The 72,089-nt window shown below is 40.0% G+C and overlaps 2 protein-coding genes across 7 annotated transcripts; both read left to right on the top strand.

Moving 5' to 3' along the window:
* Positions 1-23,381: 23,381 nt before the first annotated feature.
* LOC147849960 (zinc finger protein BRUTUS-like) lies at positions 23,382-39,316 on the top strand. 2 transcript variants are annotated; one of them, XM_087336968.1, is made up of 13 exons: positions 23,382-23,808; positions 30,550-30,771; positions 31,183-31,377; positions 31,646-32,043; positions 34,713-34,950; positions 35,025-35,193; positions 35,705-37,244; positions 37,321-37,542; positions 37,731-37,868; positions 38,114-38,348; positions 38,514-38,573; positions 38,658-38,729; positions 38,817-39,316. In XM_087336968.1, exons 1-13 carry the CDS (start codon positions 23,482-23,484, stop codon positions 38,916-38,918), a joined length of 3,918 nt encoding a protein of 1,305 aa, XP_087193094.1. In that variant the 5' UTR covers positions 23,382-23,481; the 3' UTR covers positions 38,919-39,316. The 2 variants fall into 2 exon arrangements, with proteins under 2 accessions (XP_087193094.1, XP_087193095.1); XM_087336969.1 differs by lacking the exon at positions 23,382-23,808 and having other exon boundaries at positions 30,645-30,782.
* Positions 39,317-43,019: 3,703 nt separating this feature from the next.
* LOC147849959 (lysophospholipid acyltransferase LPEAT1-like) lies at positions 43,020-47,884 on the top strand. Of its 5 annotated transcripts, none has more exons than XM_087336975.1 (11): positions 43,020-43,197; positions 44,074-44,299; positions 45,606-45,707; positions 45,831-45,868; positions 45,954-46,018; positions 46,267-46,335; positions 46,645-46,778; positions 46,983-47,123; positions 47,203-47,266; positions 47,372-47,452; positions 47,547-47,884. In XM_087336975.1, exons 1-10 carry the CDS (start codon positions 43,046-43,048, stop codon positions 47,392-47,394), a joined length of 1,014 nt encoding a protein of 337 aa, XP_087193101.1. In that variant the 5' UTR covers positions 43,020-43,045; the 3' UTR covers positions 47,395-47,452; positions 47,547-47,884. The 5 variants fall into 5 exon arrangements, with proteins under 5 accessions (XP_087193101.1, XP_087193097.1, XP_087193096.1 ...); XM_087336970.1 differs by having other exon boundaries at positions 43,143-43,197; positions 43,293-44,299; XM_087336971.1 differs by having other exon boundaries at positions 43,060-44,299.
* Positions 47,885-72,089: the final 24,205 nt, after the last annotated feature.

The following is a 72,089-nucleotide window of genomic DNA, read 5'->3' as shown; positions in this document are numbered from 1 at the left end:
TAACACCTGATCCTTCGTCTTCAACGGTGTGGCCCACAACTTCCGGCTGTGGTCAACAAAAATAAAATCGACATCATCCATTGCCACTTGTCACAGACACCACACTTTTTCAAAGGACGCATCGCTAGTTTTGGTTTGCCATATAACCTAGTTCCCACCATAACCCGCTTCCCATATTCCGCCTCTAATATATAATGCGAAACCCATTCGTTGTCCCTAAGATATTTGAACCCTTGCCATTATTGTTCAAGAGAAGAACTCTTAGCGCGTGAGTTATCTCCCGTCATCAATTGAATGGCCGTCTACTTTTAACCGACTTCTTCTTCACTTGGAATCTCAGATTATCATAAAATTTGGGTTTTAGGCGCTTTTCGCCGTTCGCACATGCCACAACGTGAGACGGTTAAAAGGTTCTCTCACCGCAAGATAACATTGAAAGGAGAAATCTTTGAATAACGGTTAAATGAATGAGGTTTTCCTCCGATCCATTTTGGCAATGTCTAAGTCTTGCATACTCTTGGGTTCAAGCGCACGCATTTATAGCATCTCAATCCGTGACTAGGAAACAGACAAACCCACCTTATATTCAAACTTCACGGTATGATGAAGGACATTGAGCCCTACGGTGTGAGATACTGGATAACTTTGGGATGCAACCAAGTAAGGGAGAATGCACAGCCTCTGAATGTGGGAACCACAGTAAAACGTAAACACGTCATGCTCCCGACCATTGGTATTTTTTCCAACACAAAAATGCCGTGCGTGGTCATATGCATTCGTGGGATAGGGAAGCCTCGAAATGTGAATAAAAATGGCACATAAACACGTTTTCCTAATATCAAACATTTCCTCTCTTCAAAAAGTGAGAAAAAGATTATCTAACCCAAGGACAAGTTACCTTTTTCCTTCTTTTCTAATAATTACGGTAGTGGTGAAATGGGTCTATACACCATCAAAACTATTCCAATAAATTAAATTGTTTGAAACTAAAGAGGTTGAAAATTAATCGAAACATGAAGGGACGCAAAATAATGGGTCTTCGTGGACGCGCCAACGTTTTAATTTTCATTGTGATTGTTACGCACAGTCATTTTAATGAAATCTTTTGCCAAGCATCATTCTCAAGAAATTTAACCTGAGCATCTCATGCATTGTGACATTGCCATTCACAACCAAAATCTCCCACGCAAGCATGAAACATTAACGTTCTTGTCCGCTCAAAAGTGCAAACAGGCTATGTACTCATGTACTCAAAACATTACTTCTTTTTCAATTCAATGCTCCCAATGAAATACATTGATACCTCATCAAAATCAACTCAAAAAGGTTAATTGCTTGAAAAAGAACAAGCATACAATTTTAGAAAACGTGAGGGAAGGCAAAACCATTCTCGTTTGTTTTCAATCTAAGACTCCAATTTCCATGGATGTTGTTATCACTAATATTTAATGAAACCTTCGATTGACATCAATGATGGGCGTTGCGGCAGTATAAAAACGCAGCAAGGAAATGCTTTATAGGCACAACGGAGCAACCGAATTACGTGCTCCATACAACATTTAAGTTTCATCCCACATATATATATAACTATTATTTATACCATGGGGAAGATGGAGTTGCAACGATTCCGACTTCTGTGTGTTTTTCTTTTTGTGACAGTCTTAGTTGTTCATGGGCCATCAACAACCTACGCCGATGAGCCTGAACCTTCTCCTTGTGTAATTCCAAGGCCGATTCTTTCTCCAATTCCTGCCCCTCCTCTAGCGGCAACTCCTAATGCTCCTCTAACTCCTCCGTCGACTTCAATTCCTCCTGCCCCAACTCCATCAGAAAATGATGATTAAATTAACCCACTTTTCCAATTCCATTGTTAATCGTGTTCTATAAAATAATGTGGGATTCATAATGTAACCATCACAAACAAATAGAACGGTGTGTTTATCCATGAATAAACATATGATTTCATATTCAATAACACCACCTTTCAATTTCTTCTATCATGCACCACGGTATGGTATATGCTACATTGTCGTTGCAAACTATTACTTCCGCATTCATGAAGTCCTCAAGTTCATTAATAATTGCGAGAACAAGGTTTCAAATGGCACATGTTTCTTCTATAGCGAGGTCCTAGTGAATGTTGATATCTTCATTACTGTTATGTGCATTGATCTCGTAGAGCAGGAAAAGCCTGGCATATAAGACGTTTCCTACATCTTCGCATGATATCATTCAATGGCAGATGAGGAATGTGGGATGGATCTACTATAACCTTACGTAAAAGGTTGCCCATTCCCATGCCGGGTCACGCGATGACATGAGAAGGAAAACCAAAATTCATACCGTCATCATAGGATGAGATTTTCCATGACAAGTGCATCATGAATCCCTAACATCGACTCTTGTGCTCCAAAATTTGTTTTATTTGGTTCCGCAATCAAATTACACATAGGCCTTCTGCTTCTACAAATCCTAGGCCTTGAATCTTAACGCCCACGTTTTTGGCAAGGTGCTCTTTTCCTCCCTTCATTGTTCTCGAGACCGCTCCTACCACAAAAATAAAATCGACATCATCCATTGCCACTTGTCACAGACACCACACTTTTTCAAAGGACGCATCGCTAGTTTTGGTTTGCCATATAACCTAGTTCCCACCATAACCCGCTTCCCATATTCCGCCTCTAATATATAATGCGAAACCCATTCGTTGTCCCTAAGATATTTGAACCCTTGCCATTATTGTTCAAGAGAAGAACTCTTAGCGCGTGAGTTATCTCCCGTCATCAATTGAATGGCCGTCTACTTTTAACCGACTTCTTCTTCACTTGGAATCTCAGATTATCATAAAATTTGGGTTTTAGGCGCTTTTCGCCGTTCGCACATGCCACAACGTGAGACGGTTAAAAGGTTCTCTCACCGCAAGATAACATTGAAAGGAGAAATCTTTGAATAACGGTTAAATGAATGAGGTTTTCCTCCGATCCATTTTGGCAATGTCTAAGTCTTGCATACTCTTGGGTTCAAGCGCACGCATTTATAGCATCTCAATCCGTGACTAGGAAACAGACAAACCCACCTTATATTCAAACTTCACGGTATGATGAAGGACATTGAGCCCTACGGTGTGAGATACTGGATAACTTTGGGATGCAACCAAGTAAGGGAGAATGCACAGCCTCTGAATGTGGGAACCACAGTAAAACGTAAACACGTCATGCTCCCGACCATTGGTATTTTTTCCAACACAAAAATGCCGTGCGTGGTCATATGCATTCGTGGGATAGGGAAGCCTCGAAATGTGAATAAAAATGGCACATAAACACGTTTTCCTAATATCAAACATTTCCTCTCTTCAAAAAGTGAGAAAAAGATTATCTAACCCAAGGACAAGTTACCTTTTTCCTTCTTTTCTAATAATTACGGTAGTGGTGAAATGGGTCTATACACCATCAAAACTATTCCAATAAATTAAATTGTTTGAAACTAAAGAGGTTGAAAATTAATCGAAACATGAAGGGACGCAAAATAATGGGTCTTCGTGGACGCGCCAACGTTTTAATTTTCATTGTGATTGTTACGCACAGTCATTTTAATGAAATCTTTTGCCAAGCATCATTCTCAAGAAATTTAACCTGAGCATCTCATGCATTGTGACATTGCCATTCACAACCAAAATCTCCCACGCAAGCATGAAACATTAACGTTCTTGTCCGCTCAAAAGTGCAAACAGGCTATGTACTCATGTACTCAAAACATTACTTCTTTTTCAATTCAATGCTCCCAATGAAATACATTGATACCTCATCAAAATCAACTCAAAAAGGTTAATTGCTTGAAAAAGAACAAGCATACAATTTTAGAAAACGTGAGGGAAGGCAAAACCATTCTCGTTTGTTTTCAATCTAAGACTCCAATTTCCATGGATGTTGTTATCACTAATATTTAATGAAACCTTCGATTGACATCAATGATGGGCGTTGCGGCAGTATAAAAACGCAGCAAGGAAATGCTTTATAGGCACAACGGAGCAACCGAATTACGTGCTCCATACAACATTTAAGTTTCATCCCACATATATATATAACTATTATTTATACCATGGGGAAGATGGAGTTGCAACGATTCCGACTTCTGTGTGTTTTTCTTTTTGTGACAGTCTTAGTTGTTCATGGGCCATCAACAACCTACGCCGATGAGCCTGAACCTTCTCCTTGTGTAATTCCAAGGCCGATTCTTTCTCCAATTCCTGCCCCTCCTCTAGCGGCAACTCCTAATGCTCCTCTAACTCCTCCGTCGACTTCAATTCCTCCTGCCCCAACTCCATCAGAAAATGATGATTAAATTAACCCACTTTTCCAATTCCATTGTTAATCGTGTTCTATAAAATAATGTGGGATTCATAATGTAACCATCACAAACAAATAGAACGGTGTGTTTATCCATGAATAAACATATGATTTCATATTCAATAACACCACCTTTCAATTTCTTCTATCATGCACCACGGTATGGTATATGCTACATTGTCGTTGCAAACTATTACTTCCGCATTCATGAAGTCCTCAAGTTCATTAATAATTGCGAGAACAAGGTTTCAAATGGCACATGTTTCTTCTATAGCGAGGTCCTAGTGAATGTTGATATCTTCATTACTGTTATGTGCATTGATCTCGTAGAGCAGGAAAAGCCTGGCATATAAGACGTTTCCTACATCTTCGCATGATATCATTCAATGGCAGATGAGGAATGTGGGATGGATCTACTATAACCTTACGTAAAAGGTTGCCCATTCCCATGCCGGGTCACGCGATGACATGAGAAGGAAAACCAAAATTCATACCGTCATCATAGGATGAGATTTTCCATGACAAGTGCATCATGAATCCCTAACATCGACTCTTGTGCTCCAAAATTTGTTTTATTTGGTTCCGCAATCAAATTACACATAGGCCTTCTGCTTCTACAAATCCTAGGCCTTGAATCTTAACGCCCACGTTTTTGGCAAGGTGCTCTTTTCCTCCCTTCATTGTTCTCGAGACCGCTCCTACCACAAAAATAAAATCGACATCATCCATTGCCACTTGTCACAGACACCACACTTTTTCAAAGGACGCATCGCTAGTTTTGGTTTGCCATATAACCTAGTTCCCACCATAACCCGCTTCCCATATTCCGCCTCTAATATATAATGCGAAACCCATTCGTTGTCCCTAAGATATTTGAACCCTTGCCATTATTGTTCAAGAGAAGAACTCTTAGCGCGTGAGTTATCTCCCGTCATCAATTGAATGGCCGTCTACTTTTAACCGACTTCTTCTTCACTTGGAATCTCAGATTATCATAAAATTTGGGTTTTAGGCGCTTTTCGCCGTTCGCACATGCCACAACGTGAGACGGTTAAAAGGTTCTCTCACCGCAAGATAACATTGAAAGGAGAAATCTTTGAATAACGGTTAAATGAATGAGGTTTTCCTCCGATCCATTTTGGCAATGTCTAAGTCTTGCATACTCTTGGGTTCAAGCGCACGCATTTATAGCATCTCAATCCGTGACTAGGAAACAGACAAACCCACCTTATATTCAAACTTCACGGTATGATGAAGGACATTGAGCCCTACGGTGTGAGATACTGGATAACTTTGGGATGCAACCAAGTAAGGGAGAATGCACAGCCTCTGAATGTGGGAACCACAGTAAAACGTAAACACGTCATGCTCCCGACCATTGGTATTTTTTCCAACACAAAAATGCCGTGCGTGGTCATATGCATTCGTGGGATAGGGAAGCCTCGAAATGTGAATAAAAATGGCACATAAACACGTTTTCCTAATATCAAACATTTCCTCTCTTCAAAAAGTGAGAAAAAGATTATCTAACCCAAGGACAAGTTACCTTTTTCCTTCTTTTCTAATAATTACGGTAGTGGTGAAATGGGTCTATACACCATCAAAACTATTCCAATAAATTAAATTGTTTGAAACTAAAGAGGTTGAAAATTAATCGAAACATGAAGGGACGCAAAATAATGGGTCTTCGTGGACGCGCCAACGTTTTAATTTTCATTGTGATTGTTACGCACAGTCATTTTAATGAAATCTTTTGCCAAGCATCATTCTCAAGAAATTTAACCTGAGCATCTCATGCATTGTGACATTGCCATTCACAACCAAAATCTCCCACGCAAGCATGAAACATTAACGTTCTTGTCCGCTCAAAAGTGCAAACAGGCTATGTACTCATGTACTCAAAACATTACTTCTTTTTCAATTCAATGCTCCCAATGAAATACATTGATACCTCATCAAAATCAACTCAAAAAGGTTAATTGCTTGAAAAAGAACAAGCATACAATTTTAGAAAACGTGAGGGAAGGCAAAACCATTCTCGTTTGTTTTCAATCTAAGACTCCAATTTCCATGGATGTTGTTATCACTAATATTTAATGAAACCTTCGATTGACATCAATGATGGGCGTTGCGGCAGTATAAAAACGCAGCAAGGAAATGCTTTATAGGCACAACGGAGCAACCGAATTACGTGCTCCATACAACATTTAAGTTTCATCCCACATATATATATAACTATTATTTATACCATGGGGAAGATGGAGTTGCAACGATTCCGACTTCTGTGTGTTTTTCTTTTTGTGACAGTCTTAGTTGTTCATGGGCCATCAACAACCTACGCCGATGAGCCTGAACCTTCTCCTTGTGTAATTCCAAGGCCGATTCTTTCTCCAATTCCTGCCCCTCCTCTAGCGGCAACTCCTAATGCTCCTCTAACTCCTCCGTCGACTTCAATTCCTCCTGCCCCAACTCCATCAGAAAATGATGATTAAATTAACCCACTTTTCCAATTCCATTGTTAATCGTGTTCTATAAAATAATGTGGGATTCATAATGTAACCATCACAAACAAATAGAACGGTGTGTTTATCCATGAATAAACATATGATTTCATATTCAATAACACCACCTTTCAATTTCTTCTATCATGCACCACGGTATGGTATATGCTACATTGTCGTTGCAAACTATTACTTCCGCATTCATGAAGTCCTCAAGTTCATTAATAATTGCGAGAACAAGGTTTCAAATGGCACATGTTTCTTCTATAGCGAGGTCCTAGTGAATGTTGATATCTTCATTACTGTTATGTGCATTGATCTCGTAGAGCAGGAAAAGCCTGGCATATAAGACGTTTCCTACATCTTCGCATGATATCATTCAATGGCAGATGAGGAATGTGGGATGGATCTACTATAACCTTACGTAAAAGGTTGCCCATTCCCATGCCGGGTCACGCGATGACATGAGAAGGAAAACCAAAATTCATACCGTCATCATAGGATGAGATTTTCCATGACAAGTGCATCATGAATCCCTAACATCGACTCTTGTGCTCCAAAATTTGTTTTATTTGGTTCCGCAATCAAATTACACATAGGCCTTCTGCTTCTACAAATCCTAGGCCTTGAATCTTAACGCCCACGTTTTTGGCAAGGTGCTCTTTTCCTCCCTTCATTGTTCTCGAGACCGCTCCTACCACAAAAATAAAATCGACATCATCCATTGCCACTTGTCACAGACACCACACTTTTTCAAAGGACGCATCGCTAGTTTTGGTTTGCCATATAACCTAGTTCCCACCATAACCCGCTTCCCATATTCCGCCTCTAATATATAATGCGAAACCCATTCGTTGTCCCTAAGATATTTGAACCCTTGCCATTATTGTTCAAGAGAAGAACTCTTAGCGCGTGAGTTATCTCCCGTCATCAATTGAATGGCCGTCTACTTTTAACCGACTTCTTCTTCACTTGGAATCTCAGATTATCATAAAATTTGGGTTTTAGGCGCTTTTCGCCGTTCGCACATGCCACAACGTGAGACGGTTAAAAGGTTCTCTCACCGCAAGATAACATTGAAAGGAGAAATCTTTGAATAACGGTTAAATGAATGAGGTTTTCCTCCGATCCATTTTGGCAATGTCTAAGTCTTGCATACTCTTGGGTTCAAGCGCACGCATTTATAGCATCTCAATCCGTGACTAGGAAACAGACAAACCCACCTTATATTCAAACTTCACGGTATGATGAAGGACATTGAGCCCTACGGTGTGAGATACTGGATAACTTTGGGATGCAACCAAGTAAGGGAGAATGCACAGCCTCTGAATGTGGGAACCACAGTAAAACGTAAACACGTCATGCTCCCGACCATTGGTATTTTTTCCAACACAAAAATGCCGTGCGTGGTCATATGCATTCGTGGGATAGGGAAGCCTCGAAATGTGAATAAAAATGGCACATAAACACGTTTTCCTAATATCAAACATTTCCTCTCTTCAAAAAGTGAGAAAAAGATTATCTAACCCAAGGACAAGTTACCTTTTTCCTTCTTTTCTAATAATTACGGTAGTGGTGAAATGGGTCTATACACCATCAAAACTATTCCAATAAATTAAATTGTTTGAAACTAAAGAGGTTGAAAATTAATCGAAACATGAAGGGACGCAAAATAATGGGTCTTCGTGGACGCGCCAACGTTTTAATTTTCATTGTGATTGTTACGCACAATCATTTTAATGAAATCTTTTGCCAAGCATCATTCTCAAGAAATTTAACCTGAGCATCTCATGCATTGTGACATTGCCATTCACAACCAAAATCTCCCACGCAAGCATGAAACATTAACGTTCTTGTCCGCTCAAAAGTGCAAACAGGCTATGTACTCATGTACTCAAAACATTACTTCTTTTTCAATTCAATGCTCCCAATGAAATACATTGATACCTCATCAAAATCAACTCAAAAAGGTTAATTGCTTGAAAAAGAACAAGCATACAATTTTAGAAAACGTGAGGGAAGGCAAAACCATTCTCGTTTGTTTTCAATCTAAGACTCCAATTTCCATGGATGTTGTTATCACTAATATTTAATGAAACCTTCGATTGACATCAATGATGGGCGTTGCGGCAGTATAAAAACGCAGCAAGGAAATGCTTTATAGGCACAACGGAGCAACCGAATTACGTGCTCCATACAACATTTAAGTTTCATCCCACATATATATATAACTATTATTTATACCATGGGGAAGATGGAGTTGCAACGATTCCGACTTCTGTGTGTTTTTCTTTTTGTGACAGTCTTAGTTGTTCATGGGCCATCAACAACCTACGCCGATGAGCCTGAACCTTCTCCTTGTGTAATTCCAAGGCCGATTCTTTCTCCAATTCCTGCCCCTCCTCTAGCGGCAACTCCTAATGCTCCTCTAACTCCTCCGTCGACTTCAATTCCTCCTGCCCCAACTCCATCAGAAAATGATGATTAAATTAACCCACTTTTCCAATTCCATTGTTAATCGTGTTCTATAAAATAATGTGGGATTCATAATGTAACCATCACAAACAAATAGAACGGTGTGTTTATCCATGAATAAACATATGATTTCATATTCAATAACACCACCTTTCAATTTCTTCTATCATGCACCACGGTATGGTATATGCTACATTGTCGTTGCAAACTATTACTTCCGCATTCATGAAGTCCTCAAGTTCATTAATAATTGCGAGAACAAGGTTTCAAATGGCACATGTTTCTTCTATAGCGAGGTCCTAGTGAATGTTGATATCTTCATTACTGTTATGTGCATTGATCTCGTAGAGCAGGAAAAGCCTGGCATATAAGACGTTTCCTACATCTTCGCATGATATCATTCAATGGCAGATGAGGAATGTGGGATGGATCTACTATAACCTTACGTAAAAGGTTGCCCATTCCCATGCCGGGTCACGCGATGACATGAGAAGGAAAACCAAAATTCATACCGTCATCATAGGATGAGATTTTCCATGACAAGTGCATCATGAATCCCTAACATCGACTCTTGTGCTCCAAAATTTGTTTTATTTGGTTCCGCAATCAAATTACACATAGGCCTTCTGCTTCTACAAATCCTAGGCCTTGAATCTTAACGCCCACGTTTTTGGCAAGGTGCTCTTTTCCTCCCTTCATTGTTCTCGAGACCGCTCCTACCACAAAAATAAAATCGACATCATCCATTGCCACTTGTCACAGACACCACACTTTTTCAAAGGACGCATCGCTAGTTTTGGTTTGCCATATAACCTAGTTCCCACCATAACCCGCTTCCCATATTCCGCCTCTAATATATAATGCGAAACCCATTCGTTGTCCCTAAGATATTTGAACCCTTGCCATTATTGTTCAAGAGAAGAACTCTTAGCGCGTGAGTTATCTCCCGTCATCAATTGAATGGCCGTCTACTTTTAACCGACTTCTTCTTCACTTGGAATCTCAGATTATCATAAAATTTGGGTTTTAGGCGCTTTTCGCCGTTCGCACATGCCACAACGTGAGACGGTTAAAAGGTTCTCTCACCGCAAGATAACATTGAAAGGAGAAATCTTTGAATAACGGTTAAATGAATGAGGTTTTCCTCCGATCCATTTTGGCAATGTCTAAGTCTTGCATACTCTTGGGTTCAAGCGCACGCATTTATAGCATCTCAATCCGTGACTAGGAAACAGACAAACCCACCTTATATTCAAACTTCACGGTATGATGAAGGACATTGAGCCCTACGGTGTGAGATACTGGATAACTTTGGGATGCAACCAAGTAAGGGAGAATGCACAGCCTCTGAATGTGGGAACCACAGTAAAACGTAAACACGTCATGCTCCCGACCATTGGTATTTTTTCCAACACAAAAATGCCGTGCGTGGTCATATGCATTCGTGGGATAGGGAAGCCTCGAAATGTGAATAAAAATGGCACATAAACACGTTTTCCTAATATCAAACATTTCCTCTCTTCAAAAAGTGAGAAAAAGATTATCTAACCCAAGGACAAGTTACCTTTTTCCTTCTTTTCTAATAATTACGGTAGTGGTGAAATGGGTCTATACACCATCAAAACTATTCCAATAAATTAAATTGTTTGAAACTAAAGAGGTTGAAAATTAATCGAAACATGAAGGGACGCAAAATAATGGGTCTTCGTGGACGCGCCAACGTTTTAATTTTCATTGTGATTGTTACGCACAATCATTTTAATGAAATCTTTTGCCAAGCATCATTCTCAAGAAATTTAACCTGAGCATCTCATGCATTGTGACATTGCCATTCACAACCAAAATCTCCCACGCAAGCATGAAACATTAACGTTCTTGTCCGCTCAAAAGTGCAAACAGGCTATGTACTCATGTACTCAAAACATTACTTCTTTTTCAATTCAATGCTCCCAATGAAATACATTGATACCTCATCAAAATCAACTCAAAAAGGTTAATTGCTTGAAAAAGAACAAGCATACAATTTTAGAAAACGTGAGGGAAGGCAAAACCATTCTCGTTTGTTTTCAATCTAAGACTCCAATTTCCATGGATGTTGTTATCACTAATATTTAATGAAACCTTCGATTGACATCAATGATGGGCGTTGCGGCAGTATAAAAACGCAGCAAGGAAATGCTTTATAGGCACAACGGAGCAACCGAATTACGTGCTCCATACAACATTTAAGTTTCATCCCACATATATATATAACTATTATTTATACCATGGGGAAGATGGAGTTGCAACGATTCCGACTTCTGTGTGTTTTTCTTTTTGTGACAGTCTTAGTTGTTCATGGGCCATCAACAACCTACGCCGATGAGCCTGAACCTTCTCCTTGTGTAATTCCAAGGCCGATTCTTTCTCCAATTCCTGCCCCTCCTCTAGCGGCAACTCCTAATGCTCCTCTAACTCCTCCGTCGACTTCAATTCCTCCTGCCCCAACTCCATCAGAAAATGATGATTAAATTAACCCACTTTTCCAATTCCATTGTTAATCGTGTTCTATAAAATAATGTGGGATTCATAATGTAACCATCACAAACAAATAGAACGGTGTGTTTATCCATGAATAAACATATGATTTCATATTCAATAACACCACCTTTCAATTTCTTCTATCATGCACCACGGTATGGTATATGCTACATTGTCGTTGCAAACTATTACTTCCGCATTCATGAAGTCCTCAAGTTCATTAATAATTGCGAGAACAAGGTTTCAAATGGCACATGTTTCTTCTATAGCGAGGTCCTAGTGAATGTTGATATCTTCATTACTGTTATGTGCATTGATCTCGTAGAGCAGGAAAAGCCTGGCATATAAGACGTTTCCTACATCTTCGCATGATATCATTCAATGGCAGATGAGGAATGTGGGATGGATCTACTATAACCTTACGTAAAAGGTTGCCCATTCCCATGCCGGGTCACGCGATGACATGAGAAGGAAAACCAAAATTCATACCGTCATCATAGGATGAGATTTTCCATGACAAGTGCATCATGAATCCCTAACATCGACTCTTGTGCTCCAAAATTTGTTTTATTTGGTTCCGCAATCAAATTACACATAGGCCTTCTGCTTCTACAAATCCTAGGCCTTGAATCTTAACGCCCACGTTTTTGGCAAGGTGCTCTTTTCCTCCCTTCATTGTTCTCGAGACCGCTCCTACCACAAAAATAAAATCGACATCATCCATTGCCACTTGTCACAGACACCACACTTTTTCAAAGGACGCATCGCTAGTTTTGGTTTGCCATATAACCTAGTTCCCACCATAACCCGCTTCCCATATTCCGCCTCTAATATATAATGCGAAACCCATTCGTTGTCCCTAAGATATTTGAACCCTTGCCATTATTGTTCAAGAGAAGAACTCTTAGCGCGTGAGTTATCTCCCGTCATCAATTGAATGGCCGTCTACTTTTAACCGACTTCTTCTTCACTTGGAATCTCAGATTATCATAAAATTTGGGTTTTAGGCGCTTTTCGCCGTTCGCACATGCCACAACGTGAGACGGTTAAAAGGTTCTCTCACCGCAAGATAACATTGAAAGGAGAAATCTTTGAATAACGGTTAAATGAATGAGGTTTTCCTCCGATCCATTTTGGCAATGTCTAAGTCTTGCATACTCTTGGGTTCAAGCGCACGCATTTATAGCATCTCAATCCGTGACTAGGAAACAGACAAACCCACCTTATATTCAAACTTCACGGTATGATGAAGGACATTGAGCCCTACGGTGTGAGATACTGGATAACTTTGGGATGCAACCAAGTAAGGGAGAATGCACAGCCTCTGAATGTGGGAACCACAGTAAAACGTAAACACGTCATGCTCCCGACCATTGGTATTTTTTCCAACACAAAAATGCCGTGCGTGGTCATATGCATTCGTGGGATAGGGAAGCCTCGAAATGTGAATAAAAATGGCACATAAACACGTTTTCCTAATATCAAACATTTCCTCTCTTCAAAAAGTGAGAAAAAGATTATCTAACCCAAGGACAAGTTACCTTTTTCCTTCTTTTCTAATAATTACGGTAGTGGTGAAATGGGTCTATACACCATCAAAACTATTCCAATAAATTAAATTGTTTGAAACTAAAGAGGTTGAAAATTAATCGAAACATGAAGGGACGCAAAATAATGGGTCTTCGTGGACGCGCCAACGTTTTAATTTTCATTGTGATTGTTACGCACAATCATTTTAATGAAATCTTTTGCCAAGCATCATTCTCAAGAAATTTAACCTGAGCATCTCATGCATTGTGACATTGCCATTCACAACCAAAATCTCCCACGCAAGCATGAAACATTAACGTTCTTGTCCGCTCAAAAGTGCAAACAGGCTATGTACTCATGTACTCAAAACATTACTTCTTTTTCAATTCAATGCTCCCAATGAAATACATTGATACCTCATCAAAATCAACTCAAAAAGGTTAATTGCTTGAAAAAGAACAAGCATACAATTTTAGAAAACGTGAGGGAAGGCAAAACCATTCTCGTTTGTTTTCAATCTAAGACTCCAATTTCCATGGATGTTGTTATCACTAATATTTAATGAAACCTTCGATTGACATCAATGATGGGCGTTGCGGCAGTATAAAAACGCAGCAAGGAAATGCTTTATAGGCACAACGGAGCAACCGAATTACGTGCTCCATACAACATTTAAGTTTCATCCCACATATATATATAACTATTATTTATACCATGGGGAAGATGGAGTTGCAACGATTCCGACTTCTGTGTGTTTTTCTTTTTGTGACAGTCTTAGTTGTTCATGGGCCATCAACAACCTACGCCGATGAGCCTGAACCTTCTCCTTGTGTAATTCCAAGGCCGATTCTTTCTCCAATTCCTGCCCCTCCTCTAGCGGCAACTCCTAATGCTCCTCTAACTCCTCCGTCGACTTCAATTCCTCCTGCCCCAACTCCATCAGAAAATGATGATTAAATTAACCCACTTTTCCAATTCCATTGTTAATCGTGTTCTATAAAATAATGTGGGATTCATAATGTAACCATCACAAACAAATAGAACGGTGTGTTTATCCATGAATAAACATATGATTTCATATTCAATAACACCACCTTTCAATTTCTTCTATCATGCACCACGGTATGGTATATGCTACATTGTCGTTGCAAACTATTACTTCCGCATTCATGAAGTCCTCAAGTTCATTAATAATTGCGAGAACAAGGTTTCAAATGGCACATGTTTCTTCTATAGCGAGGTCCTAGTGAATGTTGATATCTTCATTACTGTTATGTGCATTGATCTCGTAGAGCAGGAAAAGCCTGGCATATAAGACGTTTCCTACATCTTCGCATGATATCATTCAATGGCAGATGAGGAATGTGGGATGGATCTACTATAACCTTACGTAAAAGGTTGCCCATTCCCATGCCGGGTCACGCGATGACATGAGAAGGAAAACCAAAATTCATACCGTCATCATAGGATGAGATTTTCCATGACAAGTGCATCATGAATCCCTAACATCGACTCTTGTGCTCCAAAATTTGTTTTATTTGGTTCCGCAATCAAATTACACATAGGCCTTCTGCTTCTACAAATCCTAGGCCTTGAATCTTAACGCCCACGTTTTTGGCAAGGTGCTCTTTTCCTCCCTTCATTGTTCTCGAGACCGCTCCTACCACAAAAATAAAATCGACATCATCCATTGCCACTTGTCACAGACACCACACTTTTTCAAAGGACGCATCGCTAGTTTTGGTTTGCCATATAACCTAGTTCCCACCATAACCCGCTTCCCATATTCCGCCTCTAATATATAATGCGAAACCCATTCGTTGTCCCTAAGATATTTGAACCCTTGCCATTATTGTTCAAGAGAAGAACTCTTAGCGCGTGAGTTATCTCCCGTCATCAATTGAATGGCCGTCTACTTTTAACCGACTTCTTCTTCACTTGGAATCTCAGATTATCATAAAATTTGGGTTTTAGGCGCTTTTCGCCGTTCGCACATGCCACAACGTGAGACGGTTAAAAGGTTCTCTCACCGCAAGATAACATTGAAAGGAGAAATCTTTGAATAACGGTTAAATGAATGAGGTTTTCCTCCGATCCATTTTGGCAATGTCTAAGTCTTGCATACTCTTGGGTTCAAGCGCACGCATTTATAGCATCTCAATCCGTGACTAGGAAACAGACAAACCCACCTTATATTCAAACTTCACGGTATGATGAAGGACATTGAGCCCTACGGTGTGAGATACTGGATAACTTTGGGATGCAACCAAGTAAGGGAGAATGCACAGCCTCTGAATGTGGGAACCACAGTAAAACGTAAACACGTCATGCTCCCGACCATTGGTATTTTTTCCAACACAAAAATGCCGTGCGTGGTCATATGCATTCGTGGGATAGGGAAGCCTCGAAATGTGAATAAAAATGGCACATAAACACGTTTTCCTAATATCAAACATTTCCTCTCTTCAAAAAGTGAGAAAAAGATTATCTAACCCAAGGACAAGTTACCTTTTTCCTTCTTTTCTAATAATTACGGTAGTGGTGAAATGGGTCTATACACCATCAAAACTATTCCAATAAATTAAATTGTTTGAAACTAAAGAGGTTGAAAATTAATCGAAACATGAAGGGACGCAAAATAATGGGTCTTCGTGGACGCGCCAACGTTTTAATTTTCATTGTGATTGTTACGCACAATCATTTTAATGAAATCTTTTGCCAAGCATCATTCTCAAGAAATTTAACCTGAGCATCTCATGCATTGTGACATTGCCATTCACAACCAAAATCTCCCACGCAAGCATGAAACATTAACGTTCTTGTCCGCTCAAAAGTGCAAACAGGCTATGTACTCATGTACTCAAAACATTACTTCTTTTTCAATTCAATGCTCCCAATGAAATACATTGATACCTCATCAAAATCAACTCAAAAAGGTTAATTGCTTGAAAAAGAACAAGCATACAATTTTAGAAAACGTGAGGGAAGGCAAAACCATTCTCGTTTGTTTTCAATCTAAGACTCCAATTTCCATGGATGTTGTTATCACTAATATTTAATGAAACCTTCGATTGACATCAATGATGGGCGTTGCGGCAGTATAAAAACGCAGCAAGGAAATGCTTTATAGGCACAACGGAGCAACCGAATTACGTGCTCCATACAACATTTAAGTTTCATCCCACATATATATATAACTATTATTTATACCATGGGGAAGATGGAGTTGCAACGATTCCGACTTCTGTGTGTTTTTCTTTTTGTGACAGTCTTAGTTGTTCATGGGCCATCAACAACCTACGCCGATGAGCCTGAACCTTCTCCTTGTGTAATTCCAAGGCCGATTCTTTCTCCAATTCCTGCCCCTCCTCTAGCGGCAACTCCTAATGCTCCTCTAACTCCTCCGTCGACTTCAATTCCTCCTGCCCCAACTCCATCAGAAAATGATGATTAAATTAACCCACTTTTCCAATTCCATTGTTAATCGTGTTCTATAAAATAATGTGGGATTCATAATGTAACCATCACAAACAAATAGAACGGTGTGTTTATCCATGAATAAACATATGATTTCATATTCAATAACACCACCTTTCAATTTCTTCTATCATGCACCACGGTATGGTATATGCTACATTGTCGTTGCAAACTATTACTTCCGCATTCATGAAGTCCTCAAGTTTCAAATGGCACATGTTTCTTCTATAGCGAGGTCCTAGTGAATGTTGATATCTTCATTACTGTTATGTGCATTGATCTCGTAGAGCAGGAAAAGCCTGGCATATAAGACGTTTCCTACATCTTCGCATGATATCATTCAATGGCAGATGAGGAATGTGGGATGGATCTACTATAACCTTACGTAAAAGGTTGCCCATTCCCATGCCGGGTCACGCGATGACATGAGAAGGAAAACCAAAATTCATACCGTCATCATAGGATGAGATTTTCCATGACAAGTGCATCATGAATCCCTAACATCGACTCTTGTGCTCCAAAATTTGTTTTATTTGGTTCCGCAATCAAATTACACATAGGCCTTCTGCTTCTACAAATCCTAGGCCTTGAATCTTAACGCCCACGTTTTTGGCAAGGTGCTCTTTTCCTCCCTTCATTGTTCTCGAGACCGCTCCTACCACAAAAATAAAATCGACATCATCCATTGCCACTTGTCACAGACACCACACTTTTTCAAAGGACGCATCGCTAGTTTTGGTTTGCCATATAACCTAGTTCCCACCATAACCCGCTTCCCATATTCCGCCTCTAATATATAATGCGAAACCCATTCGTTGTCCCTAAGATATTTGAACCCTTGCCATTATTGTTCAAGAGAAGAACTCTTAGCGCGTGAGTTATCTCCCGTCATCAATTGAATGGCCGTCTACTTTTAACCGACTTCTTCTTCACTTGGAATCTCAGATTATCATAAAATTTGGGTTTTAGGCGCTTTTCGCCGTTCGCACATGCCACAACGTGAGACGGTTAAAAGGTTCTCTCACCGCAAGATAACATTGAAAGGAGAAATCTTTGAATAACGGTTAAATGAATGAGGTTTTCCTCCGATCCATTTTGGCAATGTCTAAGTCTTGCATACTCTTGGGTTCAAGCGCACGCATTTATAGCATCTCAATCCGTGACTAGGAAACAGACAAACCCACCTTATATTCAAACTTCACGGTATGATGAAGGACATTGAGCCCTACGGTGTGAGATACTGGATAACTTTGGGATGCAACCAAGTAAGGGAGAATGCACAGCCTCTGAATGTGGGAACCACAGTAAAACGTAAACACGTCATGCTCCCGACCATTGGTATTTTTTCCAACACAAAAATGCCGTGCGTGGTCATATGCATTCGTGGGATAGGGAAGCCTCGAAATGTGAATAAAAATGGCACATAAACACGTTTTCCTAATATCAAACATTTCCTCTCTTCAAAAAGTGAGAAAAAGATTATCTAACCCAAGGACAAGTTACCTTTTTCCTTCTTTTCTAATAATTACGGTAGTGGTGAAATGGGTCTATACACCATCAAAACTATTCCAATAAATTAAATTGTTTGAAACTAAAGAGGTTGAAAATTAATCGAAACATGAAGGGACGCAAAATAATGGGTCTTCGTGGACGCGCCAACGTTTTAATTTTCATTGTGATTGTTACGCACAATCATTTTAATGAAATCTTTTGCCAAGCATCATTCTCAAGAAATTTAACCTGAGCATCTCATGCATTGTGACATTGCCATTTACTACCATGGTGCATGTCACACATAAGTTTCCGCGGTTGCAGAGGACATGGCTCATGGAACAGGAGCAACACCAGTGTAAAGCTTTTGTCAACCGTGACAAGAAAGGCAACGAAAAAGCATTCGGGATCAGCAAAGCAGTTCTGGTTTTCAGACTAGAATGGGGAACGTGCCAGGGAGGTTGCGTTTCCGGTGGACAGAACTCTTCTGGATTATGGATGTTGTGAAAGGAACCTAGTAGTTGGGCACATTGGCCTACGGAATCTTACCAAAGTGTGTTAACGGTTTTCGGCTCAAGCCCTATGCCGGCCACACACCCCCCCCCCCCTAACCCGTTCAGGAAAGAGCGAAACAACGGGGATAAATCAAGGGAGCTACCATCAACAGAATCTATCATGATGGTCGGGGTCGGGGTCGGGGTCGGGGTCGGGGTCGGGGTCGGGCCGCACTCTTTATAAATATGTAGAAGGGCTCATAATGTACAATATGTCAGTGTATTGTATGAAATTTGAATATTACTATGTATGTATGCCATTCGAAGGATCTTCTTGTATTTGGGGGCACATGGGATTTCCTAGTATGCGCAACAAAAAGGCAAAAGCACGGAAATGAACAACCAGTCATTTCGTGCAGAGAAGGAGACGAAACAGTTATTCAGCAGTCTCTACCACTTAGAACCTCCCCAAACAGAAAGAAAACCATCGCCATGACGATTGGAGTCTCCCCCATCATTGTGATTGTGGTGGTTTCATAACGCCTAATGGGGAAGCTATAGGCCACAAAGGAGCTCCAAGGGCAACTAGAGGAGCTAAGGCTGAACAATCAATCAATCAATGAGCAGGGTATGGCGTTGGCTAAGGCCGAACAATCAATCAATCAAATGAACAACGAGAGGCCGCGAAGCGAAAGAAGAAGAACAACAATGGTTCCGAGGGCCTGATGGCATCCAAACTCACAACCGGCAAAAGAGATCCAACTCAGCATGCAAAAGGAAATAATGGCGCCGCCGCCCGATGGATGAGTTGCATGAAAAAGAGATAGAAGATCTTGCGGACCACGCGCCAACCGAAGGAAAGGCGATAAGCTTGACCGAGCCGCTTGGCCTATACTAAGCAAGGAATTCCGTCAAGACGGGCCGAGCACCGAAGAAGAAGATCTGATAGGGGCCACAAAGGACCAAAGAGCACGAGACATGTAAACAGCGGACACTTTGGCACCAACAAGCAACAACACTTCTGGTTTCAACAAATCGGCTTAGCAAGAGCCGAGCATTTTGCACATCTTTGACAAAGCTTAGCCAGATAATTTTGGGGTTCGACCGTGCAAGGCAATGGGCACTATCCCATAGGCATGCTAGGTGTTGGCCCATACTCCCTATAAAAAGGGACATGGAGCTTCTGTAAGGGGAGAGTTGTATTAGTGTATTGAGTCTAAGTCTTGTAATAGAATATTTGTGTGCTTATACCTTGTCTATGTGTTGAGAGTTATAATTTGTGTTGAGTGTCTCTAGTCTTTTACTGTGTATTGTATTGCATATCACCACTCGGTTGTAGTCGGCTGGGTTCACAGTCTCCACAGTTGTTGCAACTCGATTCCTAAATCACATAGGTATTGCACCTCGTTCGTATCCTCGGTGTCTCTCTGAGGCAAAGAAACAATCTACACTTCCGTCTCCCTACCATAAGACCTTGAGTCGAATACCAAAGGAGCGAGTATCCGACACCGTGTTACTCCAAGCCAGTAACAAAAGCATTGTGATAATGTATCTTGTGTCGAATATAGGCATTGTATCTCATGTACAATCAGTCCTCTTCCCCTTTCTCATGTACAATACATTATTCCACAAGTACATCACAAGCTATCGTAGTCCACTTGGTTGGTTGATACAGTAACTACAAATATGCTAATTAATTTCCCACTAATTCTACCTTTAAACCATTCAAATTAACTTTAGAACTGGTTCGTATGGTTATGCCTATAACAACTCTTCTTGAGCAATTCTAAAGGAGCTTCATGAGCAAGACTTTGAGAGTTATGTAGAAACTCTTAGTGGCATGTGTGTGTGCATGAGAGTTAGGGTTGCTCGTGAGGGTTAGGAGTTGGGAAGAAAAATAGCGATGGTTGATGAAAAGGAGGGATGTACATGAGATTAGTAGCACCAAGGGGGTAGGGAGAAGGTGCACACGTAGAAAGAATGCAAACCAAAAAAGTTGAAGGGTAAAGAGAAATAATGAGGAAGATGAGAAGAAAATAGCAAAATACTACTACTAAAAAACATGATACCCTAAATAAATAAATAAAAGTAAATGTTAGTAAATAAAAAACACCATTAGAAGATATGTGTGTGTGCATGTATATGGATGTATGTATGTATATATATATACATATAATTTGATTATATTATGGAAGTTGTTCGATATGGACAAGACTCATGTATGTGAGATTTTTTGATAGTTTTGCTACACCACATGTTTTGTGTACACGTATGATCTTGATTCCTTTATGATGTGTGTGAGACTCATGTACAAATGCATTTTTATAGTAGTGCTCTTTTGGAATACACAACTTTAATGTAACAATGTAAATTTCTTTGCTAGATCTCGAAAAGACCCGCTTTGACCATTCAAAGAGTTCATCGTAGGGAAAATTACAAAAATATGCTAATAAGTATTAAAAATAGGAAATGTATGCTTGTTTATATTAAGATTGTACATATATGCTTGATCAAGTTAGATTCGAATCGCATTACTAAGGTTGCATAATAATTATGCTTTAAAGCACATTCAAGATCAATATCTTATGACAATAGCTAGATAATGTGTTTTGCTAATGACAATATATTAATTATTGATTGTTGTTTTATAACAAATGGAATGATGCCCTTTCATGTCAAAATTGCTAATAAGCGACTAGAATTATGCATGCTAAATTAATCAAGGCTATTAGGCAATTAAGAAGCTAGTGTAACTCTAATAGTAATGTATGTTTCTTCTTCATTACATTTTAAAGCTTAAACCACCATGCGATTAGGAGCCTCGACTTTGACCAAGCATACATCATAGATACCTTTGAAAACCAATTACCATACAATTTGAATTCAAACATGTATGTGTAAATCTTCCTACATAATTTCTACAAAGAATTGCATGAGGAATGTCAAAATAAATGATATTTTGTTATGCTCACTAGTTGTAACTGACATAATATAACATTATGTGGATTGACGTTTCTGTAAAAAACAACCTAAAGATGGAATCATACAAGACTACAAAGAAGGTGACTCTTTGGAAACAAGAAAACATTGTCAAACCACGTGTTGTAATTGAGTAATCTTTAACTATGGAGAAATATTCAATTTGGCTCTTTTGGAGCAATTTCATGGTGGATGGCTAATCTCAGAATTTGTAGCAAACAAAGTACATATCTTTTCTAGGTGATGAAATCAATCAAAATGGACAAATCAAAGCATCATATCAATCAATACCAAAAGCAAAAATAACATGAAAGCAAGATTTATCACAAAACATATGTTAAACCCTAAACCCTAAATAATATCGATCACAACAACATAGGTGAAAACTCTAAATCCCAATTTATTATATAAAACGGGATGCAAAGTTATTCAAATGGGATTTAAAATCAAAGAGGCATGTTGAGAGGAATATTCATGGGATATAATATAGCTATAAATGTGGAGGAAACCTGCGAGTAGAAGAAAAGGTGGTGACCGAGAACTTTGGCTCGCAATATGGAATGGGAGCTAAAAACCATTTGGCTGTGAACGAAGGACAAGGAGTTTTGCTTGCTAGGAGTGACTTTAACTATATTCGGGATTTTACCCCTAGGTTTCAACCTCCCTTTCAATGTGTCTTTTGTAAAGATCTGCAAAAAACTCCATCCATCATCTCTCCCACTAAGTCAAGGTCTAGGTTGAGCTCCATGAACATATATTTAATTGTAGTGATAGTATTGTGAGCTTTGCCCCTCCCTTGTGATGTGTCGCTCGTAATGACCCCTAGAGAAACCCCACTTCTTTCTCACAAGTCGAGCTATTAAATAGTAGTCAAGATTACTATGAGTTTTGTCTGCACTTTCTTGTTCTCTACAAGAAGAAGAGGAAGAAGAAAAAGCTTGTTGGAAGAAGAAGAAGAAGAAGAAGAAGTGATAAGAAAGAAAAAAAGAAAAATGGAAAAATAGGAAAAGGAAAAAGAAAACATATAAGAAAAGCGAAAATTAAAAAGGCTAAAGCTAAAAAGTAACAACAAAAAGCAAAATAAAAAACAAAAAAGCGAAAAGCAAAAGAAAAAAAATGCAAAAAAAAAAATGAAAGGCAAAATAATAAATAATAAAAATAAAAGAAACAAGAAGAAAAGAATAAGAAGCAAAGAGCAAAAAAAAAACAAACAAACAAAAGGCAAAAGAAAATAAAATAAAAAAGAAGAGACAAGAATAAAAGAGTAGGGAACAAAAACAAAAAGCAAAATGAAAAACAAAAAGCAAAATAAAAAACAAAAGCCAAAGCTAAAGCAAAACGCAAAAAGCAAAAAGCAAAACGCAAAAAGCGAAAGGAAAAACAGAAAACCAAAAGCAGAAGGAAAAAAAGGGAAAAACGGAAAAAGGAAATAAAAAAAGAAAAGGAAAAAGGAGAAAAAAAGAGAAGCTCGCGGCCGCCATAGCCACAAGCAGAGCTCGCCTCCTCCTACTCCTCCTGCTGTTTCTTCGGCCCCTCCTCCCCCTTTTGTCTGCTTTGATCGCAGATCTTCTTCTTCATCATCATCATCATAGTCTTCATCTTCACCATCATCTTCACTCATCATTCATCGACAGCAATTCAACCAAGTTTCTCTGCCAAACCCTAGCTATGCCAGTCTCCGTTGATGTCGCCATTTCTTGCCTCAGAAATCCTTGTGAGTGCTCAGTTCACCATCCTTGTTCTCCACCAACAGAAGCAGAAGCGGAAGCAGAGACAGAAACAAACTCAAGAACAGAGGCAGTAAAGCTGGATATCCCACTCTCTCCTATTCTCGAGTTCCAGTTCTTCCATAAGGCCATCAGAACGGAACTAGAAAGACTCTATCTGGACGCCATAGCTGTGGAAAAAGGAGGAGAGAAAGAGTTTCTTGCTCTTCACACTAGATACAATTTCCTCAGAGTTGTCTACACGCAGCACAGTAATGCAGAAGATGAGGTAAGAAGTCTTCTTCTTTCATCTCTTTAATAATTTCAAAGTTTCTTCTTGTCTTATTCTTTCGACCTGAGTGCTTCGTGTCTCTTTCGTTAGGATATAGCACTTGCTATTCGAGTTAAATTTGAAGCACATTGCTGAAAGTGTTGTTCCTTTTGTGGTCCGAAATTGTCTGAAGGACTTATCTAGCTCACTGGAGCTTAATTGAACAGAATTTATTTAGATTTTTTGAGCTGAATTGAGCTATATTTTTTCCCCTTTTCTGTCTGAGAGGTTGGAGGATGTTTCTCTTCTTGAAGATTTGATCAAATTGTGTTAAATATTGAAGCAAATGACTGAGTTAATTAAGATCACATAGCTAAAAATATTGCAGACGAATTCTTTATCTTAGATTGGGCTCAGTTTTATTTGTGTTCTTGAAGATGTAGCACATTTGAGGTAAGCTAGAAGTGCATCCCTAAAATACTGATCCCTTTCGTGATCACAAATCATCTGCATATATCCTAGATTTCTTGGCCTTAATTAAACTGTATTTTTTCTTGGTTTACTTTCTGAGATCTTGGAGGATACTTCTCTTCTTGAAGGTGTAGAACAAAATTGAACTAAATTAGAAGCACATTGCTGGAAAATATTTCCTTTTCTGATCATGAAGGGTCTGTTTAATGTCTTAGATTGAGCTGAAGCGAATATTGTTTCTTGTATCAAACATGTAGCACCACAACTTGAGTTAAATTACAATTGCCTTGATAGAAAACTGCCTCTTTTTTGGTCTGAAAGGATGTGCATGAATTTTCCAATTGCTTGAGCGCAATTGGAGATTTTTCTCTTATGAAGTTCTAGCTGTCACAAATTGAGTTAGTTTTCTAGAAAACTGGGTCTTGATGTGTTCAGAATTATTCTGCATAATGTTGTAATTTACATGAGCTTAATCAAACAGATTTTCTGTTTGGTCTTTGAGGATATTGGGAGGATGATTCATTCTTGAAGACAAAGCACAAATTGAGCTGAATTGATTGACTTAGAAGATGTGTCTTGTCATGGAAATGTAGCTTTGATCAAATTAAAATTAGAAGCACATTGCTAGGAAAAAGCTTCCTTTGGTAGTAAATGGTCTGCATAATCTATTTTTAGAACTAAGTTTATCTGGTACAAGGTATACCATAGAACGTATGGGACATCAGCATCCAAAATTATGTGTAGGAAACATCAGCATCCAAAAATATACTAACATATATGTGAACATTTCTAATGTTCATGACATGGTCTTATTAAAGATACCACATTCATTTAATAAGCGGATAATAAAATCTTATTGTTTTGAATCCAAAATCAGTGGGAAAGGAAAAGTAGCAGCAGGATATCAGTTATATGTCAACGTAGCCTGGAAGTCAATAATTTCAAGCAATCAGAGAGTGATTGTAATGAATGTTTCTAGAGACAACAATTGGTGTTGATTGAGTCACATTTAAAATTTTGAGGATGAGTTAGAGATGTGAAAACATTTGAATCTGTTTGGATGATCTAGGTTAAAGAGTTCAGGCTGTCAAACTGGCCAGCAATGTTTGAAACAAGTTTTATACGTATAAAACGAGATGGCACACGTTGGAACTCAATGCAAACTGGACCAACTAGAGGCTTGCCTTCTGTGCTCAAAATAGAATTTAACAACATAAAAGTTGTAGAGAGGCGCATATAGAGCAATTGTGGTAGTTGGCAAGATAAAACAACCTCGGAATTCTAGATGATGACTCAAAATCTCCCACTTGCCATTTTCTCTCACTTAACCACCTCAATGAGATAGAGATTAGGAGAATCAAATAGAAAAGATTTTTATTGTCCATGACCTATTGGGGGGGAGGGGAAGAGAGAGAGAAAGAAAGATATATTAATGTCTTTTAAGAGGCCAAAATAGCCTATAAGACCAAACAAGAGATTACATCTTAAGTGTTGCCTCGTCTCTGAGAACAACAAATCAAAATAAAATAAATATTACTCCGTAAATATAAAAGCAAATAAGATAAAAGGAGATGAGGGAAACCGGTTTTCGGCACATGTGAGATTCTCAAGTTAGATATATTGTAACTTTTGTCTTTGAAAGATCTCTAGCATAGGTCGATCCAGAATGGAAAGGTCTCCGAAGCGAGGGAAGCACTTGCGATGCCGGGAGATAATGGCTTTTGTCCGTCGATGACAAGGGTGTTGAGGCCATGGTCCATGGGGCCAGGGCCTACGTGCACGACAAATTGCTATTGCCTGATCAATTGTAACCCCTTTGTTGTGTCTTGGTCGGGAGCCCATTTGTGTATCCCTTGATTGACTTGTAACATTAGTAGGAGTGATGGGGCTAAAGAAAATTGTGATTGTTTTTTGTGGGTGAGCTTGTGTGGCTGTATTCGTCAACAACTTTTCTCGATGTCTCTTGAGCTCTAGCAAGAAAAGTCCTAGGCACCGTTGGTCCTCATATTCCATTACCTTGCGTAGCAGGCCAAAGCCTTGTTTAAAGAGGCGATGGTATCTCCCTCTGATTTCATAAAAGACACTACGGTGACAAACATAGTGTTCTTCGGATTCCACTCCTTGATGAAACAATTGGCAAATTCTTTCTTCTAGAGGTATTCGTGTATATCTGCCTACCTCAATCTGTAACTGATGTGATGAAGTTTGTAGCTGCCCTATTACACTGCGCATTGCATAGGATAGATGTATGTCCATATAAGGTGGCCTGATGATGAATCTATCCTCCGATTTGTGTAAGAAGTGTGTCTTATCATGGGCCATCTTTGCACCAAGTGATATTTTGGGGCTGATCCATGTTATCTTGTTTTCCAAGTTAATAATGTCAGTTTGGATCACTCTATTCTTTTCCAGTTTGGTCATGTATAGATGGGGAAAGTCCAAGCTATATTGGAACAGAGGTAGTGCATTTATGCTTATGGTCATGTGACTCGAAGCATTGCTGCATTTTAACATACCAACAATGAATGTCTCCATGTTCAGCAAGTTCCCTTGATGACATAAGTGCCAACCTTGAGTACCTTCCTCTAGGGAGCTCCCAAAGTCATTGGATAAAGATCACTGATCGGAATAATGCCCTGATGATTATAGGGGCTGCTCCCATCTCAGCTCAGATTATATCATGGTGCACCTGTGTTTTGCTCTTATCATTGGAGCAATCATTGACACTAAAAGTCTATCTAGATCTTTCTAGTTATTTGCCTTGTTAAAGATTTGTTCCCACGCTTCTACTCCATGGAGAAGAGTCAGTGTCACAAGTGTATCAAATAGCCACAATTTAGTTCGTGGCTCTTGGAATTGTAAATGTGCTCATTGTCTATCGAGAGCACCAAGGGCTGCATATCCGCGAGAAAGTCGGGTATGAACAGCCTCTTGTAAGGAGAACCTAGACCCTGTAAATGTTATTCCGAGGTATGTGTAGGACCATGTGTATGCCACCTTTTCCTCTCCCAAGAAGAATTCTGGTTCTGATCTTGCCACCCACGCTTGAATTGGTATTAAACACCATCACTTTAGTTTAACCCATGTTTATTGACAAACCTTCGGCTGAACAAAATAGTTTTAAGGTGTTCAGATGTCTTTGTAGTCCCTTTCGAGAGTAAAAAATTAGCACAATATCATCAACATATAGTAATATTTGTATAGCTACACCTGTTAGGCATGCTCCCGAACCCCTTAATCTCTCTATGTAATGTGATACCTCATCTACATAGAGAATGAGGAGAGTGGCTGATAATGGACATCCTTGTTTTACTTTGATTGTGCTAGCCACCACCTCTGACAAACTATAGGAGACCGCACTTTTCGTGACACAGATTCATATAATGCGTAGATTCCCCATGCATATCTGTAGGGACACCAAGGGCTTCTAGCCATTGCATAAGCCGAGCACGTGCACCATGTCAAAGGCTTTTTGGAAATCCACAAAGCAGCAACAAGTCCTCTTATTATTGGCTCCGTTCTCCTCGATAAGGGCTAAGAGGGTCAATATGTGATCCAAAGTTGTGAACCCCTTCTGAAAGCCTGCCTGTCCAGCTGAACAGCAGCCATTTTGCTCTGCCCACATACTCAATTCTGACTCTACGATCGAGCCATATAGTTTAGCCAAGTAATGGTCAATCATGGTTGTCCTATTGTTGCTTGGCATCATGGAGTCTCCACCCTTGAGGATTGGCACAATGGTATGTGATGAAGAGAGGTAGAGAAAAGATAGAGAAGAGAAGAGGAAGAGAAAGGAATGTTATACTATACCATTAGGAGAACAATACAAGGTTCGTAGACTCCAACTAAAAACTCAACTACATAGACCTTTTTTTCTTTCTATGACTCTAAACGAAAAATAGACCTCCCTTCTTCCCTCCTACCAAGACTCTTCTCACTTCTTGTAGACCTTCTATACTTCCTCACTCACCCCTATGGCTAAGAATACCCTCCTATTTATAGGTTTTTGGTTGTGTTATTCTGGTTGTGTTTTTTAAAATACACTCGAGTTGATGTGAGGTGTACTTTTTATATCATTATTTTCCCTATTGTAATCCCAAATTTGTCATACAATATCTTTTTAGAAAGCTCTCGTTTTCATCTTCTTTATGAATCTTTTCTTTTGAAATTTGGATATTAGATGAAGAAGTTATGAGCTTTTTTCTTTACCTAAATCTTCATATCCACGCCTTGCTTTTTTCTACTTTTGAAAAAATGCCTCTAACCTTATATTCCTTTAAGTTCCTTCCTCGTTTAATACTTGAACTTGTTATGTCACGCTTTATTCTTAGACATCTTAGCATCTAATGTATTTGCAACAGTCTTTTCTTACAAACAGAAATTGACTTCACAGTATGTTCTATTCATCTAGTAGGGAAACCTTCACACATAGCTCTATTAAAGATACGTGCTAGCAATAGGAGCAATATGTCATGAGCATAGATAAAGTGCTCACCAACCAATCCATCATGATCTTGGGCCTTCCCAAATTGTAACCAATCACATTGAAAAGGGGTGCATGTAAACAAATTGAAACCAATTATATGGATCATGAATATTAGTTCTTATTATTAGCCTTGCATTCCTATATGATCATTCTTTTGCAAAATATATGATTCAATGCCTACCATTAGCAAAAGATATCCACTTTCTTTAAATCCATCCTCAAGTTTTACGATATAGCTCAAATCATATCCAACTCCCAAATTCAAATTGATTTGGTTAGATTATCTACTGAATGTATCAATATCTGCTTGATCATTCTAGCAAAATATATGATTCAATACCTACCATTAGCAAAAGATATCCACTTTCTTTAAATCCATCCTCAACTTTTACGTTATAGCTCAAATCATATCCAACTCCCAAATTCAAAGTGATTTGGCTAGATTATCTACTGAATGTATCAACATCTACTTGATCACAGGCACACTCATCAACTGCATAACGAGGAACTCATTGCTAACCATCTAATACTCGAAAGCTCACAACACAAAGATAGTTGTAGGAGAGGGTGAACACCTTGCTTTCTACATACCAGCGTGCTCGAGTTAGGTTGTAGAAATACAAATGAAAAATAGTAGAGCATGTACACATGCATTAGATCCAAAATCTAGACCTTGAGAGAATGAATTTAGTAAATAAAAAATTTGACATGAGCAATGCACGAGACCTTTTTCTCTCCATTTCATACAGCCCTTGATAAACAATAGCTCTCATCTCCATAATCTCACAAAGGTTCTCATCATATACATAGTTGTTTCATACTGGTCTGGAATTGTCACTTTGGTAGGCAAACAAGTAAAATTAGTTCTTTCATACTGGCCTAGAAATGCCATTTTGCTGGGAAACAAGTAAAATAATAAGCAGTTATTAAAAAGTGTGCTAAAGAAGAATAAAAATAACATCTATTAGGTATGTATACCTATTGTGTTACATGTCACTTTAAGAATATTAAAGGATGTATTAGATATTTATGTCGTATATTTTAATATCTACTGAAGGTTGGCTGGAGGAGTGGTAATTTGATAATATAGGACTTTGGACAAAGCTTTGTTGAGCCTACAAGTAAGAATAAGGATGATTGGATGGAAATATAGAGCTTAGTACCTAGTTGTTGCATCTCTTTCTTTTTCTCCTGTACAACCTGCAGATGGCTTCTCAAATTTCAGTAATTAGAAATCATTTTATTCTCAAGTGGTTTGCTGGCGTAGGTTTTTTATTATATAAAGTTCTATAGTTGCCATGTATAAACTGAAGATGGCATTCATAATTATGAATGATAATAATGGAGTTCCAATCAAATAGCTTTGTGAAACTTCTTAATTATGTGCTTTATGCCTAACGTGAAAAATGCCTACACACTATGGAGTAGTAAAGTACTCATTGTGCACCAAAAAAATAAAACTCATGTTATATGGGTGGATGATTCTTACAGATGTATCTTGTTTTACTTTCTGGTTGTCATCTCCATTACTGTTGCATTTTCTCCTTAACTTCTTAGAAGTCATTGAAATTAATCTTGTTGATAGGCTGCACCTATGTTTGTTGACGATGTGGGTGCTTGTCTGCTGCATGAAAATGTCACTATTTTTGAAGAGTGAACTGTTCAGTCTTACGAGGTAATTCATAAATAGTTTTTATTTTCTGTATGTATGTATGATGTCTATTCATTCTTCGTCTTTTTGGTTGATGTTACATAAGTTTCTTATTTCCAGTGCTGATCCTCTTGGGTACTTATAATCACAGGTTATTTTTCCAGCTCTAGATAGTCGTGTCAAGAACATAGCTCAAACATATTCACTAGAACACAAGGAGGAATGCGACTTGTTTGATCAAATGCTACTGCTGCTTACGACGGCCCTAAATGATAGCATTAATGCATCAGCAAAACTTCGGAGAGATATAATATGTTGTACAGAAGTTATTCAGACAACTCTTTGCAAACATATGTCTAAAGAAGAAGAGCAGGTAGCATGCTGGTAAAATTATGATAACTGTTTTCATATCTATCTATTCATACCATTACAGAAAGAATGCATCAGTATGATTCAGTCAGAATAGCTATTTGCATGTCTATTCACATTATTGCAGAACAAATGAACCAGTATTATTTTGGCATCTTAATAAGAAGAATTATGGTGTGCACTCTCTCTATATGTGAACATGCATTGCATTTCTTATCACAAGTTGTGACCCAGATGTTACAATGCAATAATACCTTCCATAATAAATATGGAAATTACTCTGATTTGAAGTTTATATCTGAATGACACTTCACCTCTGGATAGTCTAGAGTTTACTAAATTTTAAGGGTAAAGAAGGCATTTGGGATATGATCCTGGAATAAAGCAGAACATACTGAAACTTTACTTGATGCAGGTATTTCCATTGCTAATTAAACATTTGAGCTTTGAAGAACAAGCTGGGCTTGTGTGGCAGTTCATCTGTAGTATTCCCGTAAATCTCATGGAAATGTTTCTTCCTTGGATTGCATCATGTCTTTCATCAGAAGAACAGCATGCAATGATTGAGTGCATGCATTCTGTTGTTCCGAAGGAAGATCTTCTTCGTAAGGTGGTACATATTTTATGGCAAACACTAAAATATATCGCTTTATGAAAATTTGCCAGAATACCTCGTTTTAAACATTTACCAGAATAATCATATTCAGCAAAAACAATAATTACCATGGAAGGTTATTCTGGTAATTTTATTGAAAAGTCAGGGTATTTTCATAATACCCAACAAGTTAGGAGTATTCTGGTGTTTTCCCTGTATTTGTGTTAAATTATGAAGATTCCAGATCATAATGCGCAACTAAATAGATCTTTGATGTTTCCAGGTGGTATTTGCATGGCTGAAAAGAGCTAGCATCATGCTAGAAACCAGTGAGATGGAAAAAATGAATACAAATGAGGTTGGCAAGGATGTTCTTGCACAAGCGGAGAAATCTCAAGATATTGCTGCCGGGTTAAACAAGGAAAGCAAATTGCAGGGATGCGATGTTCCTTACCCGAGGAAATCAGATTGTGTCCTTGAACGTGACAATGACACCATCAGAGCATTTGGAAGTCAGGCATATTCTCCCATTGACACACTGATCTCTTGGCACAATGCTATCAGAGAAGAGTTAATTAAGTTTACACAAGCAGTGGAAGAATTGCGTTCATTAGGTATTGAGTATCTTCCCATTTTCAGTGAGCATCTGCAGTTCTTAGCAGAAATCTGTATCTTCCATAGGTAAATGACATTTCCCTTTGTATAGGGTCTATAGGACAAAGTTTCATAGAAATTGAACTTCTTCTTTTAATGATGACCCAGGGGTCGGTTTCCAGATTGATTTTACTATATTCTAGTCTAGCATCCATCGCTCTCTATTAGTTGTACAGGGTTTGGAACCAATGAGAAGAGGTCAATTGAAAATAAGGCTTCAGATGCTTGTTAAGTAATATAAATCTGGGTGTATAGAGATTGTACCATCATCCTGATGATATCGGCTGTATTAGGGAGATAATAAGGTTGCTATCTTCAACTTTTAAGGTTATTCAGGCAAATGTGGGTAGTGAACGATAAATGCATGAATAGGTTGGTGAGTAGAGTTTTGATGTACTTGTTTCTATCGATGTTAAAGACTCTCTACGATGTGGCATATTTGTGGTTTAACTCTCAATACACCTTCACTAAGCTGCAATCAGCAATGTGAATTATTTGATTAATGGAAATTGGATTTCTTTTTGGCCTTGGAATTTCAAATGACTTGGTTAGAAGAGCTTGGAATCTCATTATGCATGTTCAAGCTAAGACAGAAGATTATTTGATGCGTCAAATTATGTTCTCTATAAACCTTACGGTAAATAGATCGTAGATGCACATGTGCTAATACTCTGTCTACAATTTTTGTTTTGTTCCTTGTTTCTGTAGTTCTCATATATAGAGTCCTAGACTCTAGTTATATTCTGATAAGCTATAATTTTTTGCATTTCTTCTTGGGTAATGTGATATCGATCTCATGTCGATTGTCAGACTAGGAATAACCGAAAGGAAGTTCCATCACCAGTATTTTGTTTATATTTTGTTTATATTTTGTTTTGCCAAAGTATGGTAATTTTTATTCATTGCCATCAATGTGTACCCCTTGTTTGCATATCTCAACTTACTTTTCTAAGAGAAAGATGGGAGTGTCTTACACATACTGGTGGGCCATTGCTCTTTCTTCACCACTGCACAATACTTCCAGGCTGTGAACTGGATGGAGTGAAGCTACGTGAAGATTTGATCATGGCATTGATTTGATGATACAAGGTGTTGTCAAACAACTCATCTAGTCCATTTAATATTTTTCTGACTATAATGGCTGAGACACCATCAGGCATCATGCACATGGTGGATGAGGTGAAGATTTTGACACACAGAGGGTTTGAGGTTTATGAGGTGGAGCTTTGAATACATAGTATTCGAGGAGATCTTACACATATTGGTGGGCCATTGCTCTTTCTTCACCACTGCACAATACTTCCAGGCTGTGAACTGGATGGAGTGAAGCTACTTGAATGTTTGATCATGGCTCTGATTTGATGATGCAAGGTGTTGTCAAACAACTCATCTAGTCCATTTAATGTTTTTCTGACTATAATGGCTGAGACACCATCAGGCATCATGCACATGGTGGATGAGGTGAAGATTTTGACACATAGAGGGTTTGAGGTTTGTGAGGTGGAGCTTTGAACACATAGTATTCGAGGAGGTTTATGGTGTGATAGCATTGTTTTTGGGAGTTGAATCCCAAAAACATGCCTGGAGAAATGTCACCAATATGACTCCAAACCGCTTCTTGGGCACTGATGATGTGCGTAAGACATATTGAAGAAGTTGGTGTTGAGCCTGGGTTTTTTGTTTCATACCATTTTTTTGTCATTGACACTAGTGAATAGATTTTCTTACTTCAATAAATATACTTTATTTTTCTCCCCATACTAGGCTTGATTCTATTTTGTTCTTTACCAACGATTTAGTGTTCAGGGACAAGCTTGATGATGTCCTGCTATCAGTATGTGAGATCATCTGAGAGTTTATATGAGTGCCTTGGTTCCAGGTCTTCTATGTACAAATTTATGGAATTAGTTGATTCTTGTGAACTTGCACTTTTATGATTGATTGTGCTTCCAGAGCTGTGGCCTAGATTTTAAGGGGTTTTCATAAATGAAACGGAAACTGTACACCAAAGGTTTATTTTAGGGTCAGTCCAACTTTTGTAAAGTGTGCATGAGTATTTTGCTGCTTCCCATGGAGAATGAAGTGAACAAAGACTTGACGTGAAATTGGAGATTGAAGGTTATACTGCATGTTTTGAGGTGATTGAGAGAAGACAAGAAGAAACTTAAAGGTGTTCTTAGGGGTAAATAAGCCATGCTGTATATTGGCACTGGGTGGAAAGTTGATACTACAGGAAGTGGTATAAGCTCATAACAATTAGGCAATTTCAGTATAAAGTAGTCAACAAGTTGAGCATGGTGATGTCATGGCATACAAAGTGATAGAAACATCCTTTCATGAAGATACAGTCTTTCTTCAATGGCAATTTCATGTTGAAGTGGTGGCATGCACCTGTTTGTATGTGTGCATGAGTGCATGTTGAGGCACAATACCATATACTGATTATATCTTGTAGGTCATCTTTTTGTATGTTAAGAATATTTCTTTCTGTTTATATGATTTCTACTATTGCAAAGCAAAGGGTCATGATGTTCTTGTAAGTCAGGCAGATAGAAGTCAAAGATTGTATCATAGCGTCTGTATGCATTTTGTCATTGTTTTGTTTTGAAACTAAATATTTATGGAAGAAAATAGTGGGTTCATACATTGATGCACATTATTGCATATGATCTAAACATCGATTAATCGTATTACAGTGCTGCTGAAGACAAGGTTGTGTTTCCAGCAATCGCAGAAAAAACCAAGCAACCATTATCATATGGTTCTGAGCATCTAAAAGAAAAACATCTGTTTAATGATATACGGCAACTTCTTGAAGATATCATGGTGGAGAAAAATTCACATATTTCAATTGAAATGTATAGACAAATATGTACACGTGCAGAAGTAATTGCACAAACTGTGCGAGAACATCTTGGAGATGAGGAATTGAAGGTAAATTCCAGAATTCTTCATTTGATCCTCAAGATAATTTGTGGTTTATGCTGCTTATGAATGGTTTCTTTTAGGTATTCCCTCTTGCACGTGATTATTGCAGCATAGAAGAGCAGCGGTTTTTAGTGTATCAGAGTCTTTGTGTCATGCCTTTGAAATTGCTTGAGAGAGTTCTTCCATGGCTTGCCACTTCATTACAGGAAGAAGAAGCCAAAGCCATGCTTGAAAACATACGTTTAGCAGGTATTTTTTCTTTTCCATTTCAATATGAAGTTTTGGTTTAGTGAGTAAGCTATAATTTTCTATTCGAGCTGTTCCATGCTCTGCGATTCCAAGTTTTGTGTACACGCAACCAAGGAAAATAAATGACTTGCTGAGGTTTAGAATTTGGTCTGTGTTAGTATATTTTGATCTACTCACTCGATGTAGAGTGTGTATCCCTGTGAACCTCAGTACCATGTCTGCGATATATCTTGAATTGGGACTACAAGGCAACTCTCGGTTTCATATCTGAAAAGACCCTATTGCTACATTTTATCAGGCAAAAGCATAAGTACTGTTGTTACATTTTATAGAAGTTGTGATTTTTGCAAGCACTGTAGAAGTTGACACAAAAAATATGCACAGCCCCAGAAACTTTAAAAATAGGTGGCACATGTTCTTTATGTTTGAAGCCCATTTAATATTGCATTTAGTACCTTCTATGTCTTTTCCAATTTGTCGAATGTGTATAATAACTTCGATTTGTATGCAGCCCCAGCATCTCATGCAGCATTAGTGACCTTGCTCTTAGGATGGGCTTGCGGAGGACGGACTAAGAAGCCTTCCACTATCAGATGCTTTTATGGAAATAATACAGATGGTTGTATCTATAGCTGTGGAAGGTATTGTTCCATGAGTTCTACAGAGATAGATTGTGAGGATTACACTTCTGTAAGATCACAGAAGCGTGCCAGGATCAGCAAGATAGTGGATAGACAAGAGTGCCAGAAAACTCAGTCTAGAGAATCTTGTTGTGTTCCTGGTTTAGGTGTGAGTAGGAGCAGCCTCTGCACTGGTGCTCGGAGTTTTCTCCAGTCTTCATTGTCCAATCCACTTCAAGGTGGTTATTTTGGGTCTGGATTGTCTGGTGGTGGTACTGAACCTTCTTCTCCTTGTGGATTGGTTCCTAAGCCAATTGATACAATATTTCAGTTCCACAAGGCTATAAGAAAAGATCTGGAGTACTTGGACTTTGAGTCTTCAAGGCTAGCTGATTGTGACAATCGGTTTCTACGACAATTCAAAGGAAGATTTCAGCTTCTACGGGGTTTATATTGTGCTCATAGCAATGCGGAAGATGTCATAGTTTTTCCAGCTTTAGAAGCAAAAGAGGCTCTACATAATGTGAGTCACTCTTATACAATTGATCATAAACATGAAGAGCGTTTATTCAATGAAATAGCAAATGTGCTGTCGGAGCTCACAGAGTTGCAAGCAAGCATGGTTCAGCAAGATTGTACTGGCTCATTCATGGTGCAAGTATCAGAAGATGGAAGCAATTCAATCCAGAATGCTGTGCTTCACAAGCAAAGTCTTGCTGCAAAACTGCAGGGCATGTGTAAGTCAATACATGTTACTCTAGATCAACATGTGTCTAGAGAGGAGTTAGAATTGTGGCCTCTATTCTCTTTGCATTTCAGTATAGAGGAGCAAGAAAAATTAGTGGGGCAGATCATAGGCAGTACGGGTGCAGAGGTCTTGCAGGCAATGCTTCCGTGGGTGACTACAGCTCTAACTGAAGAGGAGCAAAACTCTATGATGTATACAGTGCGACAAGCTACTCGGAATACCATGTTTGAGAAGTGGTTACGTGCATGGTGGAAGCAATCTCCTAATCATTCATCTGAATCATCAGTTTCAGATGATGAATTGCCCGAATCTGGAACTCCAGAATGCTTACAACTAGTGGCTGATTACCTTTCAAAGAATAACATACAAGGAAATGAAGCCAGAAGTCATTCAATCGAGACTACAGGTACTCCTGTTGCCTCTGAAGAACAGAATCTAGGCAAAACTCAGAGATCCGTGTCATGTTCTAGCTTCTCTTTTGATGGTGAAAGAGGGGATGATTACATCAATGAACATGTTCTTGAAGGCAAAATTGAGCAGTGTACAACAAAGTTCAAGCCTGGTTGGCAGGATATATTTAGAATGAATGAGAAAGAACTTGAGGCTGCAGTTAGGAAAGTCTCTGGAGACCCAACACTTGATCCTCGCAGGAAAGCTTACCTTATGCAGAATTTGTTGACTAGGTATGCTGTGTGTGAAAGATGAGCATATATTTTCTCAATAGTTAATAAAAAATAATCTGAAATGTTGCAATGGCAGTCGGTGGATTGTGGCTCAACAACACCCATCTCGAACAGGATCAGAATCACTGGATGAGAATGAAGATGTCCCTGGACGTTCTCCATCTTATACAGACATGAATGAAAATGTCTTCGGTTGTGAACATTATAAGCGAAATTGTAAAGTTAGAGCTGTATGCTGTGGTATCCTCTTTCCATGCAGATTTTGCCATGATAAAGTTAGTGACCACACCATGGACAGGTGATCTATCTAGCATTCTCTTTCATGTATTCCTATAAACTGATTATGTTAATACCTAATTAAAAAATCATAATTTTACCATGAAGATGACGGTGTAGTGACAGTGTGTGCTTTGTGATCTTAATGTCATGGGTTTTAGGCTTTAGGTTTGATCTTGCATTCATTATACAAATTCCACGTACTTTCAGGCAAGCAATAGAGGAGATGATGTGTATGCAGTGCTTACGGACACAACCAATTGGCCAATATTGTACTACACCATCTTGTAACCGGTTTTGCATGGCAAAATACTATTGCAACATTTGCAAACTACTAGATGACAGCAGGTATAATACATTTTCAGAAATGTTCAAAAACATTTCAAACTGCTTGATAGTAGCAGGTGTAATACACATTAAAAGATATTATTCCAACATTTGCAAACTACTTGATGACAAAAGATATTATACACATATATTAATGAATACTATTGCAACATCTGCAAACTACTTGATGATAAGTATAATACACATACATTAATTATGGTTTGGATACACAATTTCTTATTGAAATCCACTTTTCTCTGCTGCAGGGACATTTACCACTGTCCATCGTGTAACGTATGTAGAGTTGGAAAAGGGTTAGGAATTGACTTTTTCCATTGTATGACATGCAATTCATGCATGTCTACATCACTGACTTCTCATAAATGCCGAGAAAGGGGAATGGAATCAAATTGCCCAATCTGTCACGATTTTCTTTTTACATCTCACACTCCAGTGAAGGCTCTTTCATGTGGACACTTCATGCATTCAGCCTGTTATGGGGTAGGTTATTAACATGCCTTTAGGCTTATTTAAATGTTTTTTCTACATACCATTTGAGCCTTTTTGGCTGTGTTCAGTCATAAACATACAGACATAGTGGCTACATACATAAACTTTGTTTAGGGCCATTTTATATGTACCATTTCAACTGCTTTTGTTGTGCAGGCATACACATACAGTCATTACACTTGTCCAATATGCTATAAATCTCTTGGTGACATGAATGTAAGTAATCAAAGAGCCCATATACGTTCAAACATAAAATATAAGCTATCATTTTCTGAAATTTTATAGTTTTGTGGTGTACAGGTGTATTTTGGCATGCTTGATGCTTTGCTGGCTTCAGAACAGCTCCCGGAAGAGTATCGAGATAGGCAACAGGTTAAGAGCGTTATTCTAATTGCTTACAGTCAAAAGTGATTTTTGATGCTAGTGTCGTTTTTTGTATTAATTTGCTCTTATTTGCAGGATATTCTTTGTAATGACTGTGAAAGAAAGGGCAAGGCTCCTTTTCACTGGCTGTATCATAAATGTAGCACATGTGGCTCTTACAACACTAGGGCAATTTAAGCTCATGCCGACGTGGTCAGAAGATGAGACTAATGCATTGTATACCTTAAAGATGTAAAAAAACTGGAGTTGTAAAGTGAAGAATAAGAGTAAATATCTTTACGTGATGTAGTTTTCCTAGCTTATTATACTACCCATATAGGTGAGTGATTTCGTTGAAATGTTTATAGCCATAATATGCGAGCATAAACTTTCAGAAGGGGAAAATCTCATTTTATTTCCAACTTTGCAGTATATTACTAACAATCATTATGGCTATTGGCGATATATGATAACCAAGTTAGCTGTACAGTTCATGGGCTTTATTGTATCAAGCCTATTGTATTGTGATTTAATCTTAGGATACGAAAACTGTGTACTGTGTTTTCTAAGAAAGTAGAAGAGCTTTATTCAAATGATACTATACTCTTTCCATCATTTATATCCATGGAGGATGTGAAGTGCACACAAATGGCACTTATGTTGTCATCACCAATTGTGATGAGATCAAGATATAGGTTTTTTGGTTCACTAAAAAGAAACTAAAACGCAAGAAATCAATTCTGTTGTGAATCTGCAAAGTTGTAATCAGTTTTTCTCAAGGTATTTGTGGATGTGCAGCTGAGCTCTATAAAATTGTGTCGATAATTTTTTGTAGTTAAAATCTGCATGGGTACAAAGAAGTATGGTATAGTGTGCTCGTATGACAATTCATTTAGGGATTTAACCAAGTCTTGTACAACAAATGCTCCCTATTATTTTCCTCAATTTATTGTGTGTACTATCTTTGAGGATACTCAAATGTGGAGTTGGAGAATGTCAACAACGGAGAGAATACAATACTTCATGTGTTCTTTACAAATTGCTTTCTTTTCTGCAAATTCGGGGAGCTTGAACTTGCCCTTCCTCCCAAGTGTCTTGATTATTAAAGGGGAATGTTATAACCCTTGTGTGTGGAACCACATGTCGATTCATTAGTTGGAAAGATATTTTGTCATAACAAATTGCTTATGTGCTCAATCTCAATATAAAGAACGTTAAGTGTTTATTGCAAAGAACTAATGTAGAACAACTAGTTGACGTCCACGATGCCAAGATTTAATCATATATTGTTCTTAAAATGATCACAATATCATCAACTTTGAATATTTGAACCCAAAAAGGAGTATTATGTTTCCTACATATCATATAAAGACAATGCTCAACATTGCACTTCAACACAAACCATTATGTTTATAAAACATGTCAAACATACTTGGCATAACTTGTTTGTACAAAAATGCTAGCAAGCTTATAAAGAGACTAAATTTTAGGAACATATGTTAAACACCCCTCATACATGAGGTGACAATTATATCATTAGTATCTCTCCTAATATTGAGGTTATCCCTTATACCATTGCAAACTGTATGCTACCTAACTAAATTTTAAGTAATTTGATTTTAATGAAAATACATTTACTGCTTTAATCAAGTTGCACCAACCTCATCATCTTGATCTAATTTTGTATCATAATCAACTAGTTAAATAATTAAGTTGCACATTTACCTGTTACAATGCTTTCCAAGGTCACTTAATCTTAGGTGTCATTCGACCTCACAAGTTGATTTATTAACATAATAATCTAACAAGGCTCTAGAATAATTTAATCAAGATACTATAATTAGGCACAAGGCATTGGTTAAACCTCAACTTTAATCATACTTTGGATGCTTCATCTTTACTATTTCATTTTATTGTGATATAGGTTCAAGAAAGACATCTATGTTTGATGACATGTTATCTTTTTTTAACAAATGGTAGGGTGTAGTCAATGCCATTTCAATAAGAAGCTTATGACCCAACTTCTTACAAAATATCTAATACACTACATCCTCAACAAGATATATATTCAAAAAACTAACGTGAACAAATGCTCATGTGGTTCCACACACAAGGATTATAAAATTCCCCTTTAATAATCAAGACACTTGGATGAAGGGCAAGTTTGAGCTCAACGAATTTGTGGAAAAAAAAGCAATTTGAAAAGATCACCTGAATTGTTGTATTGTCTCCATTGTTGTTGACCTTCTCCAACTCCACGATTGAGTATCCTCCAACTTTTTGCATGGATTGACTTGGACCTTCGATGGGGATATTAAGAAATACAATGCTCTAAAATAGTCTTACTTCGATTATTGAGCCTCTTGTTTGTATTTGTGATCATTATAATCTAAAACTCTATTGTGGGAACTAAAAACAAGCTGCGACCTAAGGAAGGGGTAGGCCAAAATTTAACTCTCTTTGCAATTTTATGAATGAATTCAATGCTAATGCAAACTTGCTTTAGCACTTGGGATTCGTTTAAGAAAATTTATTTCCAAACTTGTCGATGTTTCATTTATATTGATGGCTCTCTAATCTTAAGATTATACAAATGGTTTAATAAGTTAATGCCTTTAAGATAAAGACAATGATTTTATTTACGATTAAACTTATTCACGTAATTGTTGGCCTTGTCTAAAAATTAAGAAGTCATAAATTTTAAGAGTGATCTCGAGAAAAATCAATTGGTTATATAGAGGGCCTGTATCAATTGTTGTGCCACTTGATAGTAAGATGACTGACAAGTGATATCTTGTTGTAGTGTGTTAATACATGGTTTTATTGTACAATCCTTTTACATAGGTAGCTAGATGTCATGCACCCTCGAGTAGTGACAAGACAACTCACAACCTCATTGGATCAATTAGAGTTAGAAAACAATCAATAAAGCTAAATTTCCTAGGAGAACTAGACATGTCCACTATTACCGTAGGGGTAATCAAAAGACCATTGTGTTTGTGAGAAAATAGGCACATACTATTAATACGATTTCCTTGCATATGATGATTATAATTGTTATGATATAATTATGCTCAATATTACACAATGGGAGAAATGAATAAATGAAACAATAGCGATTCGCCTTAGAATACATCGGCCATGGTTCTATTACTTGTACCCATGATATGTGCGCACCACCACTATTTATGATCTTAATCATAAAAGAAGAACGTAGAGGTGGTCCACAATCACTATTGGTAAGGTGATGGGGTTGTATCAATGGGAGTGGGGCGTGAACGATATGAACTTTCTCGCGCTAGATGAAGGTGGGGAGTCGTTTGCCTTCAGGCGTATAAATGGCATAGGGACTCCTTCTCTCGTTGTGCGAGACATTAGCAATGTGCCCGGTTCGGTTTCTTTGCCTTGAAACTGAACTGAACCATTTATATAAAACAAAAACCAAACCAAGTCATTTATGAGCTCTGAAGCCATTTAAACGAAAACCGTTTAGGGAAAAGTTGAAACCAAACTGAACTATTTAATAAAAATTTTAAACCTAACCATTTAAGTGAAACTAATTAAAAAACGAAATAAGCAAAAATACATTAAATTAAATAAACATTTAAGTTAAATAATTAAATTAATAAAAAAAGGCATTACTTAAACCACTAAATTAAATAAACATTTAAGTTAAATTAATTACACCAATAAAAAAACATTAGTTAAACCATTAAGAGGAAGAAAAAGCTAACCAAAAACAATAAATCTTTAAACCAAACCACTTAAACCAATAAGCCCAAGTGTTACAACTAGACCGAATCGAAACCAAACCATTTATTAAGAATCCAAACCAAACCAAACCAAACCATTTAATTATTTGGGAGCCGATAAAAAAACCCTAAACCCTATATCCTTCATTTGGTTACATGTTCACAGATGCAGGTATCTCGGTAGTGAGGGGCCCGGTTTCGGCTCGAGCAGATAAGCCGTTGAAAAACCATACTAACGAGACATCAGCATCTGCGAACATGCAACGAAATGAATGAGATCTACATGATTTCATCGCGTACTCCATATGATGCGAGTGAAAGGAAGAAAAAAGAATTCATTGAAAAGCTCGACCCCAAGGGACTCGGAGACAATGTTTCGGATTGGTACTACCCGACGCCCCGCCCCGCCCCGCCCAAGAAGGTATGGTCATGTTTTGTCCCTATCAATAAAGATGGTATGGTCATGTTTTGTCCCTATCAATCAGAGACAGGTATGGTCTGTCCCTAACAGAAAGACAGAGACAGAGACAGAGACAGAGACAGTGAGAGAATGAGAAAAAGAAAGGTGTGGACATGGACTTGGGATCTCCATGCAAACTAACAGTGCATGCCTTCCTTCCTTCTCCTTCATTCATTCATTCATACACACACACCCACCCACCCACCCAACAGAGCTGCTGCTTCCCCTTCTTCTTCAAGCTTTTTGGTCAAGTTAACCATGCCAAGTAAGTATGCAGAGATCCATCCCTCTTCTTCCTTTTGTGTTTTTTGAATGCCCAATACTCTGAATCAACTAGGACCTCCCCCCCCTTCCATTGAGCCATGCCTGCTTTTGTACCCTCTCACCAGGAGGAATCTGCAAGAACAGAGGAAAATGATGAGGAGTTTGATTATGGAAGAAATGTCCCCACAGTGACCCATGAGAATGAGAATGGTGAAGGTGGTGGTAATGGTGATCCTCTTTCAGCTTCGGTGGACAGAGAGGGCTCATCAAATAATGGCTCAAAGGATGAAGAGGAAGTCCCTGAAGAAATGGCAATTGCAAATAGAGAGGGTTCATCAGGTGGTAGTATAAAAGATGATGTAGAAAATCTAGAAGTTGTAAATAGAGATGGTTTGTCACATGACGGTGCAAAAGATGACCAAAAAACCCTAGAAGAAGCTGTAAATATAGAGGGTAGAATTTCATCATATGATGATGACATTGATGATGGAAGAAAAACCTTAGGAGAAGTAGTAATCAGACAAAAGGAGAGCTCATCATATGGTGGTGAAGATGAAGGTAGGAGGTCATCATATGAACATAGAAAAGATGGAGAAAAAACCTCAGGAAAAGTGCCCAGTATAGATTGTGAGGATCCATCATATGATTGTGAAGAAGATGGAAGAAAAACCCTAACACTAGATGAGATTGAGAGAATCCTCATCGACATGGAATCTAAATTCGCCCCTTTTGTCCGACATGATATCTATGGCCGAATGGGAAAAGAAAACACCCCCATATCAGAAAGAATTCGCCTCTTTGTTGCTTTTGGAACTATAGTTCCGCTCAGGGCAGTTTTACTTCTTGCTATTGTTATTCTTGGTTATACCATTTGCAGGATTTGCACTCTTTTTATACCCCCAGATCAAATCGGAGAGAATAATGGTGAAATAAAGCATCATCCGGAGGTGAAGATTTCTTATGAGAGCCAAGAGAATTATGCAAATTTATGTGGATGGCATCGGGCAGTTATTGTGTTGACTGGACGAGTTCTTTCAAGGGTATTTCTTTTTGTGTTGGGCTTCTATTGGATCAGAGTAATAAATATCGAAGATGATTTTAAGGTAAGACATTGATGCTCCCATGGATGGGTTGGTTATGTAGTGTATACAATTTGGATATCGCTGGCTTTTTTTGATTGTTAGATTTAAGTTGGTTTTGTCTTCTCTTGTTTTGTTTCTCATGTTTCCTTTCAATTATTAAGTCTGATTTGGTTGAGAGAGATAGATAAATAGAGAATATTAGTGTCTATTGGATGCCAAAATAGGCTTGCGAGACAGATCAAACAAGAAAACAATGATATATTAATGTGTGCTCGAGGCTGAATTCCCCCTATGAGACAAATCATATCATAAAATCAAGCTTTAGCCTTCTCTTATGTATACAAGGTAAGGAGAGATATAGTTAGTGAAATATGTATGGAAGTTGAAATAGCCTGAGGTTTGCTTGGAATGGGGCATGAGATGTGAAAGGCATAGAAGTTGTAATCACATAAACTATCTACGAATCATTGTATGCATCAGAAGACATTTAATCAAGTACTGTTGAAAACAATAAAGTACCTCACATGTAAGATTTCCAGACTTAAGAATGCCACATGTTTAGAAGTCTTCTGCTACAACCTTTGTAAAAATATGTGCTAAATTGTCTTGGCTGCGTGCAGTGTCATGCATGCAAGAAGTACTCGTTATAGCTACCTCATGTTGATCGAACTCTACACCCATTCATACATAAAAAACTGTCAAAAGTTATGGGGTCAGAGTTCCAGTGGGGGATGGTGAAGATGCCTAACTTGGCATATGTGAAAGAGACTTAACATTCTGATACCATATGGTTGCGTCAGTAAATAGGATTTTGTGGGCATATGGTTCATGAATCTTTTGACATCATTTAAGTCAATACGTGGTATAATTCTCATTACATTTTAGCTCATATTCCAACAAGTTGAAGATTGGTTCAATTTTTCGCTGAGCTTATTATCATACCATTTATTGATTAGTGTGGGGGAGGCATTGTTCTTGAGGTTTTCTCTATATTAGTATATTGGATAATGAGAATAGCTTCTCATGTATGAGCAAAGTAGCTTGACCGGTTGGGGATGTTAGTAGATTTAATGAGCAACATAGAGAAGAAATCTGTTTGATGATTTGATTTAGCTACAATACTTCTTCAGATAAACCCCTTCTTTCATCTGGCTTGCATATTGCACCTTCTATACACTTTTTACATAAAATCCTAATCTGTTTCTCTCTATGATGCTGAAAAGATCTATAGAGACAGAGTCTTAAGAGTAACTATTTATATTCTTGCTGTGTTAATTGGGTTCATAAATTAAATAAAAAAATGGCTAATATTTTATTTAATATACAGGGGCAGTCAGAACTACGTCCTGCTGCAGTTATATCCAACCATGTGTCGTATATTGACATTCTTTATCATATATCAGCTGTCTTTCCAAGTTTTGCTCCCAAGGTATGTATGATGTATATGCTGCAGTGTTGAGTTTCTGATCTAGTGAAAAGAGTGACATGATATTGCTTTTTGATATTTCCTTTTGCATGATGGTGTATAATACTTGTTTACACTTACAAATAGAGATCAGTGGCCGATCTACCTATTATTGGTCTAATCAGGTTAGATCATGTTCTAACATTCCTATAGTGATAGGTTTGAAATATATATGTTGTCTTGACTTATTTTGTGGCTTTGGTTTTGCAGTAAATGTTTAGGCTGTGTCTTCGTTCAACGTGAAGAGAAGCCTTCAGATTTCAAGGGCGTTTCAGGTTACAAGAATTGTTTTATTTCAGATTAGGAGTCTTGTGGTCTGGTTGAAGTATTGTAATGTATCAAGAATTTTAATTTGGTATTCAAAATGATTGCAGTCATGTGTAAACCAGTGTGTCAGCCTATGTAAAACCTTGTATTACATACAATTGTATTATGAGTATGCACACAGAAAAAAGAATCATCAAATTATTGTTATCTTGCGTTTAGGTCATGTTCTAAGAGCTCATGCCATCGTTCTTTCCAGGAATTATCTGGAAGAGGATGCAAGCCGCTGCTAGAGATAAGAATGTACCTTTAATGATGCTATTTCCTGGTATATTTCATTTTTAAACAATTGTGTTTCAGTTACCTATCCTGCAAATTTCTATATTTTATGCGTGCTTGAGATTTGATTGGATGATATATTCTTGAGATTTGATTGATTGGCAAAAGGTGCATCGTTAACTGAGATTTGATTGAATTGACAAATGATACATGGTTTCCTGAGAATTGCCTGAGATTGGGTTGAATAATGAATGATTCATAGTTTCCAGAGATTCGGTTGAATCATGTGCTCTTTGATCTTGAGGTCTAATTAAATCATGTCTTCTTGAGATTTGATTGGTTCTCTACATATATCCAGAGGGAACAACGACAAATGGCTTCTATCTTCTTCCATTCAAGACAGGAGCATTTCTTGCTGGCACTCCAATTCAACCAGTTATCTTAAGATATCCATACATACATTTTAGTCCTGCCTGGGAGACTATTTCCGGGGCAAGTAATTCACATGTGCTTTTGTTGACAAAATCAGACGTGGAACCCGAAAAAATGTGATGATATCTTTTGATTTGTTTGGTTTATTTTCCCGAGTCATGTTTTTTTTCTAGTACCAACTGCCATGTTGTAAGAATTGTTACAAATAATCTTTTTTGTTTTTTGTTTTTTACTACATCTGATGAACTTGTGTCATTTTTTCAGGTGAGACATTTCTTTCTGCTTCTTTGCCAGTTTATAAATCATTTAGAAGTATTGTGGCTCCCTGTTTATTTTCCCTCTGAAATCGAAAGAGCTGATCCAAGGCTCTATGCGAGGAATGTCCGAAAACTGATGGCAGTAGAGGTATTGTTTTTCATGCCTATATATTTCATACACATGTATATGTCTATATTGCTGGCATTGTTTGTTTGTTTGTTTGTAGGGTGGTTTGTTCCTGTCAGAAGTTGGACTGCGAGAAAAGCGAATTTATCACTCTTTCTTAAATGGTAATTCCTGGCAAATGTCAAGAATTGTCACATGACAACAAAGTCACATTATAACAAGATTTGTAATGTTTATTACTCAAGTAATATGGAGTTATTATGATGCAGAGTACATTTTCCAAAGCTCCTAGAAGACCATGACAATGCACATATTTTGGGGCCTTCTTTGTTGTGAAGGTTTCTTTCCAGGTAGCTTTTGCAGCTTTTTAAATAGTTCAATGGAGGTCAAAAAAGTTTATTTTTGCTTGACTAAACATATTTGTTCTTTGGGGGGAATGTGTAGAGGAGATTCTTCTTTGGATTTGATCTCACGGCGAAATAACGAGGCATAGAAAAATAAAAGATCAGAATATGTGAAAATAAAAAGTACTATTGATGTCATTATCTATTGCATTTTTTGGTAAAAAAGGCATCAAAAGATCAAGAATTCATCAAGAAATCTGTGCTGAGCATGAATGAATCAACATCATCACAGTTTCAGACATTGCATTATTTGATGTTAATAATGAGTGTCGATGGGTGTGTCTGGAGAAATTCTCATAAAGAACCTATTGAATGAAACCCAATCATCTATAGAAAATGATCATTTATAGAACCTATCGTCGTAGTGGTTTCATGAAATGTTCTTTTTTCTCTTGGGGTATCGATTAATGAAATATTGATTATAAATTGTAATCCTTGCAGAGCTTAAATGATGTGCATTTTTATTCTTTCTAGAATCAAATGTTATGAAACACACTTGACATTATATGACATTGAGGTGTAGGCTAGCAACACTTGACATTATATGACATTGAGGTGTAGGCTAGCAATATTGTGTTACAATATGATATTGGGGTTCAAACTGTGACAAGAAGTATTTAAAGCAATCCATGGTGCTTGTGTGTCTTCGTCGTTTTTTATCACTATTTTAAGCTTCAAACCTTGCGCAATGAATATCTAAACATGATTACTCATTCAACTCCAACTGATTATTGTCAATTGTCAAGTCATTCGTTCCAAATGTTGATGATATTGTTCCCATGTGTGATGCTCATAGTTAGCATGCATGCAAATACACTATTTCCTTTAGTAGAACACTATATATACAAGAAAGAGAGAAGAAAACACCAATTCCTTGAACAGAAAATCTTCTACAATAATTACGTAGGAAAGATAAAAACATAGATACATATGAATCTTTCAAAATGAACCCATGAACATTTTTGATACATTTGGGAAAGCTTACTTTAATTGATACCAAACTCCATGAACTATGTCTGAGATATGCAATAAAGGAAATCTGCTCATTGCATTTTAGATGCCCAATGGATTCAATAATAAGTAAAGGGTGCAAGTTTGTAAAATATGTATCTTCAAGGTGTAGATGCATTCATGCAAGTGTGTAATGAAAAAACTGGAGAGTAATTTTATTATCGTTTGTGGAGGTGAAAAATGACTTGTGGTATTGATCAAAAGAAAGCATTTTCATGCAATGTGTGGAGTTGAGTGATCTTGATGCTCAAAATTGTATCAATGTTAATTGCAATTGAAGGTGCACATTGTGACAAAAAGGAATATGTCAAAAATGTCTTTATAATTAAGCATAAACCAAGTTACAACTTCTTGCCTTAATAAAAATATGTGATATATTCCTACATGCAATGGAACTAGATTAAGTTGAGTATATTAATTGAAACAAATGCTACTTATATTGGTAAATGTTAGATTGTATATTGTGGATTTTAGTAAATATATTTTTGCAGATGGATTATGGATCTTGGTAAATCATGGCAATTATGTTCACTAACACATCTAGTATCTCATTTTCTACTTCACAATGTTTGCTTCTATTTCTTATGGTGCGATTCAAGATCATGTCCTTCTTACATTCCATGAAACCATATTTATGCAATTAGCCTTATCTACCCTTGGCTCCTTAAGAGGAACCAAGTGCACATAACTACTGAAAGCATTTCCAAAGATTTTCATGCATCGTTTCCCTAGAGAGTTGTTATTTAGAACCTCTAATGAGAACTCAAGTATTTGGTGGATGTACAAACTCACTTAGAGAAGCAAATTGCAACTGAAGGGGTAACTTTGTTTTCAAATTGTCTTTGTGAACGATTTGTTAGGAAATAGGTCCCTCTGGATGAGATGAGCACAAGTTGGATTGCAGTCTGAAGTCCACGAACCAGATCGGATGGGTCAGAATGAGGTAGAGACTGGACCTAGACCTAGATTGGCTGGAAGCATTCGGTTGGATTCGGTGTTGTGATGTTTTCGACACATAGTGCAAAACCACCCTCGAAAGAGAATAAAATAGTAGTCCAAATAAACTAATGTTGTTAAATCAACTATAGTAATAAATGAAACGATAAAAAGTTAGAAGCGGTTTTCGAAAGTAGAGAAAAAGATGGGAAAAGAAAAGCTAGGCGTGGATATGAAGAGCAAGGTCGAGTAAAAAGCTTGTAATTTCCTCATCCAATGTCCAAATTAGAAAAGGAAATATGCATAAGAAAGCTCAGATTTGACGTTACGGAACATAAATAGTGATAAAACGAAACTCGATTCATATAGACAAACTTTTAGGAATAAAAACAGAAAGGAAGTAGGAAATCCTAAACCTATAATAAGGGCCCATTTTAAGAAGAAGGGGGAGGGAGAAGGAACGCGGAAGCTCTACACAATTGGAAAGCGGAAGAAGAAGGATCAACAACATCAAGAGGCATCATCAACAAAGAAACTCCTTCTATATTCCACTCTCTTATTTTCTCCACCTCTCTTCCCCCATTCCTTTATAAACAATCCTTTATATTCACATCCAACCCGTTGTAACATGATTCTTATATTATAAAAGAATCTATTATTTTGATATAAACTGATGTTTTCTTTCATCTACTTGTCTTATGTGCAAATCTTGATTGTGTTGTGTGTGTGAACTCTAATTCCTTCTAGTCCATAACCCCGGCGGTTCCGCCTCACGATCCACACATAGTGATGGATTTTTCATGACACCGAAGAGGTATCCAAAAGTGAACATATTTGTAAATATGTTTTGGTGACCCTAAGATGGGCCATATTTGTAAATAGCCCATAGTATGTATTAGTATAAATACATGTAGGGCAAATCATTATTTGGGATGCAGTTGTTGTAACTAGTGCATTAATGTATGTAACTAGAGCGTAGGAGAGAGATAGAGATAGAGATAGATAGATAGATAGATAGATAGATAGAGAGAGAGAGAGAGAGAGAGAGAGAGAGAGAGAGAGAGAGAGAGAGAGAGTTTATATTATCATCTTCGAAGGTCAAATATGACATATGAGACCAAAAATATTACATTTCACGTGATACGTGTGAAGGTGAGTAGCGACTCTCGATGTTCAAGAACTTTACTAATTAATGTTGCAATCGAGAGTGCACACCGTGGTTGTGAGAGAAATTTGTGCAAGGATTGGGCTCGACCGAAGAGATGTGGAAAGCATGGTCGAATATGATCAAAGGCAGAGCATTGTATCAAAGTGTGATACTCAGACTCTCGAACTTGTTTAGGGCAAAGTGTGCATAGTCGGCCACTCTCATCACTTGTGCCCCAACGCCTTGTCTCACATCTCAATGCGTGCGAGCTAAGTCGCATGGAAGCAATGGTTCAAATGGTAGATATCGGGATGGGCTCTAACATGTATCGATGTGTACGGCTTCCCCGTTCCGCGAAGAATATGGTTTTGTCGTTAGGTGCAACATTTGTAGTATAATGTGTGAAGCGTGAGCCACCACATTTGTCCCATGTCATGATACATTGGCGTTGCAAAAAGGCCTCATTTACAGAGGAATCTAGTGATGCATCATGAAACAAGTGTCTCGCATCCCATCTACCAAACCATTTTTCTAAATCTTGCATCCAACCAGAACACAAAATTTTGCTTTTATGCGTCTTTTGGATCTTTTTGCTTGCTTCCCATGCAATTCTAGGAAGTCAATGTGAGGGACTTTTTTGAACCTTAAGCATGTATTCAACAACCATTTCCATGGCCATGATCTCAATGGGAAGCGATCCTGTCTCAAGGAGGAGGAGGGTGTAAGGCGTTTGTTTCTTAACTTGTAGAAACTTTGTAAGAAAATGTTTTTTGACATTTTCAAACTCTTTCCACGTAGATTTAGGGATGCTACCGCCCCATACTTCCACCCCATAAAGAAGAGCCGGGGTCACCAAAGTGTTAAAAAGATATTTCTTGAGGACCCAACACTTAATATCTCCAAGATTGCATGTGTTCTCAAATGCATAATATGCTCGCTTACCCACCTCTAAGCGGTGTGTAACACATTCATTCCATTTATGATTTGAAGGAACTTTAAGGCCAAGATATTTGAAGCTTTCCACACATTCAAGTGGCTCATTGTTGTACATAATGCATGGTTTATCTCTTTTTTGACTCTTCACAAGCATAATCTTTGTTTTAGAGCTATTGACACTTAATCTAGTATGCATGCAAAATTTTTCCAATGCTTTCATAAGCTTTTGTGCATCTCCTGAAGTATTTGCAAAAAGCACTACATCATTTGCATATAACAAAAGCATAATCACAACATTCCCAATGGAAACTTCTTCAACACATTCTTCCTTTACAAACTTGGCAACCATATCTTCTAATTCATCAATGCATAGACCAAATAATGTTGGTGAGAGTGGGCATCCTTGCTTAACACCAATAGTGCTATTGAAAAACTCTAAAAGTCTATCTCTCATACGCACACAACATATAACCTTCTCATATATTCGGGAAATTGCAAGCATATATTCACTTGGCACCTCAAGTTCTTCCATCTGCATCCAAAGATGCTCACGAGGTACCATATCAAATGCTTTCTTGAAGTCTACAAAGAAATAATATAAAGCTTTACCTCTAAGGCGACTTTCCTCCATTAATACTCGAAGAGTGACAAGATGATCAATGGTGCTATGGTGTTTTCGAAAACTAGCTTGTCCATAAGCTCTCTTACCATTTTTATGTGCCCATACACTTATCTTTGATTTCATTATACATACAAATAGTTTTGCCATTAATGAGCCAACCATGATGGTTCGATAGTTGTTTACATTATTTACATCTCCGCCTTTATGTAAAGGTTTGATCCAATTTTTAGTCCAATCATATGGCATACCATGTTGCAATGCATCATTAAACATATCGCATATCCATATATGTGCTTCCTTTCCCGTCCATTTGAGCATTTCAACTTTTATACATTGAAGATCGCTTGCCTTTCGAGAGGCCAATTTCTTAAGTCCTATGCATATATCTTCAATTGTAAAGAAGGGAGACATATATGAAAGAGAACCATAACACATCATCTTTCCGGCAAGAGATAACCCATATAAATTCTTACAATGCATAGACAAGTCATGAAGAGTTAAGTCACCATAACTCTCAACATGTTGTCGCGTTATTACGCGCGTGCATGTAGAAGGGGCGGGACCACGGGGGTCTCGGATGAGGGAGAAAGGAATGCCAAGAAAACCGACTCCGAACACGACCCGGAGGCAACCGAACATGAGAGAGAGAGAGAGAGAGAGAGAGAGAGAGAGAAGGGAGAGAGAGAGAGCATGCGTGCGACACCGACTCTTATGCACAGGAAACGAAAGGGGGCTATGCTCCCGACACCACCAGATACACAAATATGCACAAACAGATATAGGTGTATATATTACAAAGGGGGAAGATACAACCCCGGCTTCGAGCCAGGCTACTCTCAGAAGAAAAGAAGTTAACCCTAACAGAGCTTTGCCGCCATGGCTGCGACGCTCAAGTTCTCAAGAAGGAGAAGGAGAAGAAGTTACTAACCCTAGAAACTCTTAACGAAATGACCCTCTACAAAATGGTATACCCTTTACGACTCAAAATGGGCAACCCCATACAAGAGACCCCGTCCCTTCCTTTTATAGCCCAAGGAGGGAGGAACGTTACAATGGGGGATCAATACTCCCCGTTATTCTATACATTGTTTTCCTACTATACATGTGCACATGTTGCACACCGCCGACTTGCCCTATTCCAGCCCGGTTTCACACTATAGCCGGAAATCTTCACGACATCCACCCCCACCAAATCGCACATCCACTGGTATGTGCCAAGAAAGGAAAAGGGTGAGAGATTTTGGCGACGGTGATCAATCGGGTTCTTCACCTTCCCGGCACCCGACTGTCTTTCTGGTTCCTTGCCGGCGCCGATTCGTCTTGTCGACTCCTTACTGGACTTGACTCGTCGGCTCCATCCGATCCACCATGTCCGCCGCACGCACCTTCTTCTTCGATCGGTCCTCGCAAACACCGTTGCCGACCCGGTCTCTGTTTCGTCACTCGCTGTGCATGTCCTCCAGTTAGACCCCCGGTTACTTCGATTACTCGCCAGATGCCGCTCCTCACATACCACGTGTGTTCCATCTCTGGCTAACCCTTTCGCACGCGTTGTCGGCCCTTGCCCAGCCAGATTGTGCATCGCCTTCCTCTCCGCATACGGGTGTCCCCTGTGTCCGAGGATCACCCCGTAGTAGCCCGCTTGGCTCCCTTTCGTCTCGCGCCGCTGCGACCTGTCCGAAGCCTTCTACTTGCCGTCGTCCCCTCGCCCCCACCAGCTTGTCATCTCGGTCTTGGCTTGCCACGCCAGTCGTTGCCACTCCGACTGATCCGTCGAGATCTCCAAAGCGGGTGTGGAGGATCCTTCTCTGGCCCGTGATATCATTTCCGGTCTCTGACCCATGCAGTTTGTTGCGTGCCCGTTACCTCGTTCCCGGCATTGCAGTGTGCTGTCTTTCACCGTCCTTGTTCGGCACCGCCTGTGCCGAACACCGTCCCATACTCGTGCTTCAAACCGGCCCTTAATGACCACATGCACGACTCTTGATCCGCTCCCGGGTGTGCCCATCCGGCTTGGCACACCGCTCCTTGCTCACCCTTTACTGGCTCCCTTCCGAACCAGTAATCCGACCGATAAGGGTTTCACCCTTGTCAACTCCGGTCTTGCCGGTTCCTATCTTACTGGCTCCCGATCTGCTCTTTCGTGTTGCCGGGACCTATTTCCTGCAGCCACCATACTTCTCACCCGGTCTCACGTTGCCATGTCAGCTTGAACTGCCGGTGTCTCCGGATTAGTGTGAGGATCCCATAGGACCGGTCTTCCTTTCTCTTCTCTCGTCTCTCCCCGTTGTCTTCCGGTCGGGTTTCGGTTAGAGGCCGTTTGTCATCCCTTTTGCTTGATCCTGTTCACCTGCTGCCACCATCCTTCTCACTCGGTCTCACGTTGCCACGTCGGCTTGAACTGCCGGTGTCTCCGGATCGGTGTGAGGATCATCGTAGGATCACCCATCCACGCTTCCACCGTAGCCGGTTCCCGTTTCTTGCCGCCACCATCCTTCACACTTGGGCTCACGTTGCCATGTCGGCTTGAACTGCCAGTGTCTCTGGATTGATGTGAGGATCCCATAGGACCGGTCTTCTGCCGCCTTTGCCCTCATCCCCTCGCCACCACCGTCAGTCTCTTGGTCTTACGCCGGCTCTGCTGCCGACTGCCGAAGTCTCTAGATTCGGTGTGAAGGATCCTCCTTGGGCCTCTCGTCTTCCCGACCCTTTCCCGGGTCGTCCTTCTCTGCATGTCGAGAGGGTGGCTTGCTACACACCCTCCCCCGTGGTATCGTGTTCCCGGCCTCCCCGTAGGCCTACCTCTTCCTCCCTACCGGATCGCTTATCCGGAAGTCCGCTCCGCCCAGTTCTCATCCGGGTCCATCCGTCACTTCGCATTGCCGGGTTCCGTTCTCCTCCCGCCACCGTCAGTATCTTGGTCTTACGTTGGATCCGATGCCGACCGCCGAAGTCTCTAGCCTGGTGTTTGGTGACCCATAGGACCGGTCTTTTGCTCTCTGTTTCTGTTTCTCCCTGTCGCTGTTGATCCCTTCCTTACGCTTCCCTACCATCTCCGTTCTCTTTCGGACTCATGTTGCCTTGTTGGCTTCAACTACCGATGTCTCCAGTCAAGATGTGGGGTAACCGATTTCGTATCGTCCTCCGGCGACTCGTCCTAGGTCACCGACCCTTTTAGTGGTGTCGGTCGATAGCATCCGCTCTATGATCAACCAAGCCTGCTTGGGCTTGATTCTCCAATGTCTGGAGTTTCGGCTCCGATGCCGATCCCGCCGGATTCGTTCTGAACCCTCGATCACCTTCCTTTCGATTCTCGACCTTTGCCCAATCGGTCTTTCTCCCCATGTAAAAGAGGGTGGCTCGTTCCGCACCGTCTCCCATATCGGCACCCTCATGCCGATTCTGGCCCCGGTCGAACAATCCATGACCGGATCGCGCCCCACCCGAATCGGAGTGCCGCGCGGTTCGGTCCCCGGTCGGGTCATTTCATGGTTCCGTCATCGCCCTTCTCGCGGGCCATTTCCAATCCATCTTCGCTGTCATCGTGCCAGGACTCCTCGACACCGTCATCCATCTCTTCGGTCGCACGTGGGCATAAGGGCCTGAATGCCGAGTTCTTCGGAATTGGTCCCGAGGGCTTTTGGCCGCTCCTCCCTCGCATCATCTCGCCGGGGATTCTCGGTCTCACGCCGCCGCCTTCCTCCTCTTGGGACTCGCATGGGCACTCGGGCCTGACTTCCATCGTCTTGGGAGCAAGTGTGGGAAGACGCGTAGAATTGCCCGTCCTATTTGCGCCCTTGTCCGTAGCCATTGGATCCTCGTGGTCGGTGGTCGTCTTCTTACCGATCGCACAAGCCCCGTCTGGGCTTGATTCTCCAATGTCCGGAGTTTCGGGCTGATGTGCCCGAAACCGCCGGTCCCAACGTTCCGATTCTACGATCGGTACCTCGGCCTTGTCCTCGGCCGTTCTATCTCCGCAGGCTGAGAGGGCGTTTTGTTCCGCACCCTCTCTCGTGGTACCGTCATACCGATCTTCTGCCGTCTCGTGGGGCAAGTCTGTCTTCTCGGCGTAAGCTTGCGGCCTCGTTCTTTCCTCTTCCTCGAGCATTGCCTCGAGATTTGCATACGCCTTCGCAATCTTGGCCGCGAAGCCGAGCATTTCTGACTCTCTTTGCCGTTTGACCTCTTCCCGCTGTGATGGCGTGCTATCACGCGCCTTCCTCCTAGCCTTCTCAACTCGCTCGTCATCTAGCTGTCGGCAAACCCTTCCGACCTTCGACCAATCCTCCGTAAGTCCATTCGCTCCGTCCTTGTCTTCCCGCTCGGCCGATTGACTTAACGAACAACAAGACTTTGTCTGCCTCCACCAAACCTTGTTCCCGCTCCGAGAGCCGAGCAAGCCATCGCTCGAACTCTCGGAATGCCTTTGTTGCGCCTTGGTGGGTCTTCACCGATACCACCCACTGGTCGAAGCCGCGTCATCCCCGGCTCTTCCGACGTCCTCCATATGCCTGCAAGAGTGCCTCTTCAAAGGCCTCCCAAGAACTATGAGCTTCTTGGAGTTCCTTCACTTCCGCGTGCATGCAACGACCCGACAGAAGAACCCCAACCTCAATGCCTCGTTTATGTCTCACTCCTCCATTTCCGCATTGTAGGCTTCCAAGTAGAATGGGACTTTGTCCCTGTTGAAACGGTCGACTCTTTCGACCACTCGCTCAACAACTTGCTGTGCCGCCTCTCTTCTTGTTGTTGCTCGTCCAAACTCCCTCACCGCTTCAACAAAAAGTTGCACGAAGTCGTCTTCTTCCAACTCCATTCTCGCTTGCCGCCTTTCACGTTGGGTTCACCAAATATGTCGTGTTATTACGCGCGTGCGTGTAGAAGGGGCATGACCACGAAGGTCTCGGACGAGGGAGAAAGGGATGCCAAGAAAACCGACTCCGAACACGACCCGGAGGCAACCGAACATGAGAGAGAGAGAGAGAGAGAAAAGGGAGAGAGAGAGCATGCGCGCGACACCGACTCTTATGCACAGGAAATGAAAGGGGGCTATGCTCTCGACACCACCAGATACACCAATATGCACAAATAGATATAAGTGTATATATTACAAAGGGGGAAGATACAACCCCGGCTTCGAGCCAGGCTACGCTCAGAAGAAAAGAAGTTAACCCTAATAGAGCTTTGCCGCCATGGCTGTGGCGTGCAACTTCCCAAGAAGGAGAAGGAGAAGAAGTTACTAACCCTAGAAACTCTTAATAAAATGACCCTCTACAAAATGGTATACCCTTTACGACTCAAAATGGGCAATCCCATACAAGAGACCCCCTCCCTTCCTTTTATAGCCCAAGGAGGGAGGAACGTTACAATGTGGGATCAATACTCCCTGTTATTCTATACACCGTTTTCCTACTATACATGTGCACATGTTGCACACTATCGACTTGCCCTATTCCAGATCGGTTTCACACTATAGCCGGAAATCTTCACGACAACATTTCCCCTTTAGATTTCCCCAAAATTTAGCACATGCATGTGCTTTCTCTTGCGTTTGGAGAAGTTGTTGAGTAACTTCCCATATTCGTCTCTTTCTTGGAATAAGCCTTTTATAGTCATGCAAATGCTTTTGGTAATGAAGAGAGAGGGTGACCTTATATAAAACACCTTCCTCCTACTTCATAAAGTGTCAGTTGTTGCTCCTTGTAATGCTACATTTTTTGTACTAAATATTCTCCTTGTTAATATACATCTTCTTGAGTGCTTCATTGCTCTTGTGTATCTTGTGTTTCTCTCCTCTCCTCTCCTCTTTCAACACACACACACACACACACACACACACACACACACACACACACACACACACACACACACACACACACACAACACATCTCTTCCACTACATAGAATCATATCCGATTCTTTACATGGTATCAGAGTGATTTGGTAGCTCGATCTAGCCCATCTGTGTGTGTTGTGTTCTACATTGACATTCACGAAGAACCAACTCATCGTTATCGTATTGCCATTACATGGCTCGTGTTCGAGAGGGAAGGAAAAGAAGAAAGAAATCTACATCGACAGAATAAATACTGAAATGGGGAGCGCTCTCCCTAGCGAGAAGTTGGACAAAAACAACTTTGCATCTTGGGGGTACAAGATGCATCAATACCTTGTCGGCCAAGGCTATTGGGGCTACATTCAAGGAGCACAAGAAAACAAACCCGGCCCTAAGGACGCCGACTACTCAACATGGGAGTAAGCGGCAAGCTGAATAGTGTATTGCTTGGCAACATGTGTCCATGATCACATGCTTGGCTACATCTGAGAAGCTAAGATGCCAAAGGAAGCTTGGGAGAATCTCAAGAAGATATTCTCCGCCAATACGACGGCACGAAAGCTTCAACTCCGGCAAGAGTTAAACAACATCCAACAAAGGGATATGTCCATCACGAGCTACACCTTGAAGATCAAGGAGCTTTGTGATTCACTCAGCTCAATAAGTGTCAATGTGGAGGATGATGAGATGGTGCAAATATGCCTAAGAGGCCTCGCACTACGGTTCGGCGCGATGACAACTGTTGTTCTAGCAAGGGAGAATCCCCCCCCTTTCTTCGATCTTCAATCAATGTTGTTGGTTGAAGAAAACCATGTTCGAACAAGGAGCAACTCCTCAGAAGGTCAAATGCTCTACACACATTTGGACGGAGGAAGAGGATGCAATCAAGCAAGAAGAGGCCGATTCGTCCAAGGACGAGGCGGACGATGTCCAACCTATGAAAACAACTCCCAATTTCGGCAAGAAAGCAGAAACAATAGAGGGATGTTCGGAAGAAGGGGGGGCTTCTATGCTGGTCCAAGTCACCAAAACTCAATCGAATGCGGATATTGCGGCAAAATCCGCCACCACGAAGAAGAGTGCCAGAAGAAGACGCGCGAGTCGGCTTCCACAAGCCGACAACTCACCAATAGCACCACCAACTCCGACTATGACAATCATGCCTCTACTTCAACTAGTGCCTCTAGTCAAGAAGATGTATGGTTCATTGACTCTGGTGCTTCGAATCATATGACGTCTCATGAAAAATGGTTCTGAGGCTTACGAGAGCCGGATCGACCTGGTTATGTCGAGACCAGAGATGACACTACTCATACGATTCGTCACATCGGCAGTTCCATTCGGCAAAGAAGGCAACCAAACTTACATTAAGAATGTCTTTCATGTACCGACCATCACGAACAATTTGGTCCCAATCGGTCAAATTGTGGAGCAAGGCATGCAAGTTAGGTTTAACCAAGGTAGTTGCTTCATCGAAAAAGAGGGTTGACTCATTGCTCGCGGTTGAAGGAATATTCATTCTCGATTCACACGAGATGAAATCGGCCATGTTTGCAAAATGCACCAAAGCCGACACTGACATAGAGCTATGGCACAAGAGAATCGACCACATCAATCTCAATAAATTCAAGGCGATGCAAATGAAAGGAGTCGTCATCGGCCTCCTGACCTTCAAAGAGAAAGAGATTGAAGGCGTATGTGCAACCTGCCAATTTAGTAAGCAACATCGGTACCTGTTCCCGAAAGATAGGAATGTGAGCAAAGGTATACTTGATGTAATTCATTCCAATGTATGGGTACCAGCTTAGACGGCTACATTCAGCGGATGCCAATATTATGTGACCTTTATCAATGACTTCTCTAGGCACACATGGATCTACCCCATGAGGCAAAAGAGTGAAGTGTTAAATTCAAAAACGAAGTCGAAAAGACAACCGGCCCTCATGTACGATGTGTTTGATCAGATGGAGGCAAGGAATACTTCTCTGATGCATTCACAACATACCTTCGACAAGAAGGAATTAGGCAAGAATTTTCCTTTCGACATACACCACAATAGAATGGAGTGACTGAACGCAAAAATCGGCACATCCTCGAAGTAGCACGGGCCATGCTTAATGAGAAGCACATGCCGAAGTCATATTGGGCCAAAGCAGCAAATACTGCCGTCTACCTCCTGAATTGGTGTTCAACATCTAGTGTGCACGAACTTACCCCGCACAAGAAGTACTATGGAAAGAAACCGGATCTATCCTAGGTAAGGATATTCGGTTCAATTGCATACGTGCACATTCCCAACGAAAAGCGGCCAAAGCTAGATCCCAAGTCGGAGAAGTGTATCCTCGTAGGATACTCACTAGAGCAAAAGGGGTACAAGTGCTTCAACCTGTCATGAAGACATACATCTTGGCTTATCATGACATTCATCTTGGCGAACCAGGAATCGAACCCATAACCTCTTGGTTTACATATTGTACTTTAACCATTGTAATAACATATGTGAGATGTAATCATAATAATTATATGTTTAGTTATTACAAGATATTTAGAACATTCTAGATTATTCTAGAATGTTCTTGAATATTTCATGATTATATTTATTATTATTATTATTCATAAATATCTAAAATATTCTAGAACATTCTAGAATACTCCATAAGGGCCTATAAATAAGAGTCCATACACTCATCACAACTCATTCGGTTCAACACCAGTCTTTAGCCCTTAGCCTACTCCTTGTAATCTTCTTTCTCATAATATAATCGCATTCCCATTTCTTATCTCTCACTTATACTTTTCTCTCTCTCGCACTCTCTCCCTCTTTCACTCTCTTTCTATCACTATCGCTATCTCTACCGCTCTCGCCATCTCTATCGTTATCGTTATCTCTATCGCCATCGCTCTCTCTCTCTGCTTCCTACTCAAGAGTCACGACAGTTTGAACCGAATATTTCTTTTCCCTTTCTCCAATAACTCTAGCAAGCTTTCTTCTTTATCCTTCTTTCTTTTTCCCCCGCGGTTATGGAGTCGGTCAGCAAGCAAGAGTATATGCGTGTCCTTTCGGAGCTCGATATGCTCACCACTAAGTTTGTGGCATTAGAGCAAGAAAATCAAAGGCTACTCGGGGATCTTCAACAAGTCAGTACTGAGAAAGCTCATCAATATGAGGAGTTATCACAACGGGTTCATCAACTTGAGGCTACTATATTAACATTACGAGAACAAGCGGCAGGGGTTCAAAACTCCCCAAGGGAACCAAAGATTAGCCTCCCTGCCAAGTTTGATGGTACCAGATCTCTCTTTCGAGGTTTCCTGAATCAAGTTCGTTTGGTGATTCAGTTACATCCCAATCGGTATCCAACTGATGCTGCCCGTGTGGGATTAATAGGAACCTTGCTAAGCGGTACAGCGTTAGCATGGTTTGCACCACTTCTTGAGAAGAAATCACCATTACTGGAGGATTTCGAGGCATTCGTTAAGGAGTTTCAAGCTAGTTTTGGAGATACGGATAGCACTAGGACTGCAATAAACAAGATTCGAAGACTCCGACAAGGAGATCGTCCCGCTTCAGCTTATGCCGCAGATTTCCGTCTCTTGGCATGCGACATCCCTTGGGATGAGGCAGCCTTAATGGATCAATTCCGTCAGGGTTTGCGTAACGATGTCAAAGATCTTCTTCTTACTTTCCATGAAGATCCAAAGTCTCTTACTGAAGCTATTAGCCGAGCTGTGCGATGTGATAATCGCCTATTTGAGCGACGTTCTGAACGTCAACAAATGTTACGCCGCCAGCCGGAACAGACATACGCTTCTATAGTCGCCACACCGCCACAAGGTTCTAGACCCGTTACGAGGGATGGTCCCACTCCGATGGAAATAGAGTCGACACAACGTCGAGGGCCCTTATCAGATGCTGAGAAACAACGACGTCGGGCGCATCGCCTATGCCTCTACTGTGGTGGTCCAGGACATATAGCTGTGAATTGTCCACATAAACCCAGGCGTCAAGTTTACCAAGTAAGTGCACATGACAACCCTACATCAAGTTCTACTATCACTTCTAATAACTTAAGTACTAAGCCTACTAGCCCATGCCATGAGAATAGATTTGATGTCTTGAGCCAATTAGAGGATGTGTTAAACGAATAAGTCCGGCCAAAATAGGAGCCATTTGGTTGGACCATCCTAGTTATGTAGAGTCAGTACCTAGTTGTGGTTCCATTTCATCAAATCAAGTTAGTAGAGTTTTTTCTGCACAAGTCGAGCTTAGCACATCTACAGGTCATCGCGCCCTAGCCTCTGCCCTCCTAGATTCCGGAGCCAATTCTTGTTTCATGGATCGCGAGTTTGCATTGACTCAAAACATCATCTTGAAAAAACTCCCAAACCCAGTAGCTGTAGGAGTCATCGATGGTCGCCCTATAGCATCAGGAGATATAGTCGAAGAGTCTGAACCAATTCGTGTAGTCCTAGGTAATTTGGCTAGTGTCATCTCATTTAACATCATTAGTAGTCCGGAGCACTCTCTAGTTCTTGGTCTTCCTTGGTTTGAGTTACATAACCCAACCATTGATTGGAGAAAAAGAACTATTGAAGAGGTCACCGTACAATCCAAGTCTCTTGAAGCTCCAACTAAGGATCTAGGATCCCCCACAATTTCAACAATCTCTATACATCAATTACGAGAGGATAGAAGAAAGGAAGACATGATGGTATTTGCGGTTTTAGCAACTCCCTCATCTAGCTCACAAGAATTGGGGGTCCAACTACCAAAGAAGTACATAGAATTCTCCGATGTGTTCGATAAGGTGAAGGCTAATAGACTACCAGAGCATCGACCATATGATTGCCCAATCGATTTGCAGCCAGGAAAAGAGCCTCCATGGGGACCAATTTATAATCTTTCGCCCACGGAGTTAGAGGTACTTCGAGAATATATCAATGAGAACTTGGCAAATGGTTTTATCCAACATTCAAAATCTCCTGCTGGTGCACCCATCTTTTTCGTTAAGAAGAAAGATGGTACGCTTCGTATGGTCGTGGATTATCGAGGCTTGAATAAAGTGACCGTTAGAAACCGATATGCTCTCCCATTGATCTCAAGCCTTCTAGAACGCCTCAGTGAAGCAAAGTATTTCACGAAGTTAGATCTTCGAGGTGCCTACAACCTTGTTCGAATTCGTCCTGGGGATGAATGGAAGACGGCGTTCCGCACTCGCTATGGTCATTTTGAGTACACAGTGATGCCTTTTGGCCTCACGAATGCACCAGCAGTCTTCCAACATATGGCGAATGATATTTTTCGAGACTTCCTCGATATCTTCATCATTGTTTACCTGGATGATATCTTGATCTACTCAAAAACTCAAGAAGAACATGATATACATGTTCGCCAAGTTTTGCAACGGCTACGAGAGTATGGTCTCTATGCAAAATTGGAGAAGTGTAGTTTCGACCAACGTCAAGTGGAGTTTTTGGGGTACATAGTCTCTTCAAATGGCATCTCTATGGATCCATCAAAGGTTCAAACAATTTTGGATTGGCAAACACCACAGTCCGTGCGAGATGTGCAATGTTTTTTGGGGTTCGCAAACTTTTATCGCAAGTTCATCAAAGACTATTCAAAAATTGTGTTGCCCCTCACTCAACTGACGCACAAGAATCGATCATTTGTATGGAGTATAGATGCGAACTCTGCATTTGAGGGTTTAAAGCAAGCATTTACATCCGCACCAATCTTAATCCATGTCGATCCAATGAGGCGCTTTATACTTGAAGCTGATGCATCGGATTTCGCACTCGGAAGTGTACTATCCCAAATTGGTGATGATGGTGAACTGCACCCGGTGGCTTTTCACTCACGAAAATTTGAAGCCGCAGAAATCAACTATGAGATTCACGACAAAGAGCTTCTTGCCATGGTGGATTCTTTTCAACAATGGCGTCATTTTCTGGAGGGTTCTTCTCAGCAGATTATTGTCTACAATGATCATAAAAATCTAACATACTTTCAAAGTGCTCGAGTCTTGAATCGACGACAAGCTCGTTGGGCGCAGTTCTTAACTCGTTTCGATTTTGTAATTCTATATCGCCCTGGGATGCAACAAGGAAAAGCAGATGCTTTATCTAGACGTTCGTATATGGAACTTCAACCTGGAGAGGCCGCATTTGAAAGCCAAAAGCAAATCCTCTTAGGTCCTAATCGTCTACGAATAATGGCAATGCATACCATCAACACACCGGGAGATTCAAGGCTTCTTGATTCCATTCGTGAGCAGATTGCGACTGATGCGTTCGCCCAAGAGGTTTTGAGCCATATTATCCCAAATCGTGCATCTAGCTCCCAAACTCAAAATCCTCGTCTAGACTACACCCAGTTTAGTTGGCATGATGGGTTACTTTTTCGACAAACTCTCTTGTATGTGCCTGACGGTCCTTCTCGACTCAAAGTCATGCAACAATGTCATGACACACCAATGGCGGGACACTTCGGCATCCACAAGACTTTTGAGTTGATTTCTCGCCGATATTGGTGGCCACGGCTTCGCCATTTTGTTACGGATTATGTTCGTAGCTGTGATACATGTTGCCGATCAAAAAAGCCTCGACATCATCCATATGGCTTATTACAGCCAATGCCTATTCCGGAGAGCCCATGGAAATCTATTTCCTTGGACTTTATTACGGATCTTCCACCTTCCAAGGGATTTGATTCGATTCTCACTGTTGTCGATCGTTTTACGAAGATGGCACATTTCCTTCCATGCACAAAGACCATTACTAGTCAAGAGACAGCTGATTTACTCATGCGGGAGGTGTTTCGCCATCATGGTCTTCCGGATGATATTATCAGTGATCGGGGTCCCCAATTCATCTCGAAATTTTGGCGGCACATGTTCAGACTCTTACATACTTCTTGTAAACTCTCTTCCGGCTACCATCCAGAGACTAATGGGCAGAGTGAGCGCACCAACCAAACAGTCGAGCAATATCTACGTTGTTTTGTCAACTATCAACAAGATGATTGGGTGGATTTACTACCTTTGGCAGAATTTGCTTATAACAACTCCGAGCATTCTTCCACTGGATATTCCCCATTTTTTGCAAACATTGGGTACCATCCTCGTTGGACGATGCTTGAACATCCTGAACTCCCAAAAAACCCAGCTGCTGAAGATCGGCTCACTCGACTCCAAGAAGTTCAGGATATGCTTTTGCATCATTTATGTGAAGCCCAAAACACTCAAAAGAAGATTGCTGACCGTCATCGGCGTGATTCATCGACTACATTTCAAGTAGGCGATCGTGTATGGCTCTTACAAGGTAGCATTAAAACGACCCGACCTTGCTACAAATTGGATTATCAACGTTTTGGCCCATATGTCATAAGTGGTAAGATCAATGATGTGACATTTCGTCTTGATCTTCCTCCTCATATGCGTCTTCACCCGGTCTTCCATGTTTCACTTTTGGAGCCTTACACAACGAGCTCTATTCCGGGTCGTGTTACACCTCCCCCACCTCCAATTGACGTTTCCAATGGCTCTGAATATGAGGTTGCCGCTATCCTCGACTCCAAGATCATTCGCAACAAACTATACTACTTGGTTGATTGGTTAGGCTATACACCTAATGATCGAACATGGGAGCCTGCCGAACATCTTGCCAATGCCTCTGACATGGTTGTTGCATTTCACAACCAATATCCTCATAAACCAAGTCTGAACTCTTTTCTTCCGACTCGTGCAACTCGTCATCGAAAAGGGGGGATAATGTCATGAAGACATACATCTTGGCTTATCATGACATTCATCTTGGCGAACCAGGAATCGAACCCATAACCTCTTGGTTTACATATTGTACTTTAACCATTGTAATAACATATGTGAGATGTAATCATAATAATTATATGTTTAGTTATTACAAGATATTTAGAACATTCTAGATTATTCTAGAATGTTCTTGAATATTTCATGATTATATTTATTATTATTATTATTCATAAATATCTAAAATATTCTAGAACATTCTAGAATACTCCATAAGGGCCTATAAATAAGAGTCCATACACTCATCACAACTCATTCGGTTCAACACCAGTCTTTAGCCCTTAGCCTACTCCTTGTAATCTTCTTTCTCATAATATAATCGCATTCCCATTTCTTATCTCTCACTTATACTTTTCTCTCTCTCGCACTCTCTCCCTCTTTCACTCTCTTTCTATCACTATCGCTATCTCTACCGCTCTCGCCATCTCTATCGTTATCGTTATCTCTATCGCCATCGCTCTCTCTCTCTGCTTCCTACTCAAGAGTCACGACACAACCCCTCCACTCTGAAGGTTCCTGTAAGTCGACACATCATCTTCGATGAATCGGCATCATGGTACGAACCTGAGCCAACTCCCGAACCATTTCCGGTCGACCCGAACTTGGCCAACCAAGAGATAGAAGACGAAGATCAACTGAGGCATATGTTCGAAGAAAGTCCGATCACGACTAGGCTTAATGGGACACAAGAGCCCCCGAGTGACCAGAGCACATCTCGGCCAAGTTCGAAGATGGGCAAAGGCAAGGCCAAAATGCTGGAATATGAAGATGATCAATTTGACAGCAATGAATCGATCACTCACTCGACATTGAGTTTGGTGGCTTTGATGTACTCATCATGAGGACATCTGGTGTAAAGAAAGCCATTGCCACAACAAATGAGAAACTCCGTCACTCCACCCGAGAGAAGAATCAAGTTAGCCAATTTGGCTACAATAACTATATGGCATATCACTATGCCTTTATGATGAAGGTGGCAATAGTTCATGAACCGGAAAAGTTTTCCGAGGCGCCAAGGATCCACGATGGGTTGAAGCAATGAACGAGGAGATGCAGGCATTATGCAAGAACGAGACATGGGATCTCGTTCCCCACTCACCACACAAAAAGGCGATATACTACAAGTGGATTTACAAAGTGAAGTATAATGCTGACAGCTTTATCAACCACTACAAAGCCCGACTCGTAGCGAAGGATACACACAAACACATGGAGTTGACTATGAAGAAACCTTTGCCCTGATGGCAAAGATGACGACTGTGTGGATCGTGATTGCACTTGCAGTAGCAAAAGGGTGGCACCTCCACTAGATGGATGTCAAGAATGCCTTTCTTCAAGGGGAATTAGAAGAGGAGATGTACATGGTACAACCATCCGGCTTCGAATCCAACGCCCATCTGAAAGCATCATTGATCGGCTTTCGAATGTCAAAATCTGACAACTCCCTCTACATAAGAAGCGATTTTGGAAGTCTGATTGTCATCATCCTATACGTGGATGATTTGGTCATTGGAGGTGAAAATCTAGTTGACATCAACAAGGTCAAGTTCCTCCTCTCCGGCAAATTCGAGATGAAGGACATGAAGGAGCTCCATTACTTCCTAGGTATTGAAGTAATTCAGACTCTAGCTTATGATCTCTCAATGACACTACATCTTTCAGGACGACTAAGTGTAAGTCTGTGGCAACCCCTCTCGATTGAAACCTCAAGTTGGATGCCGACTTTGGCACCACAGAGTGTGAGCCGACTTAGTATCAACAACTGATCAAGAGCCTCATTTATCTCACAATCACTTATCGCAACCTAAGCTACCTAGTCGGTCTCCTTAGCCAATTCATGCAAAAGCCACATGACATTCACTTGGATTGCGCTAAGCCAATGTTACGACACGTGTGCGGCCCAATGGATTGTGACATCCTCTACAAGACGGCAATGCCAATTCGACTCGAAAGGTACACAGAAGCCGACTGGGCTGGCTACAAAGTCGACAGACGGTCGACCTCTAGATTTGTTTTCTCCCTCGGAAATGGACCAATATCCTGGAGTAGCAAGAAGCAGCTGATTGTTGCACTTTCGAGCACAGAGGCCGAATACAAGGGCATGGTTGTGGCTGCATGTGAAGTTGTATGGCTCATGAGAATTTGAAGGATCTGGGTGTCCCCATCAAGGATCCGACTCCCCTTTACTGCGACAACATGAGCAATATTTATCTGGCTCGGAAGCCGATGTTCCACGCACGCACGAAGCATATTGAAGTGCACTATCACTTCATCTGAGAGCACGTTCAAGCTAGAGATGTCGACCTTTAACACATCAACATGAATCTTCAGACAACCGACATCTTCACCAAAGCTGTAGGAGCTGACAAGCTTGGGCAATTCATGTCAGACCTTGGATTGACGATCCTTGACTTGCCAAACTTGAGGGGGAGTACAAGAGAGAACCGAGAAACGGATACTGTCCAAACCGGGTACAAGCCAAAGCAGACATCAACCAAAAGAAGCCGATCCAAGTTGAGCTTGAGGGGGCGGTTGAGAATCAAGCTCAACCTAGTCTAGTGTGTGAACACACATTTAAGAATCTATGAGCACTCAAAGGTCAAAAGTTACCACTACTCTCTACACATTAACTATGTGTCATAGAATCATATTCTATGACACAAAACTAATGAATTCCACATTCCCCATGACCCATGAGATTCTATAGCTCTAGAAGATTTCTTATGTGTTGTAGGTGTCTAGTCATTTGTTGCTTGCAAATTCAACCACTAGTTTTCGAAGGTAATTTAAGTTCTCTAATCCATAGTTTCTTGACTCTAGTTTCTATCAACATTTATCTCTTCATTACATTTGCTAGAACATGTTATCAGTGCCATCAAATAGGTTGTCAATTTCCAAATAAAATCCAAAGATTTAGTTTGGAATAACCAAAGAGGTTGGCTTGGTATTGACGATGGTGGAGATCAACACGGTTTCTTTTGGTTCATTGTCTCCATTTCTACTTGTATTCTCTTGACAACGATGTATACTCCCAACTTCTTCTTATCTAAGTCTCACATCATAAAGTTGTCTTTTGTTTTCCATTGATTTGTCATTGCGTCTTGATGATGTGTCTCAGGTTCAACTGCCCAATTGTTGGTAGTCATCATGGTCACTAGAAGTGTTATGGTTGGATTGGCTTACAAAGATGGATTATTTTATGGTGGCCAATACCTCTATGGTTGGATGGGACACATGAAAACTGTTGGAATTATGTGTCACCACGATGGTTGTTTCCTCCGCCTAGTCCTTTCTTATTTCAGAGCACATAACAACATAACTTGTTGATAAACATAATAATTCTTTTCTTTGTTGGAAAAGGATGTTGCTATGGGAGGAAGAAGTGTTCCTACGGAGTGATAGGGAGATATTTATATTTTTCTATTCAAAGTAATCTGTATTGTTTGATACTTTTCGGCAGGTTTTGTTACTTACCTAATGGACTATGATGCAGTGTCGTTGGACATGATAAGTGATGTTGTTGGTGGAAATCAAGGACATGGCAAGCCAAATTTGGTGCCGATTAGCGAAATGGCGAGATGGTTGTTGTGGACGTAAGAAGCAAATTCTTTTTGAGCGATAAGGATGAGTGTAGATGGTGCGGGGGTTGAAGCATATTATTATGAGCAGGAATTTAGTGGTAATCGGCGAGAGGGTTGATGTGGAATTAATAAGAAAAATTCTTTCGAGGGATAAGGAGGAGCGAAGATGGTGTGGGGTTTGAAGCATAGTATCATGAGTTGGTGAGGGAGTTTTTTACACTAATATGTTTGTTGTCTATATGTCAGGATGCTTGATGGAATCTGAAAATGGACAGATGGTTGATGTTGAAAATGAAGCAGATTTCTATAAAGATGGTGTTGGAGGGTGAAGCAGATTTTTATGTGTCTGAGGAGAGTGATTCAATCGATTTTTTGATGGTGTAGGGGTTGAAGCATACTTTCATGAGGGGAGAAGCAGAGCACATTGGATGTTGGTCATCGCATCTTCCAATCTCAAGGACCTTCGTAGTTAAAGATGACACTGTTGATATGGACAACGAAGCACATTATCTATTTCTGACAAGGACGAGTGACGATGGTGTCGGGGGAAGAAGCATAATTTCATGAGGGGACCCGGAGAGTAGTGTCATTATGTTTTTTGTATGTACAAGGCTTTGGTGGTCTACGACGAGAGATGGTTGAGGTGGACTTTGCTGGTAATCGGCTAGATGGTGGATGGGGAAAATAAAACAGATTCTTTGTTTGATAAGGATGAGTCATGATGTTTGTGGGGGTCGAAGCATACTTCACGATGGGAGAGTAGACTCATTTTCTTTTTTTGTTTTATGAGTGTTGATGGTGTGGACTTGGAAGCCTTTTCTTGAAGGTCGATGACAATACATGTTTTGAAGCTTGGAGATTTTTAATGTTTTTAAGACACAACAACTCAGGCCAAATGTGGTGCTGTCATCGGAAGACATTGCTTGACTTCAGACATTGGAATTAGTTGATAAAGTGATCTCATTACCGGATTTATGAAGCTGGTTGATTTTGTAGGCATTTCTGTTGTCAAAGGTTGAGGGTTAATGTGGAAAAATGAAGTTTGAAAAAGTTGGATACTCTGAGATGTTGTTTATATGTTGACTATGGTCTTCAGTACTTTTGTTTGCAACATGAAGTTTTTAGAAACCATGACAAGGGGCAAAGGAAGATGTGTTTCAGACGCTTCTAACTACAAATGTGGCCATTTGGAATGCAATCATGATAAAGTGGACTTGTTTTTACATGATAGAGATTGTTTTTTCCTTTACATGTGATCTCCTAGCTTGCCGTAGCTATTGACAAGGGAAAATAAATTCACGGTGACATTGCAGATATGGCTCTTGTGGATAATGATATGATGGTATTGGGAAATGCTTCGATGGACATGTATGACAAATGTGGTAGGTTTGGAACAGCCAAGGAAGTGCTGGAAAAGTTTGTTTTTCAAGATTTGAATAGTTTGGAGTGCACTCATTATAACATATGTCCAGCATGGACAAGGCCACAAAGCATTCGATTCATTTGAATAAATGCAAAGCATGGGCATTTCTTTGATTTGGATAATGGTATGGTAGGCTCTCATATTCTCCAAAGAGGTTTTCTAGCAAAGAATAACCATCTTGGAAGTAGTTTAGTATAGATGTATGCAAAATGTGTTGACCTAGTAAAAGTTGAACAAGCCAGGAAGACTATTGTTTATTGGAATGCGTGCATCACAAGATGCATTCAATGTGGCCAATCTTATGATGCCATAAAATGGATTATTTTATTCCACCTTATGTGTCTTTGCTCAAGGCTTGCACTATGTTGCAAGATCTTGAGACTATATATACGAAATGCGACTTTTTCATAGAGGCACTCAATGTGTTCAAAAGACTTCCATTATAGAATATAGTCTCTTGAAAACACTGGTTTCAGGATATGCTCGAAATGAGTGTGGGGAGGATGCTCTTATATGTCATTCACGTATGGATTAAAAAGGCATATCTTTGAATGTCGTGGTCTTTGTTTGGGGCTTGAAAACATGTGGAAGTATTTGAGCAGTAGAAAAAGGACAAGAGAGTGCACAACAGTATCTGCAAATAGGGTTTGAAACATGATCTTGTATGGTTTATTTCCTAAGTGGACAACACTTATCTTAGGGTATGTTGAGCAGGACTACTAACTTGATCAGTTATATAGTCTTGTGGAACACACCGCTTCCAAGATATGCTCCATTGTTTTACACAGATTCAGTTAGATGGTTTATTTTCTAAGTGGACAACATTTATCTAAGGGTAATGTAGTATCTTGGACTGCATTAATTTGTGAATATGATGAGTATGGTTATGTTGAAGAGCTTCAATATATGCTAATCTAGATGCAAATGGAGGGTGTAGCCCCAAAACTTTCAATCATCTCTCATTTTGGTAAAACAAGGGCTCAACAGTTTTGGTCTTACGTGGTGTAATGGATTTCAATTGTTATGTTGGCTTCATGCATTTTGGCATTTTCTTGAAGTATACAATCTTTTTGAAGACAACACTTGACTCTCCCTTGACTCAAACAGTTTGTGGTATGGTTTGGTGTGGACCCATATTGGCAGTATGTGCAATTTTAAATGGAGATTTAGAGAGAACCATGTCATCCTTGAATGTTTGAAATAGGATTTCAATTGTTGTGTTGGCTTCATGCAGTTTGGCATGCTTCTTGAATTATACAATC

This window comes from Azolla caroliniana, unplaced genomic scaffold (assembly GCF_043228905.1).
Source record: "Azolla caroliniana isolate FFs.n. ecotype wild unplaced genomic scaffold, voAzoCaro1.0.p SCAF_22, whole genome shotgun sequence".
Taxonomy (NCBI): Eukaryota; Viridiplantae; Streptophyta; class Polypodiopsida; order Salviniales; family Salviniaceae; genus Azolla; species Azolla caroliniana.
Note: the sequence above shows the minus strand (reverse complement) of the source record. Positions and strands in the feature narration are given on the sequence as shown.

Bases quoted from the DNA above. Each gene is read 5' to 3' on its own strand.
- LOC147849960 (XM_087336968.1), top strand. From the start codon at position 23,482: ATGCCAGTCTCCGTTGATGTCGCCATTTCTTGCCTCAGAAATCCTTGT. The intron at 32,044-34,712 runs GTAAATGACATT...ATCGTATTACAG, and splicing joins GAAATCTGTATCTTCCATAG to TGCTGCTGAAGACAAGGTTG. The intron at 38,730-38,816 runs GTTAAGAGCGTT...TCTTATTTGCAG, and splicing joins AGTATCGAGATAGGCAACAG to GATATTCTTTGTAATGACTG.
- LOC147849959 (XM_087336970.1), top strand. The intron at 44,300-45,605 runs GTAAGACATTGA...TTTAATATACAG, and splicing joins ATATCGAAGATGATTTTAAG to GGGCAGTCAGAACTACGTCC. The intron at 46,779-46,982 runs GCAAGTAATTCA...TCATTTTTTCAG, and splicing joins CCTGGGAGACTATTTCCGGG to GTGAGACATTTCTTTCTGCT.